We start from the raw sequence: 72,089 nt of genomic DNA on the forward strand, positions 1-72,089 counted from the left end.
CCTTTAGCGACGAAATCGGACTTTTAGCAACGAAACTCATTTCGTCGCTGAAACCCCATCTCTAAAAGTCCTAGCGATGAAAATTTTCGTCACTAAAAGTACGATTTGTTTAAAAAAAAAAAACTTTTAGCGACGAAAATGTTTTGTCACTAAATGTTTTCCTCACTAAAAACACTATTCAGTTCAGTGACGAAAATATTTGTCACTAAAAACACTTCAGTTTATTAAATCATATTTAGTGACGAACAATTTCGTCACTAAAACTATTTCGGGTACAAATAGTGACGAAAAAATTCGTTAGTAAATCTATTTTAAAGAAAATCTAGGAACATATAGTGATGAAAATTTTCGTCACTAAAACCATTTCTTACAAAATTTTGCTACATTTAGCGACAGAATATTTCGTCACTAAAACAATTTTTTGTTGCTATATTTGTGACGAAAAAATTCATCGCTAAAACTTATTTTCTGTTTTTTTTTTTTATAGCTTTGATATTAACTTGTAACTTGTCATTACATTATTAAAACCGCAAATTTGAATAACACATTTATTTCAACAACACATTTATAAAAAAAAAAAAAAAAAAAATCTATACATTTCACAAGTAAAAATTAAAAGAAGTATCCAATTCAAACTTCTTCCATACAATAATTGTTTGCAACACATATAATAACTCAAGATGTTTTATAACAATACAAAAAGTGTAGCATAATATAATTAGAACTAACGAAAGATGTCCTCATATGTCTTCAAGTAATGCCAAAAGTAAATCCCCTAAAAGCCACCAATAAGAAATCTGCACAAATATAAAAACAATACTACATTAAAATTGTAAAGTAAAAATATTAACTATGTTAGAAGAAACATTTCTAACAATGCATTAAGAGTAGCCACACCAATGAATTAAAATCACAACTCCTAATGTATAAGTTGTAGAAAGCAAATATAGATTTTCAAGTGTAATATAATACAATTAGTTTCAAATAATGCATCAAAAAAAGTAGTCGCATCAAAAAAAGTAGTCACACCATATAATGCGGGTCAATTGCTAAAATAAAGTACTAACCAATAAGTGTATTAACTTGAAGATGAACCACCCCCATAGATAAGAGCGTCATCATGCAAGCCACCCGCTTGCTCCAATGCAACAACCTACCACAAAATCAATCACCATAAACATCACAAGTATAGAGTGCTTACAAGTATTAACAATGTCCATTCACATTTGCAAGAAACTAAAAATACTCCTGATATGAATTTAAACCTCCTTAAAACACCATGGAAGCCACCCGCTTGTTCCAACACAACAACCCACCACAAAATCAATCACCACAAATATCACAAGTATAGAGTGTTTACAAGTATTAAAATCAATTAAAGTATTATTCATCACATCTAATCAACAAGGTCCATTCACATTTGCAAGAAACTAAAAACACTCCCGATATTAATTTAAACCACCTTATAACACCATGCAAGCCACCTGCTTGCTCCAACACAACAACCCAACACAAAATCAATCACAAACATCACAAGTATAGAGTGTTTACAAGTATTAAAATCAATTAAAGTATTATCCATCACATTTAATCAACAAGGTCCATTCACATTTGCAAGAAACTAAAAACACTCCCGATATGAATTTAAACCACCTTATAACACCATGCAAGCCACTCGCTTGCTCCAACACAACAACCTACCACAAAATCAATCACAAACATCACAAGTATAGAGTGTTTACAAGTATTAAAATCCATTGAAGTACTATTCATCGCATCTAATCAACAAGGTCCATTCAAATTTACAAGAAATGAAAAACACTTCCAATATTAGTTTAAACCACCTTATAACACCATGGAAGCCACCCGCTTGCTCCAATACAACATACCACCACAAATCCAGTTTCCAACATCACAAGTGTAGAGTTTTACAAGTTTTTAACTAGAATTTACTTACTTTGCTCAAGCTAAGTTTACAACTTTCAGAAAAAATCCAAAGTTAACTTGTGTTCTTCACCTTGTTCCTCACAATTTCTTCACCCACAAAAGAGAAAGAGAGCTAGAGATAAAAGAAAGATAACTTTTAGTTAGCTTTAGTCCAACCAAAATTAGCTCCCTACTTAAGCTTAAGCACAAACAAAACCAATAACAAACACATAACAACCAAAGGGAGTACAAAAAAGCAAAACATAAAAAGACCCTTGAATAATCTTACCTTTATGATTATATATGACCAGTGTCCAGTTTTTGTTCACAACAACATTTAAAATCACTTCACTTATGTCTGTTTCAAAACAAAGTGTTGGGTTTGGCTCTCTCTAAAGACTAAATTCAAAAGTAGTTAAGAATAACAAGGAATGTGGGAATTGCAATAATGGTAATAATTGGTGGAGGGACTAATTGGTTGAACAAACAAATTAGTACAGATTCCATAATGAGCTTTGTGTTCAATCTACTATAACTACAAACAACTATATATAACTATAAAAACAAAATAGTCTTATTAGTAGTAGTTCAAATCAAAGAATATGACCCTTAACTGACTTCCTTCTTACTGGTGGTGCCTAAATTTTTTAATTTCTTGTTTGCTAATTTTATGCTTTTTAAACTAAGATATTTAAAAAACCATATAAATATATGTTAGCATCTCAAAGAGGTACACATTACACAATGAGTTTAACCATCAACTATGAGACTATGAAGAAGCTTGTATAAATAGCAGAGTAGTACTGGAGCTTGCTTCTATTTTATCTTTTTTTAATTCAAAAATGAGTTTGAATTGCTTAGATTAGATTTTCATATACATGACTAGTTCTGAAACTAACAAAAACCATTACCAAGAAAACAAGTATAAGTTGTCAATAAACTCCAGTACCCATTTTTATTTTTCTCTTGCAAAATGACAACCAAACAATTCTCTCCATTCTAACAAAATTGTCAAAGGGTACTACACAAATACAAATTTTAAACCATGTTGGACCTGACAATTTAACATAAACTCAATTAGTCAACTATATAGCACAACATGTAACAAACTCAACTCTCTGAGGCACTTTGTCAAACATCAAGCAGATCAATTTGGACAACATAAAAGGATTAGAGACCAGAAAAGAAAAACCCATTTCCATTAAATGAATGAAAACACAAAAATCATAACAAATCCAGCCATGGCAATAATGAAAAAGCAAAAGAGAGAGAGACTAGTTAGAGAGAAAGACCAAAGAAACTCACAGTCACCGACGCCGGTGCGAAAGGGAGGCGAAGGGTCACCGATGCGAAGGGGAGTCTAAAGGTCACTGGCACGAAGGGGAGGCGAAGGGTCGCTGGAAGCGTCATCGGATGAAGCGTCGCGAACTGAAGGATGAAGAGTCGTCGGCGAGCTGAAGCGTCGCCAATAATCGGCGACCTGATGTGTCGCCAACAGCGAGCCTCGCCAAAGCGTCGCGATCTGGCTCGCCGAAGCGTCGTGATCGGTGAGCCAAAGTGCCGCGGTTGAGAGGCGACGGTGAGCCGGAGTGTCGCGGTTGAGAAACGACGGTGAGAGGCAACGCTTGATGCTCCTTCCTGGGTTTTTTTGGTTTGGGAGCTTCTCTGGGTTTTTTTTTTTTTTTTGGACCAAAATGATACTGGCTATTGAAATATTTTGGTGGTTAGCTGGGTATTGATATTAGGCTTTTAAGTTTTTAGTGACGAATTTCAGTTTCGTCACGAAAAGACCCAGGCTTTGCTAAGATTTTTAGAGACGAAATTCATATTTCGTCGCTAAATCCTACTTTTAGTGACGAATTGTGATTTTGTCACTAAAAACATATAAGTGCAAAACTATTATTATTTTTAGTGACGAATATTTTTCGTCTCTAATTCTTCCTTATAGCGACGAAAGGATTTTCGTCACTAATACTATCCACCGCAATACCTACAGTGACGAAATATTTCGTCACTAAAAATTTCAACTTTTAGTGACGAAATATTTCGTCGCTATAAGTTAATTAAACTCGCGCCAAAGTTTCCCTCCACTAGCGCCCATTTTTCAGATCACAATAGCGACGGAATTTATTTTTCGTCGCTAAATGTTATAATTTTTTTCATTATTAGTGACAAAATTCATATTTCATCACTAAAGCTATATTTTTAGCGACGAAAAATATTTCCTCACTAATTTTCGTTGGTAAAAATACATTTTGTTGTAGTGATAGCAGAAGTGAAACGATGTGAAACTGTATAGCAAAAGTTCAAACCGTATGGTTGTCTTTCAAACCATCAAAACAGTGCTCCAATTAAAAACCACAACAATCAAAAAAATCATCCACACCACAGCATGAAAGAGGCAGTAACAAAATTTACAGCTCAAAGCTCCAATTAAAAGCCCCAGCAATCAAAATTTCAGCATAACAATCATCCACACCACAACACGAAAGAGGCAGTAACAAAATGTAAAAAGGAAAACAAAAATCATCAAGCAAAATAATGGAGCACAAAAAGAACTGGGATTTAGAGATACCTTAACAAAATCATCTAGGTTCTGTTAGTATTCATACACTGAGAGGAGAGGAAGACAGAAAGGAAGGAAGATAGATAGGCAGCCGTTACTGTGAAACCGTGAAGCAGGAAGGTGGGGATATTTTCATGGTTTCAAATGGTATCAGATTCCTTCCCTTCATGGTTTCAAACTTTCTAGTTTTCCTTAGGTTGAAACGATGTGAAATTGTACAGTAAAAGTGAAACAATGTGAAACTGTACAGCAAAAGTTCAAACCATTCCCCATGCTGTGTACCCAGTTTCACAGTTTCAATTTTCCTGTTTTTTCTTTAAGTTGAAAAGGCTTTGGGTTTGGGCTTTATGGTGGAATTAAATAGATAAGAAGTGGGCTTTTATTATTCTGAAATTCATAGATTTATTATGATTCTGAAATTTTTAAAAAACTATTTAAAAATTTAGGAAAAAAAAGGTTGGAAATGACATGGCCGCTAACGTGGCACAACATGAGCGCAACAACATTTAACGCTACGCTTCAGTTTTTAGTAATATATAGATATAAACTAGTCGTTAACCCATGCAATGCACCAGAAAGGCATTGAGTATGTATATAATTTAATCTTAATTTACTCCAATCACAGAAATTGAATTTGCAAATAATACTATATAGCTAAAACATATATTAACAATTATATGTTGTAGAACGAAGAAAACGAATAATGTCTTGTACAATTATTATTATTTAAAATGAATAAAAAAAACTTATGGAACATTAAAATAAAAAAAGACGTCTTTATAAAAAATTTTAAGGCAATGGAATTGAATCTATTCCCCGATATAAAGCTCTTGATCTTTTTATTATTATTATTTTTAAATTGATAAGTGTAGCTCTTGATCCAACTTATAAATAAATTCTATAAAATAGGAATTCAATGCATTAAAATGGTTTTATATCGCTAAATTTATTTTTTAAAAGGTGCATTACAATACTCGTCGTTAAAATCACAAACTCCTTAATCCCACACTATCATTTGGTCTGAAAATTTTGGTAAAAATCCATAATTCATAACCGGTAACCCATAGATTCCCAATTAAAACAAATAATAAAGAAAAAAGTTCAATATGTTCTGTATTCATTTTTAGTTTTCTGTGGGACTCACCACTAATAAACTGGTTTGGTTTTAGTATTTGTACTTAGTTTTTATTTTTAGTATCCTAAAAGTTGAATTTGAACACAAAAAATGAGAAAAACTTTTCAGTGTTTTCGTTTTCTATAAATATGCATACAGTGGCATACTCATAAATATTGTGAAACACAAAGTTACTTTTATTTAGTGATGTAATTGTGTGTAAGTGAGATAAGTTAATTTGTTTTAAAAAATAAAAAACAATGACCAAATCCGGGTATAATGTATTCTATACCCAAATTATGTATTCAAAACAACTTAGCAAACACTACGAAATATGAAAATGAGTACTTGTTTCTATATTCAAATTCAAGATCTGAATATAGAATACAGAAAATAAAAGAAAAAGTGCCATTTCTATTAATTGAACATTTATATATTTTACTTAAAATTAATGTTTCTAATGCAAATGACCAATCAAATGCGGTAGCTAAAATTTAATTTAATTTGCATGAAGTGAATGAACAAACAAAGGACATCATTTAATTGTATGTAAACTATAAAATAAAAATTATAAAATCACAGATACCACAAATCAAATTTCAAAAACAAAATCTCATATACCACAAATCACATATCTTTAGTTCTTAAGTCTTAAGTCATAATCTTTACTCTTAAGTTCTTAACCACAAATCATAAGGGAAAATTTTATAATAATAAAAAAAGAGGAAAAAAAGAAGAAGAGAAAGAATACTTGATTTGGCTGAGGGAGAAGAGAGCTAAAGCTTCAATGATGTGAATTTGTGAATGAAGTAATGAAATCTGATCTTTGTTCTTAAGGGACAAGGAGAGAACAAGAGAGTGAGAAAGCGGCAAAGATAGTGAAGAGAAGTAGAGAATGAGTGACAAAGTGAAAGAAAGAAGATTAGGTTTATATTGCTTTTTGTCACCACACAATAACAAGGCCCAATATATGAGGACCTCAACAACAGATGGTTGATTTCTTGCTCACTACAGTTTATATTCATTCATTTATTTATTTTTATTTATTCTCTCTTTTTCCAACAACTTTCTTTTGACTTCGCTCCATTCTCAAACCACTGTGTTTAATAGCAGATGTAGATGAAATGATTATCTACACTAATGGATGCTTAGAGTTTGTAGCAAAAGTGATAGACAACTTAAGTCATTTCTTTTCATAACAAAAATACCAGCATAAAGTGATAGACAACTCACTTAGTACCAAACACAAAGGCTAGTTATCTATATAATACCTTTTGGTATTTTAAGTCCCCTTGGCCTACTAAGTGCATCATTTAAAATACAAGAATCATGAGCACTACCTTCCCAACCAGCTAACATATATGTGAATCTCAGGTCAAACATAATTGCAACTAACACATTTTGTAATATCCCCTCCTTTCGACCATGAAACCTTCCTTGGATTTCGATTGGAACAAACATGCGAACATGGTTCCATCAATTGCTCCCACACAATCCTAATGATGGTCAATATCAAGTAATGTTCATCTCAAAAAATCACCTAACAAATAAAAAATCAACATCAAACCAACAAAAACTATTTTATTAGTGCTTCAAAGTTCAAACCAACATAAATAATCAAACCAAATAGTTTTATTTGATGCCCACCATCTGAAAATTCTAAGTAATAGCGCCATCATACACAAGAATAATTATGTTCTTCAAGAATGTAAGGAACTAGATCCTTCTCTTGTGATCAATCACAATGAGTTTAATCTTTCCCTACATTTTATTCTCTTTTTTGTATTTATGTTTATGTTTATTTATTTAAATTTTTATCTTCAGAAAAATAATTCTAGTTATAAAACCTATAAAGTTTTAGATTTTTCATCAAGTCTTTCCCATTTTTGAAAAATTGAAATACATATTTTGGGTCAAAATTATGTGCATATTGGTAATTAATATATTCAGCTCTGGAACCATGATTTCTTTTGAGAATAATTTAGCAAAAATTGCCAAAAGTTACAGCTACCCTGCAAACAACGTAACTAACTTGGTATTTCTTATGTGTGTTTCGAGGTTTTTTGGTACCTTATTAATTGGTAACTTAAAATCTATCCAAGTTTCTAAGATTGATTTTATCATTAGTATCTTCCTTTTTGTCCTTGGCAATTGAGGGTAGGGGTTTTTTGTATGGTGTAATAATCACTGAAAGGTTTAGTTTGGGAATTTTGCTGGGCTTGCAGTACGAACTGTTAGGAGAAATTAATACTGAAGATGTCTGCTAAATTTATTTTCTTCCGAACATAATGGATTAGGCTTTCGTTGTTCGTAATGGTAACTTTAACGGCAGCTAGCTTAGTTCAATGTGGTTTCTATTAGAGAATATTGTTGTAAGTTCTCACAGCACATGTGTCGACTTGTGATTGGATTAAACATTACTTACATATGAGATGTCTATCATTGATACTTGGTGAAAAGTAATCCAATTAGAGAATCATGTGTAACAAATAAAGTCAATGTTTATGACCTCCAATGAGATACCTAGCAATTTCACAGTTAGTAGCCAACTAAAGTTGAGTTGTAAACTTGAATGTCCGATCTTCTCGCTTAGTGATTGAAGTGAAGTTAGTTTGAATGTCATAGCTTATCGCAGTCTTATTTCAATACAAAAAGCTCCTCCTGTACACTGCCAAGGATTGCTTAAGAGCCATGATTCTACTTCTTTTTTGTGTTCCAATTAATTTCCTAGATAAAAAACGGCCTGAAGATTTCAAGCACTTTGCAAGGAAGAAGTATGCTCTTCGAGAATGTAAGGAACTAGATCCTTCTATTGTGATTGATCATAGTGAGTTTAATCTTTCCCTGCATATTGTTCTCTTTTTTGTGTTTATGTTTATGTTATGTTTATTTATTTAATTTTTATCTTTATAAAAATAAATCAAGTTATATACTTATAAAGTTTTAGATTTTATATTATATATGGAAGTAATTATATGCGTTTATGTTTATGTTATTAGCAAAAAACTATGTTTATGTTATTAGCAAAACACTATGTTTTTGTTATTAGCACTGTTAACTTAAGTCATTCCAGGATTTGCTACTTATGAACAAATGTGGGTGTGAGGTAGATATATTCAAGGGTTCATACCTAAATTTCAAGATTGCTTCAACACTTTCTCCAATTGGACGAAGATTTTGGCCCTTTGCAAAGAACAATAATTTTGTAGGAACCTATTTTGAAACAAAAAACCAAACATGGAAGAATAGACAATGTTGGTTAATCATATACAAAATCAAACATAGAACCCATTTGAACCCACATTATTGAGCTCTTTCTCAATGAGCAAAGATTCCATTTGAAATACAAAAATAAGTAAGGAAGCTATAAGGAAAAATGGATGTACCGCTGAATCCAAAGAAGATGAGAATTGTATTCTTGGATGTGCAAAGGTTTTAGTTTTTTTTTTTTTTTTTAGATTTTTTTTAACAAGCAAAATCTGGTAGCGACTGGAATTCACGTCTCGGCCGAAATTTGACCCAAGGTGGAATGTGAGGTATTCTCCTATCGGTACGAAATATTCCAACCGTTTCGGCCGAAATGGCACGAAATCAATAACATTGTTTTTTTTGTCACCACACAATACAAGGCCCAATATATGAGGACCTCAGCAACAGATGGCTGATTACTTGCTCACTACAGTTCATATTCATTCATTTATTTTTATTTATTATCTCTTTTTCAAACAACTTTCTTTTGTCTTTGCTTCACTCTCAAAGCTACTTCTCATTTGCAAGGAGAAACCACTATGTTCAATAGCAGATGTAGAGGATATGATTATCTACCCTAATGGATGCTTAGATTTTTGTAACAAATACGAAGAAAAAGGGACTGCTACTTGAAACCAACAGTGAGCATATGGCATAGGAGAAGCAATTGATGAAAAGATCAAAGGATAAGAACAAGAGAAAGAACATATGAGAAGGTTAAAGTTTTTGGTACATTGATAAAAAGCATATATTTCAGGGTATTTTAGGTATTCACACCTACTATGTGAAAACGTGATCTTGATTTACAAACAACGTTTCAAAAAAACATCATTCTTTGATGTGGGCTGGTTCCTAGACTCTTGGGAATGTCCAAAGACCATTATTAAGCCTTGAAAACCCTAATTTTAACTTATAAATGCTCATCTATGCCTCCAATCAAAAAGCTAGCTAGAGAGAGCTATTTTTTTGCCTCCATTTTCTCTAAAACCCTATTTTCTCTTTTCAAAACCCTAACACAACACCTAAGCACGTTTTTTTACAAATAAAAAAACTCTCTTTAGTTAGTTCTAAGTCAGAAAGTTCATTTTCCAACTTGTTTTCTAAAACCTTTTCAAAACCTTTTGTTCTTGAGTTGTGATTACTAACTATTGTTGTGTTCTTTAATTATTTTTGTTCCCTCAATCTGATATTTATGTTGTAGGTACTAAGGGGTTGGTTAAACTATCTCAAATCTGTGATTCCAAAGCAAGGTGAGTCTCATTTCCATGATTTCTCACTTTGCCACATGGATTCACATGGTTCTTTGTTTGATGTTATCATAAGTGTTCTCATCATGTATGATTGATGTTATGATCTTTTTGATATGTTTATAATCTATTCTTGTTGTTCTTGGTTTGTTATTTTAGTTTCATGTAAGTTTAACATGTTTATTTGATGCCAAATGCCTTGTAGCTGAATTGGCACCTCTCCATGCACAAAGTGCTTAGGGCTCTAGGGGGAAAAGGGTTCGAGCTACGGGGTTAGCAGCACATTGTAATTATTTCTAAAAAAAATCATGTTTATTTGATGTAGTTTACTGCTCTTTGATTTGCTTCATGTTTGTTCATTTATGTTGATGCTTTGTGTTTTTGTTTTATGTTAGTTTACTTTTTAGGGTTTCTAATATGCTTGCTTGATCTCACATGTTATATCTTTGAATGATTAAATCAATAAAAATGTAATTTTTTGGATCTGTGCTAAAGGATGCGTACGCATCCAACGAGTATGCGCGCGTATGGTTCAACCATGCCTACGCATAGTTGAGTATGCGTGCGCAACCCCGGACCCATATTAGTGTAAAAATATTGTTTTTATTTGTTTAATCATTTTTCATGTGTTCTTTGATTTTGTTTGACTTTATTCAGGTTAATTAATTGTGTTTGATTATTTTCAATGTTTGTTTGAGTCTTTTTGCCATGTTTGGTTTATTTAATATTTTTTCCTTGTGTGTTTTGTCTAATTGTCAACCTTCCATATTTAATTTATTTTGTTTGATTGTGTTGTATTTGTTTCCTTTTATATTGTGATGTGATCTTTAATATATTGTGTATGTTATTTCCTTAAGTGCATGATGTATGTGTAGGTTAAGGGTTAGAGCTTTCTTAATGAACTCTTTAATTAAATATAATCTAGCAATACATAATAGAGGCCAGCTGACAAATTGGATGGTCTTGGGTGCCTAACACCTTTCCAAGTTGTAACCAAACTTTAGATCCATAATCTGGTATGCGGACCCATGTATGTAAGTGATTGATCCAAAATGCCCAATATGGTGCCTAGACTTAATCTAGGTGGCGACTCCAATTTTCTCTGCCACGGTACACTGCTGAGGTGTAGTCCAGTGCGCCTACACGTGGCAGTCACGAATGATCACCCCAATACCTGTTCTATCTTCCTCCTTAAACATGGCGCCATCCAAGTTTATCTTGTAAACTTCCCTAGCAAGGCGAAGACCGTCTAGAACATGTTCTGACTGGCATTGGTGTCTTCCTTGGTTGGGCAGCTCGATATTCCACCAGAGACTCGACTGCACGTTGATGCGCTTCCAACGTGAAGTCCGATGGTGCTATTCTGACCTTGTTGCATCTCAACCAGGTAGTCTAAGCAACCATTGCAAAGAGTCACTACCAAAAAAGTGGGCCTGTTTCGACTCTTGTTTTTCGAGTGTTTATTAAAATTTGTCCAAATAAACACTAAATGTAACATGCGGGCGACTATTACTAGGCTTATTGAGAGCCTTCAAAATAAGTCAACATATAACCCTTGAAATAAGTGTTGAAAAAAATGGCGGGCACACCAGTGTGAGTTTTCGCTCTAAAATTTATAGATTTCCCAGTACTCCTCGAAAAAAGACTGTAAAACATAAACACTCACTGATTTATTTCTAAGCAAGACTGAAAAATTTTGTATGAAAATTTCACATTTTCGTTCTCAGAGTATTAAGGTCCTCCCTGTCTTATTCTCTTTCATTTATTTTTCTTCTTTTTTGCAATTTTTTTTATTATAATAAGTCTTTTTGTAATTCTATATTCAATTAATTTATCAGGCTGATGTGAAAGGAAATAATAAAATTGGCTTGGCCAAGCTAGGATTGATTTTGGTTTTAGATTTGTGATTAATCGAGCTCTCTTGTGGTTGAGATTCATTCAATAGATATAGTGTCCAAGGAAACTGCGAGAACTTGTATCTTTTGGTTTATATTGTATTTATTCGTATTACATTGGTTGACTTCTTATGATATGATCGCCCTGCTCAAATGTTTATCATAGCATACTTTAGTTAAAAGATAGTGGGTTTAATCTTTTCCCTTTATTTATGATTTCTTTTTGTTAACCCTTTTCCGAATAAATTTATTAGAACTTATATTAATCGTAAAACTTTCCATAATGTTATAGAAGTTTTAGCTCAAACAATTTCAATGGAACATTACCTATGCAACTTGGAATGTTGACCTCCTTACAACAGCTGTAAGCTATATATATATTTGTCAAACATGAAGTAACCTCTTCTAATTAGCTATGCAGTCTCATTATTTACCTATATTGTTTCAAGTACATTAAAACTCTGATAAAGTTAAAAAAACCAAGGGTTTGGTATACCTGTATGAAATACTGTTTATTTAGAATATATTATATTTTCTCTGAACAATTTAGGCATGCTCTGGCACCAGACTTCTTGACGATTTCTTCTTAGTAAATGCAATTAAGATACAGCCCTATACAATTGTCATTGGTTTGGAAACCAAATTTTACCGGATTCATAGTTTAAATGTTCAAATCTGTTTAGTTTTTAGATTACATCTCCTCTATCCTAATAGTTGTAAACCAGCGCATTGTAAGAGATGATCTATGAATCTCTCTCATACAACATGTGGATTCTACAAACATTATAGTCATATTGTGTTTCTCATTTTAATCCCAACTAGTGATCATTATATTTATGTTTCTCTATAAATCCCAACTGATGCACAGAACCATCCTTGCATTATGATAAAGAACTTGCTATCACACATTGCCAAGGAGAGGGTTGGACGTTGGAGCATAATCAGGGACACCGGCTTCCAGCACATATGCTAATCAAAATAGTAGTAATAAGGATTATGAAGGTGTGCAGTTTGATATTGTTGACTTTTATTTCTGCTAGTTAACTCATATTATGATCTGCATCATGGTTGTTGTTGTTTACTCATATGGGTGTAATCTAGTTAATATGTATACGTTGCGTTCAAGAAGTTCACCTTTGAATGTCACACCTTCCCTACTAGAGAATGAGTTCAAAAAGTTTGGACCTATTAAGAATGGTGGTATTCAAATTAGAAGCCAAAAGGTATGTCATATGTTAATCAAGTTTATGTTGTTCATTGTTAGCTGTTCCCTGAGCATATAATTATTCTCCATGTGTCAATACAACATGGATTTTGTTTTGGCTTTGTGGAATTTGAGGTGGCAAGTGTTGTGCAAAGTGCAATCAAGGTATACATCTATGTTATTCTGGGCTGATCTGTTTTCTGTTTCTCTGTTATTCTTGATATGATTGAGCAGATGAATGGGCCATAACTTCTTTCATTGGTTGAATTTAGAACTTCTTAGATCCTGTTGGTGTAAATATGAGTTTATTCTCATTTACATACTAAATCTAAGGCTGTTTAATAATTTATTGGACTTTGTTATGACTAGGATATGCTGTTTATGTTTCTGAGTTTTTGGTTTAATTGAGCAAGTTCTCTGCAAGGTGCAATTATGTTGTGCTATTGTTCATCGATTTTGCCTTGGTGATATGTTCTTCCTTTTTCCTTTACCTTTGACCTCTCCTGTTATGTTTTACATGATGGAGTAGATGGATGCACTATAACTTGTTCCATTAGTTATTGTTGTTTACTCTATATGGGTGTATTAATCTAGTTAATATATATACTTTGCGTTTTATGGCCAGCCAAAGGTTATTCCATCTACAAAAAAGGCCTCCCTTTGAATGTCACACCTTCCCTACTAGAGAATGAGTTCAAGAAGTTTAATACTAATACAATGTTTGAATTTTTTGCCTCTTGATGTCAATTTTATTACAAATCATGCTTCAGAATTTTCTACGTCTTGGTTCAAGCTTACCAAACAGTGTAAGAAAAGTTTTGGTGGTATTCCACTTGAATGGAACACATAATAGTCCTAATATCAGTTTTGTTTTCTATTGTGGTATTAGGCAAGATAGTGGTGTCCTTGGGCATTTCATTAATTTCGAAAATGTATATCAGATACTGCTTAATTTCTCCATCATTTTCAAATTTATGTTTTCCTTTAATTTCAGTGCAGATGCCAAGTGTGTTGCTCATGGCAGTATTGCCCAATTTTCCTATAGTATGTGTCAATTCTCCGTGCTCCTTCTCCCTTATTGAATTAGAATTTTTTTTTTCTAGGATTTATTGAATCAAAATCTAACTTAAGAAAACTTTTGGTTTCTCTGCATTTCTCTGATTTTCCTTTCACACATTTCTCAGAAAACTTTCAAGCCAAGTTGATTAAGTTCAAAACATAGTGGGTAACTGTGTGTACTTGTGTGTTAGACACCTGTGGTCAAGGTAATAATTCATGAACTGAACTATGCTACTTAATTTGCTTTTTCAGAAATATGTTACATTTTGAAAATCACATGTCAATATGGACTTCATTGTATGACAATTTTTCAATCAAACACCTCAACCATTTAACAAGTGCATGATTCATTAATTTGTCTATTTCCTTGCGGTTCTTAATGCAATGGAAAGTTGGTGGCTATGCATCAGTTTTTGAGAAGTATCAGGAGAAGACAGAATCCTTTAAACATTAGTAAATCAGGTTATTTTGCATAGAAATATTATAATATTAAGATTAAGATTTTGATCATGCATGGTTCTTGTACTAATTCTTTTCTCTTCTTCTTCTTCTTCCTCTTTTTTTTTTCTCCTTTATCTAGTTAAAATACTAAGTTCCTTTATGTTAATGTGAAAATGTCTACATAAACTTCAAGAATGAAGAATTTAGTAAGTTTTTTTTTTTAGAAAGAAGAATTTAGTAACTTGGAAAGCTAATTGAATTTTGTTTTGATATTTATGTTTTGGTATAGTATAGATTTTTTAATATATGGTTCTTTAAAGTCTATGTGGGTTTTTATTTTTATTTTTTTTTTAAAAGAAAAAAACCTTATTTTGAGGGTTGGGAGACCCTCAAAAAAAGGTTATTTTTCTTTTATCCCCTTAATTTTTCGAAGGTTGCCGATCTCTAACAAAGATAAAACATTTGTTTTGAGGGTCATGTAGGCGGTTGAAATTTCGGTTCTAAGGGGCACGAAGGCTGTAGAAATTTCTGTTTTGAAGAAATTTGTTTCAACGGTCATCAAGAGTCAATTAAACCCTCAAAATAATATTTTTGGAGGGCTTTTAATACTGTTTTCAAGGGTTATGACCCTCGAAAAAAATTAACTTTGTTGTAGTCAGTTCAGCATTACACCCAGATTCTAGGACATGAGATAGCAGCTGTGGAAAACTTTCGAAGCTGATATGCCTTCTGAAGTTCCAATGCGGATCACCATCCCATACTTGTACTAGATACGGGCATGACCACAAAGAATGGAGGACATCTTCGTCTTAATTGGAGCATTGGGGACTTTTTTTTTTTTTTTTTCCCTTCAGCATTACTGTATCTGACGTGGATCTTTTTCTTTTTTTTTTTAATTTTATTTTTTTCAAAAGTACACTTGGCATTCAATGTTAATTCACATATGGGAAAACCTTAGAAAATGATCAGTCCGTCCCTAAATTCGTATCATCTCCATCTCACAGACTGAATAAAACCCAACTTTAAGGAGTACTATACTAATGTTGTTTATCAGTGAATTAGTCGGCTTATCCTTTACGAGCTCAGTTTTAATGTTGGTGTAGGGGACCTTAACATTGTGCAATTTCGAAACTGAATATTTAAATATGACTTGGAAGCAAATAGTCAATGGTAGCCTTAGATATACAAGCAAAGCAAGCTACCACAAAGAGTTGAGAAACATTCGGATTAACAAGCTTTAATAATGACTATTAGTTGATGATAAGTTATATGATGGGCTTTAATCAACGAAACAGTTCCGCAGGAGCTCTTTGCATACAAGTATATGAATTATGAAGCTGTTAGATGAACTGCAATTAAAAAAGGACCACCATATGGATGAACAGTGCATGAATTGCTACTAAAATGAACAATCCATTAGTACTTGTAAGTCGTGCCATGAAACTGAAGATAGTCCATTTATCATAAAATAGGATCGGTTGACAAAGACACAAGCCTCTAAGTGAATGGCATATGTAAAACCTTTCAGCTTAAGAAGTGTCTAGTTGATTTAGTTACTTCATAATGATAATCATCTAGATTTCAACAAGATTATTAAAACGGATTAAATTAACGTTTTCATATTAAGGTAAACAAACTTATAGAATAAGTTATAGTTAATTAAGATATGCTAAATAAAAACATGATTTAAAAAGAAAATACCAAAGAACGTACAAGAACACAAAATTTATGTGGTTCACCCAAAACTATGGCTATATCCACAAACTTATTCAATATTTATTATGACGATGGCAAAAAGATTTACAAGTACTACATATTATATGTATCAAATTAACATGATTCTCAAAAAATTTCCTTAAAATTTCCTCACCCCCCTCAGCTTACGAGCAGGAGGTGCTTTTGCATGTAAACTCTCTACAAAAACCTTGCCTAGACACAATTATCATGCCAACAGGATGAATTTCAAGTCCTTGCTAGAAACAAAGAAGCAATAGAAAATATAAAAATTTTCAAAAACCGATGGACTCTTGAGCTTGTCCCTCTCACAGCATCAGAGTGATTGAGTAGTATCATCTTGCATATGGGGCATTTGACTCAGAAGATTTGGCCGTACCACATCGCATTGTATTGCTTCGATGAGGAAGGAAACGTACGCTTGCATTAATCTGGTGTGAGTACTTGGGTGTGCTTACGTCAATTTCCACATCTTCTTTCCTCCAAAACAGCCATACTCCATCATCAAAGACAGCCGAGTCTATGTAGTATGAACCAGTGAGCTTATTTTTTTCTAAAGCCTGAATTACATCATTGCCAATACTTCTTTTTCCAAAAAGCAGTACCATGGAGAGATTTTTATGCTGCTGAAGACATTTCAATGTTTGGATGAGAATGATGTTGTTAGGCTCAGCCCCAACATATAGTAGTTTCTCCAAATTAGATTGTGACACAGTTTCTGAATCGGCTGGGCATCTTGGCAGAAATCTTATTACATGCTGGTTTGTCATCCCAGTTTCTGAGACACCAATGTCAAGACTCGCAACCTCTGGTTTGATGCTGTAAAGAGTAGGCTGAATGTCTGTGCTGACTTCCATTACTGGTGTGTTGCTTATCTCCTTTTCTTTTGGCTGATGTATCCCTTTGGAGTTTCGCTGAATGCTTTCCTTTCCCATCGGAGAAGGTCGAGGCAAGGCAGTCACTGAGGAAGAGGTCTGTGGCTGCTTCGGATGTAGCTGTGTTGGTATAGAGTGGAATGCTTTTTTGACCATTTCATGTGCTGGTTGGTGGCACAGGTGTTGAGTGTAATATTGAGGCAAAGTGTTAGACGAAGCTGCAATGGAGAATTCATCTGGAAACCCTTCTTCAGGCTTCAATGACTCAGTCATAGAAGATGGTATGTCCTTATGAGCTGGATGGATTTGTGTTCCTTCCTTTGTCGGAGACAAGGAAGTACCTTCTCCAGGTAAGGGAGTCATTCTTTGCATCGATCGTGTGTTGGATTCAGCAATCACCTTAAGATGAGTAGAGCTTTTGTCAGAAGAGTTATATAGCACAATAAAGGATGAGTAAATATCACAGAAAGTAATGCAATTACGCAAAACTAATAGGCAAGTGCCTACAATTGATATTAAACAGCATCATATAGTTGAAAAATAGTATTAAAGCTATTACCAATTTATGTGATTAATGCAACTTCAATAACATAATAAATGAATATTTGAACCAATTTTTTGTAATTTCTATCATATTAATATCCCTAACATCCCTCTATATAATTTATCATAAAAAGGGAAACTAAATAGTGAGACCATTAACATCTCAACAAGATATTTGAATCACCAAAAAGTTTCGAAAGATTAAACTTACAGAAGCTCTAGACTTGGGTTGATCAATCAGCTCAAGATTGCTTTCAGTTCCAGTTGCTATGTTCTGATTCTGAACAAGTGGAAGTCGCTGTGGTCCCGAAATTTCTCTTTGATGGTGCTGGTGCAGATCCTTGCAAGGACGAACTTGATGCCGAGGACTATCATCACTTGTGGTACTGCCACTCTCGGACATCACAATCTTTGATGCATCTGATTTCCTATGGCCAGTAGATGAGTTCATCAAAACATTGCTTGTAGAGGCTTGACCTCGAGAAGCATTGGTGGTAGCAGAAGTTAACTGGCCTAGACAGTTACGATGAACATGTCCATAACACCTACACTGGGAGCACACCATTTCCAATCCCTCATATTTAACTCGCTGCCATATTTCCCCAATCTTGATAAGAGCAGGAAGTGGGCGTGTTACATCAACTCTAACACAAAACCTTGCAAACTTACACATCTTTCTTGTTTCAGTGATGGGGTCAATTTTAAGAAGTCTAACACCAATAGTTGATGCTATTCTAGACAGAAAAGCATAGTATTCTAATGGAAGTTCTGGCAACTGTACCCAAACATCTACGTGTGTGATATTGGTCTCTGATGGCCTGAAGTTTGGAGCCCAGTTTAAAAGAGAGACACAGTAATTTGGGATCGACAAAGGTTCCTTGAAAACTACCATGGTATGATCCAAACTATTTGAAAGTTTCAACAAGAAGAATCCAAGACCTTGATCAAAAATCTGGTAAGGTCCAAAAAGAGACAATTGGGAGGCAAGGCGTGTGTAGAGGTTCTTACAGCTTATCATTTTGCCATGGGCATAGATGATAAAAGAGTACCGGAATTGATTAATGATTGGAGCCAGCTCGGTGGGGCTAAACTTAACCTCAACAGTTGTTGGGCACTTGTTTGCATCCATGTCATGATCATCACCTTCCTGGCATGCACGGAGGTTGAAGTTGAGGTTAAGTGTACTACTCTCTGATTCATCGGAGGAAGAACATTTCTTGGTCTTTCGACCATTCTTTCTTGAAAAAGCTTGTTCAGCGTACTCGTCATCTGTGTTCTCCGGGTGATGCACATGGTAGTTCCTGCACATGGTGTTGCTACGATTTTCCATTTGGTCTTTTACCTGGAAGGAGAAATGGGAAGAGAAGAGATGTTGAGCCAAGATGTAAATTTGCTTTGCTTTGCTTTGTCAAATAAAATTCATTTATTTTGAACAGTTAAAAAAAGAAAAGAAAAGAGAGTTCTTAACTTATTATTAAAATGAAATGACTCCTAAAAATTGAGGACCAAAAACATATTTAAATCACTATTTTAAAAATAGAAATGATATTAGGATATTGTATTTCTTTTTATAAAACCCGACAAAATTAGGCTTTCAAAATTTCAAAAACATCGAAAAATAAAATGGCATTATTTTATAGGTTTGATTCATTAATTAATATCAGCCGAAATAATTGAAAACGATTGCAATTGATGCAAACACACCAGAGTTATTTAATGCAACCCTTTTTACAAAAAAAGAGGTAAATATACCTGAATTTTGAAGGAAAGGGAAAGGAGAAGTTAGGTTTTACATTTTCAATTCAAATTTTAACTATTTTATTAGGAAATAAAAAATATATTGTGATATATTGTGATGTATAGATTATAAAATAAAAATTCAAAGTGACAGGAAGATTTAGACTTTTTAGTTCGTTATATACCAAATACCAACTTGCACTAGCCACTTTAAATGGGTTGTGCCTTATAAGAGATCCTTCCTTCCCCTTCTAATTTATTTTTGAGACTGTAGCAATATTTCTTTTTATATAAGTGCCTAATGTTTTGTCTAACAATAAAGAGTCCTCATAGGAACATAAAAATTCTCAACAATTTCACAACATTATTAAATTACTTTATTACTTCACTTACACATGGGTCATTAAACAAAATTAAAGTCATATTTGTTATGGGTCCATGCAATAGTAAAGCAAAATAAATTTATGATCAACAAATGATGAGGGTAGCAAATAAATTAACATGTATTCGTTACTTGCATCAATGGTAATATAACAATTGTGGAGCAACCGAATAGCAATATATAATCTATACTAAGTGCTTGAATTGAAAGGCCTTGTATAGATTATATTGTGATACATTGTGATGTATAGATTAAGTAGACATTTCAAAGGCCTTGTAACTAAATTGGCACCTTCCCATGTATAAAGTACTTGGAGATCTAGGGAGGAAAGAGTTCGAGCTGGAGTTAGCAGCATGTTGTAATTATTTCTCCAAAAAAAAAAAAAAATACCAACTTGCACTAGCCACTTTAAACTAGTTGTGCCTTAACTTGAACCAGAACACAGGCTATATTTATTTTTACAATGGATAGAAAAAATTGATCAATATGAATCATTGTATTACTCGTAAAAGAAGGGATAAATTTTTATTTTATTTTTTCATTCAATTGTGTGATTTTTGTACTAGATCTCCATGTTCTATTCTATTGATTGGCTTGGTAATGAAGTTGAAATATCTTTTTTTTTTTGGGTAAATAAAATATTATTAGAAGGGGACTACTCGTGTGGCTTCACTACCTGATTGTAATTATAATAGCTCCATAACTGCTCTTGGACTAAGAAATGTCTTTACTTATAAAGTTCTATTTATTTCACTATTTTTATGACCTTCCATTGCCATCGATTGACCACTTGTGGAAAACATTAAATCTACCTTCTTATGATTATAAATGAACCGAGTCTGAGTGTGCATAAACATGCATTTCTTTTTTAATTATTTTAGTTGGCATAATCGGGATTACCAACTTAAGCTTTGAACTAAGTAGCATGTGGCACGTGAAATAATGTGTGAATTAGCAAGAACATCTGGGAAGACTCTGACTTAGTCTTGAATGACCTTACAGAGTAAAAGTTTTAAGTTTTCTTTTATTTTTTATTTTTTTTAAGAAAAAGCCTCGAGGGGTAAGAGTCTTAAGTTTAATTACGATGAATGCGGTACAGATATTATCCTTAGAATGTAGTTTATTTTACTACATAGTAGTTAAAAATTGAAATATATTCTAAATTGTTGATAATCAAAGCTTTATTTAAATATTGATGACGTGCTTTTCAAAAAAAAAATGATGTAGCAAAATTCAATTAATTTATTTCAAAATAAATATATAAAATTTTAAAAATTTTACAATTGCAAGAATATTGGCAAAAATGGGCAAATGCCCATTTCGCACAAAAAAAAAGGGCAAATGCCCCCCATTTCCCAAACTAATTAGGGAAATAACCTTCTTTTGAAACTCGACTTTCTCAAAATTGAGTTTCAAAAAAATATTTCTAGAGCCCTATAGCGACGTTTTAAGGAGCTTATAGTGACGTTTTAAAGACCTATAGCGGCGTTTTGTAACTCGACCTCCATGAAATCGAGTTACATGTTTTTTTTTTACCTATAACTCGACTTCGTGAAGCTCGAGTTACAAAACACTGCTATTGATCATTTGAAATGTCACTATAGGCTCCTTAAAACATTATTATAGAGCTTAACTTGATTTTGAGAAAATTAAGTTTTAAAAGAGGGGCATTTCCCTAATTGATTTAGAAAAGAGGGTAACATGTTGATTTTTTTTTGCGAAAAGGGCAAAAGCCTATTTTGGCAGTAGAATATTGCCCTTTTTACGTGTCAATAGTTGTACGGAAATGCACATGGGTAGGTTGATTAAAGTCAACGTAGACTCATATACGGAGGAAATTGCAACCAAAAGAAAAGCAAACCTTCATAAACTTGGTACAATATTTGAGCTAGGGAAAAACTGAGAGGAATCTTTCAAAACTCTCTCATCATCTCATTTAAAAGGAAATCCATGATCTGAGTTGCTGAACTCAATGTAAAAAGAGAAAGATATGGCTTTTTTTTTTCTTTTTCTTTTTTTTTTTCTCTCTCTCTCTTTCTCTTTTATTTATTTATTTATTTATAATTTTCCAAAAATTGACTACCCACCAATGGTAGATGGGATTAAGCCTTTAACCCCAAGGGCATAAGGCTTACTTGGACATATAATGACAGCCATCCTACGCATAAAACTTCAGAAATTTGCACAAATTCAATTTCTTTAATTCCCCACTTGGTAACAAGCATACGTGACTATGCTTAGTAAAAGAAAAGAGAAGGTGTGCGACTAACGGAGGTCAACAAAAAAAACAAATGGTGGGCAAGTTATCAATGGGATCGGTAGTAACAGGGGTCAACAAAAGACCGATGGCAAATCTATGTATGCCTTCCATCATTAACTCTAATTTTTTAGATAATTCCATTTTTCAATATCAAGAAGAAATGCTCCAAATATGTTTGATTTTATTATTTTAAGAAATTAATAATTTGGAAATTTTATTCAATTTTTTTAGGTAAGGTTTAGCCAACTAAATTAGGGGCAACTAACACACAAAAAAAAAAAAAAAGGGGACAATTTTTTTTTGAATCCAAATTAGGGACAATTTATAAGTAGGATTGTAAGATATTGCAAGAGTTTGATATATTTACATATGATGTGGCACCAATAACATTAGCTTATAGGGAAGCCTCACCTTAAGTTTCAACAAATATGTAAATAGGCTTTCAACACCCCCCCCCCCCCCCCCCCCCGGGGAAAAAAAATTGCATCCCATTGGATGTATATTGCTTTATAAATTAACCATTTAGGACTTTATACAGTAAGTAGGTTAAATTAAATTATAGGCTAAAATGTAAAATTCACCCTTTAATTTCATCACTTTTCATATTAGTCCTTTAAGTTTGCAATTTATAATTTCAGTCCTCTAAATTTCAATCTCCTCAATTCAGTCCTCCGTTAACAATCTATTATCATTCCATCAATTCATGCCATTAAATTTCCCCAAACTACATCGTTTTGGTCTTAACTTAATATTTAATATTTATTTTATTATTTATTTCTTAATTTTTTTATAAAAATATTAATTACAAAAAAAAACCCCCAGAAATTAACATAGCAGCCCTCCCCATCCGAAGAGCACGACTTGAAACCCACCCACTCACGACCTTTATATTCTCTCTTTTATCCCATCTTTTCACCTCTCATGTGCAAGCTAGATGTAATGTGCCTTGAAGAGTGGTCTTGTTAGTTCAGTGATTTGGGGTGGGTGCTTTGTATATTTGGTTTGGTTTTTAGTTTCAAAAGGGGATTTTGAAAATGCCTATATATGTTTCAGCCCTTTAGGAGGGATGGCCAGATGGGGTTGTTGGGTATGAAGATGGTGGAGATGGGCATGTTCTAGATCTGGATACTACAGTCAAAGATGAGGCTTTGGATAGGGTTGTTGGAGCTGGTGTAGACTGAAGAAGATGATTGAAGAGCTGGACTTATCCGAGGTTCAATCTGTGTTCTTTTGTCCAATTCGTGTTCTTCAAATGAGGATGAGTGTTATTTTAATTTCTTATTTTTTTAATTAACATTTTTTTAAATTAAGAAATAAATAATAAAATATATATTAAATATTAAATTAAGGACAAAACATGTAGTTTTGAGCAGGCTAACGGCTAAAATGGATGGAATGTTAACGGAAGGCTGAATTAAGGAGGACTAAACTTAGGGGACTGAAATGACAAAATGCAAACTTAAAGAACTGAAATTAAAAGTAATGAAATTTAAAGGGTGAATTTTGCATTTTGACATAAATCATATATGTTAATCCTCTATTCTTTCTGTAACTCATCTTTTCTTTTCTTTTTTACCTTTTTTTTAATAGTAGAGGATTTGAATCTATGGCAACCTCTTTATAATAATAGAAATATTTTACAATTAAACTAAGTGGAATCCATCTTCTTCTTTTATTTTAATTTCTTTTTAATATTTTGAAAGTTAATGACCCTTGTTTTATTTCTCAAACTTTGACGTGCGTTCCTATTGATGATTTCATCACTGCACAACATTGTCACATTCTTGACATTGTCTCATACAAGTGCCTTCTTTACGGATGAATCCATTGTTGTGCCACACTATTTCTCCCACCATTTTCATTGAGACATAAATGACATTGTTTCATTAGCTAATAGATGATCTACATAGCATTGGAAACCTCATCGTAAAAAGGCTCCTGCTTTCATGCCTTATGCACCTCACATTGTCTAGCCATTGGTGCTACTGCAGCTCTAACATCGTCCGACTACCCTTTTGGTCACCATCCATGTGCCTCACACACCGGTCCAATCCAGTTTCTCATGCATTCATGTGTCTATTACAAAATTTTATGAAAGAAATAAAATTAAATTAAAAAAAGGGCAAGAAATTTGTTTCTAAAGGAATAGGTAAAGTTGGAAACGAAAAAGAGCTAAGGCCTCTTGTACCATTTGGGTTCATCATGTAAAACTCCTCTTGATTTACCTCTAGATAGAAGGATAAGAAAGATCCTCCCCTCGAACCACACTTGATCCTCATCAACTATCCCACCCAAAACTGACCAAATCTCCAATAAAATCCTCATCCAAAAATACATTAATCTACCGTCTCCCGCCTTCAACTCTCGGAACTCCCACTACCCTAAAAAGCTCTCCTCTTTTGCAACCATCCTTTCCATTAAAATCGAAAATTTCCTCAATTCATCTCATACACAACTTAATTTTCTATTACTTTACCCCCCCCCCCCTACCGTTCTCACTCTTCTATATGATCTAACTTTATTTTAATAACTTAAAGATAATATTCTAAAATTCAAACACAAAGAAACGAAAATGGAAGAATTAAAAGAGAGATGCTAGCTAGTGCCTACGGGCTTGTAGCCTAATTGACCCTTATTCTCTTCTCTAATCACTAATTTGATCCATCTAATTTAATTCTTCTCTCCTTCCCAATATATATATAATCAAATCAAAAGTCAAAAGTCATATAACTTAGTAACATCTAAAATTCACCCTGATATACGAAAAAAAAAACAAAAATGTGTAAAAGGCAGTAATTCCCAAAGCAAATCCATACAATCATTAAGTAAATAAGGAATGATAAATAAATATTAACCTTGAATATATATATATATATATATATATATATATATATATATAAATCAAATCAAATCAAATCAATTTCAAAGTGGAAAATAATATAGCTTAGTGACATCTAAAGATCGAATTCCCTTATTTACTATTAGGGAAAAAAAAGTGAGATCTGTATAAGCAGTAATTCCCAAAGCAAATCCAAACAATCATCAAGTAAATAAGGAATGATAAATATATATAAATCTTGAATCTCTTGTTATACTAATGACAACAGGAATTCAATCGTAGTATGATCTAAACCAATATAAAGAAAAAGTAGAGTGAAGCTTACCCAGAGTTTGATAAGATGAGCAAGGGCTTAAGCCTAGTAGCGCTTGTATAGATCCTACAAAAATCAAGAACAAAGTCATTAGTGATATGTGGGAGGTGAGTACAAATTATACACACACACATATATATATACTCGTCAATATTCTTAGAAGTTTGAGCTTAACATGCTTACCTTATCCTCTTGATACAGACGCATATATAGGGACAATTCTCTGAAGACAAAGATTGAAGAGAAGAGAAGAGAATGAGACAGAGATTTAGGGCTTAGAGAGTATGTCACAAAGAATATTAATCTACAGGGCCGCGGCTTTTATAGGCGCAGGAAGAAAACAGTTTCGTGGAAAGAGAGAGGAAGGAAGAATTCAACAATTGCTAGTGAATAAAAAATTGACACTTGAGGGGGGTCACCTCTAAGTTCACAGCAAGTGTTCCATTTTAAAGGAATGGCAGGCTTATCTAGGCTTCTAAACTAAACCATACACTTAACTAAGAGAAGAAAGAGATTCAATTTTTTGATTCGACTGTCTTATATAACCATGACAATAATGAATCTATAAGATGATCAATGAAAAATATTTAATTAACTAGAAGATAAGAAAGATAGTTTGAATGGAATATATATGCATATCTCTCTATCTACCTAATTATTAGTAAGACTTTAAAATATTACAAGTTGAGGATTGGTATTTTTTTGGTCAAACGGCAGAGCCCTTGATTAAGTTAAGAGGAATACAGGCGCAACAACATATGAAGAATATAATGGATTTAGGGAAAAAAATAAGAGTATCCCTTATTTTGTAATGCATTGATAAAGAAACAGATTTCTACCTAAAAAAGAAGAAGAAGAAGAAAGATACAGAAAGGAATTATTTATCTATATCTAGTTTGTCTGCCAAGGGCCCAAGATGAACAAATGCAATTATATGAGAGATGGGAATATTGCTGAGAGAGGCATAAGAAATAAATGTATGCACAATTTAGTACTTCATAGTTTAATGCTGTACTGCTCATACCTTTCTTAAATTTAATTGGCAATATTTCCAATGTCATGGTCAATTTTCTTATCTGTCAATTCCTTCCTCTTTTTTTTTTTTTTTTTTTTTTTTTTTTTTTTTTTTTAAGGGGGTGTCAATTCCTTCCTCAGTTAGATTAACGAGGAAATAAACTAAAATATTATATGGTTGGTAGTGACATGGGGTTCAAATGTATGCTAGTATGAATTAACCAATGTATATAAGATTATTGGAAAATCATTACCTGATTGAAATCGCTGGTCTTCCATAAAATATTATATATAAAATAAATAAATAAAAAGTGTATAAATAACATAGCTTAGCCATTAAGCTAATATTGATTATTGAAAGTCAAAAAAAGACTATATGGTTTCTCAAAAAAAAAAAAAAAAAAAAAAAAAGACTATGATATAACTTTTAAAATAAGGAGTTGTAAACCCATAAGATGTATGAGAATATATAATTTATTGTATAATTGCAACTCCCATCTTACCGTGCATGCTGATGTTGCGTGCTGATGTTACCGACATTAATCTCATATATGTACATCACCCCAACTCTATAATAATAATAATAATAATAATAATAATAATAATAATAATAATAATAATAAGGACAAAACTTAAGTATGGTACATAGATACTGTCTTTAAGTTCCCTTCTTAAAATTCAGTTATGTGGCCTTTTTATTATGAGATGGAGGTGTATTGTTAGTTAAGAGCTGCCACGTAGGTAAATTTAAGAGAAGAACTTAAGAAAAATCATCTAAGTATTGTACTCAAAATTTTCCATAATAATAATAAATTAATATAATGGTGATTATAAAAATGAGGGTATTACACCAACGATTAATTACTCCATTAATCTACGAGGATATTAGGTGTAATGTTAGGGAATTGCAGGCTGTTTAATTCTATCAACTTGGTGAAAAGATGAGGAAATATGATAGCTCACTCATTAGCTAAATATGCTAGGAAAATGTTTTGAATGCTAATAAAAGGCTAGAAATGATTTTTTTTTTAAATATTATTAATTTATGTTTTCTATTACAGAATTATTTTAAAGTTTCTTTTAGGCTATTTAAGTGATATATATGGGCTAATTAACTTATTTGACATAATTTAATTGGATAAATTAATACATGTGATCTGGTAGGCTTTTAGGTGTCACAGTTACCACAACAACATAGATTAACGAAAGGGATTAAATCTAAATGATACCTTTTTTTTTTGGTCATGGCTTCTATCCAATGTTTTCAGTGCACTAAACCCACTGCAATCATGACACATATTTGAAAATGGACACGTATCATGATCGTAACTGGTCTAGTGTCACAAGACATTAGACAAAAGACCTATCCTTTTTTTATTAAAAAGAAATCTAAATGATACCTGTAAGGACCAAAAATCTTGCACAAGCCCAACAGTGTTTACGTTTAATAATTCAAGGCCCAAAACAATGAATTTGTAGAGAAGGTACCAACAATAAAGCTCGTGGCGCTCTGATTATATGCCCTAATCACCTCACTTTTCATGCCCCCCTCCTCTTTGCTTCCACCTCTCTTATTTATACTCCTTGCCCTTGTTATCTCAGCCCTTCATCTCTCACCTAATCAACCTCATTTATTGACACTTGTCCATTCCCTTGTAGTCGATAATGGAGAGAAGCTCTTACTCTGTGCCTTGTACTGTTCAGGTCACCTCCACATTAATGCAACGGATAAAGCTGGTACTCCTTATTCAATGCAGCTAGAAAGCTTGGTGCAGAACATTCAATGCAGCGTTCATAGTTATCTATCTCAACCCAAATATTTGTAATATATCCAATACATCACCAATTTACCTTTCATATTTTTCCGGAACATCCCACTTCATCCTCGGGCTCTTAACTGTTACTCTACTCTACTCCTTATGCTTCACAATATGTCCTCAGGTCCTCACAATAGCCCCTTAAAACTTAGGCTATTGACTCCAAATTAATGGCCAAGTTTTAACTCCTCGGATGAACTTCCTACATGCATTTTGCTTTCACACGTACAAACGTCTTTTCGTTGCCTATGACACGCTCTTGACGCCTCGGAGTCCATGATGGATCATTTATGGTGTTAGGCGGCTCCTTGTCTCCGCACGTTCTACGGCTAGATCAACATTGTACGGCTCAAATTGCTCTTTCATTTATGAGCAGGAAAATTACCGCGCCTTTTTACCCTTATAAAAGCAAGATTTGGGGCTAGCTAAGGCTCATTTTGGAGTTTTGAAGGATTAAAGGAAAAGGACCTCTCGAGAAGCAGTTTTAAGCATTCTTCAGAGGTGTGTCACTTCTCCTATTGTTTCTCCTTCATTGTTTATTTTTCTTCTTCTTATCATAAAGCTTAATGGGTAGATATGCTAAGTTAGTGAAGACTGATGAGGCAAAGGCCACTTTTAAGGCCTGATATAGGATTCCTGACGATGTTGATATTCAACATTATGAGGAAGGAGAATGGTTAGTTTTACCCCGGCCACCCGAGTCAGTTATAATTCCCATGATCACTTTTATTGAAGGCGGAATGGAAATTCCCATGGGTAGGGTAACCCGAGATTTTCTTATAAGCTATAGACTTACCCCGGCCCAATGTTGCCCCAATGTCCTTAGGATCCTAGGATGTGTAGATGCCCTAAACCGCAACATGGGGACTAACTTATCCTGGCATGATGTAAACTGGGAATACAACTGCCAAAAAGGAGAAAAAACCAAATACTATATGAAGTGTAGGGTCCTAGCTGTTAGGCTGATTTCCTGCTTTCCTGACTCAAGCAAAGGCATAAACGAGGATTACCACATCGCCTCAGGGAACTGGTATGACGGATTACACTGCCCTACCCAAGATGGGGTGCCAGGTAGGGTTTCCGAGGACTGACATGATACTTAGGAATATCAATTATCTTCTTTTATAATCTTGTGTTGATTAACTCTTCCTAACAGTATTTATTCTACCACACTGCTCCAAACAAACCCTCTATAAACCTCTAGGACCTGAACAGAATTCTCAGGTTGGAAATATTTTTGCACAGGGACGGGCAGCTTAGAGCGGCCCACGTCATTCTCGGCTACACCCCTTCCACCAATCGTTTTTAGAGTCCAAAAAACGTAATCCGGGCCAGGGATCTTCGTTTGGCTTGTATTGACATAGTGGTGCCTGGCTTTTTACTACCTACGCCCCCTCTAGAAGGAACACAGGACGCACAGCTCCCAGCCCCTTTCGCAGCCAGACTACTTTACTCCCAAAGGCAATCCATTGCTCCCGCGGATGAGGAAAAAGAGTCAACACCCGAGCCTAGTCATCCCAAGGTAACAGATAAGGACTTTGAAGTCTTTTACCGTGAAGACGCCCCTCACAACTCACAACTTCCTTCAACAAGTAACATGGGCTTCCAAGAGAAAGAACCCGATCTCCTGGCTTTGCTACAAGCCCATTCCGAAAGTTCTTCCCCTCCTATAACTGTACCTCCCTGTCCCATCACCCCAATAGTGACACGTACCCCTCCCCTTGAGGCCGTGGACAAAAAAAGGAAAAAGGGTCAAGGTGGTAAGAATATCATTGAGATCGAGGAGGGAGAGAACCCCGACCCCTCTTCTAAGGATATTCGGGCGGGAAAAAACCATTCCAAGAAGCTTGCTCATACTAGAACTTCCAAGGAGACCAGTGGCGATCAACCAAGGAAAGTCTCCGCTTGGCGCCCTAGCTTTACTTTAAGTTCAGGCAGCCCCATACTTGATGATGCCAACCTAAGAGATCCAAAGAAGGGGAGCTCAAGTTTGGTGGCTGAGTGCTTGGAGAAGGCCCTATGCCTCCCCGAGGACATGGATGAGCTACGGTCTTTCCGCAAAAAAGAAGTCTTCCTGTCATTGAAACAGGATTTAGCTAAGGTATATTCCACAATTCTATACCATCTTATCTTTATTATTATTATTTCTTAGACGCATTACTTATATGACTTTTGTAATTGATGTACATTATAGGCCGTTCAGGCTTCTTTCATGGCTGAAAAATGGGTGGATCACTCCTTGGATTTAGCCAGAAAAGCTGAAAACAACGTGGAAGTCGCTGTGAAGGCTCAAAATGAAGCAGAACAAAATCTGAAGGAGACCCTCATCCAACTGGCCGAAGTGGAAAAAGCTCACAAGAATGCAGAATCTGCCTTGCAAAGTTATGAAACACAAGCAAATATTGCCCTTGAAGCCCAGAAGCAAGCCCTAAACCGACTGGCCCTAACTGTGGTGGAACTCAAGCAGGTGCAAAAGCAATTAGCATCTAAGGAGCAGGAAAAAGCTAATGCCGAGCAAGCAACATATGACGCTGGCATGAAGAAAGCTGCTGACAGCCTTACAGCTCAACTTAAGGGTGTCGCCAGTGCATTCTGTCTGGAAGTCTAGGGTCAGGCCTTAGACGTTGCGGGAGTGTCCGCTGAATCTGAGCTCCGAACTCCAGATAGAGTGTATTACCCCCCCTGCTCTACAATTGGCACCTACTCCTCCCAAGCCAACTAGTGACTCCAGTTCCATTCCTCCCTCATCTACAACCACTCCAGATCCAAACCCTTCCTCTGTTCACTCCAAGGACAATGAAGCAACTGAGAACCCTTCCCCTGCATCGAATTGGTAAACGTAGAAAATGAAGCTGATACAATGGAGGTGGGGCAGACAAAAAAGAAAAAGAAAGAGAAGGAACCAAAGAAAAAGAATGAGAAAGAGAAACAAACAACTACTTGACACATGAACTCAAGAATTTGTTAAAAGCTGTTTAGAGTTTAAAACTGTTTTTTTTTTTTTTTTTTTTTTGACATAAACTGATTTCAAGGAATTAATCGTAGCATAAATGGTTCATGTTGTTTACTGCTAACGTATTGTGAGATTCAAATATTAAATTTTCTGCTCATTGTCGATAGCAAGTTCTCAATGCTTAAAATAATAACTTTCATATACACATACAACACAATACGATCACCAACTTTGCAACGTAAGCTAGAATAATACCTATGGCACACATTCTTGTTACTTTGATGGAATGCCTTATGTATGGTGTTAATTTCTCCTAGTCTTTCAGCTTGAGGAACTAGACAAGGACTAAGTTCAGCTTAGCACTTTACTTTTTCTTATGGTGTTAATTTTCCTTAAACTTGTGGCCTGAGGAGCCGAACAAGGACTAAGTTCTGCTTAACACTTTGCTTTTTCTTATGGTGTTAATTTTACTTAGACTTGTGGCCCAAGGAGCCGAACAAGAACTAAGTTCAGTTTAACACTTTACTTTTTCTTACGATGTTAATTTTTCTTAAACTTGTGGCCCGAGGAGCCGAACAAGGACTAAGTTCAGTTTAACACTTGGAAGTAAGTTATGCCAATAAAGAAGCACAGACTAATAAAACCAAATAGGCCTACAACTTATACAAAAGAAGGTCCTCCCTTTAATAGTAATAACGTTGTAAATTGCTTACATTCCAGGGACGATGGACTATTTTTCTATCTAAATCTTCTAAACGATAAGCCCCCACACCTGCTACAGACGTGATTCTATATGATTCTTCCTAATTGGGCCCTAACTTACCCCAGGCATGATTCTTTGCTGTTCCCACCACTTTTCTCAAAACCAAATCTCCTGGCACTAAAGGTCTCGGCTTCACTCCTTTATCATATGTTTGCTTGAGTTTCTGTTGGTAACTGCTCATCTTCACACTGGCTACTTCTCTTCTTTCTTCAATAGTATCTAAACTATCACATAACATGTCATGATTGCCCTCCACATTATACTGGTCAGATCTCAAGGTGGGGAAGCCTGACTCCAACGGGATTACCGCCTCCATTACATATGTCATTGAAAAGGGTGTCTCGCCCATTGATCTTCGAGGAATAGTGCGATAAGACGATAATACATGAGGCAACTTCTCTACCCATCTTCCTTTAGAATCATCTAACCGCTTCTTTAACCCCGCCAAAATGACCTTGTTTGTAGCCTCAGCTTGACCATTTCCTTGAGGGTAAGCCGGTGTTGAGTACTCATTCCTTATTCCCAGATTCCCACAATACCTACGAAAGCTTTGCTGTCAAACTGAAGTCCATTGTCGGAGATCAGAGTATGCGGGACTCCAAAGAGAGTTACAATATTCTTCCAAATAAATCTCTTAGCATCTGCATCCCTGATGTTAGCTCGTGGTTCGGCTTCCATCCACTTAGTAAAGTAATCCGTGCCGACGAGGAGCCATCTTCTATTACCAGTCGCCCGAGGAAAAGGTCCGACGATATCCAAGCCCCACTTAGCAAACGGCCATAGACTAGACAATGAATTTTAGACTCCCCCTGGTTGATGAATGTTTGGTGCAAACCTTTGACATTTATCACACTTCTTTGCATGCTCCTGGGAGGTTTTTTGCATATTTAGCCACCAATACCCTTGAGTCATGGCCCTGTGGGCTAACGATCTTCCCCCAGTATGACTTCCGCATATTCCCTCATGCAACTCTTCCAATAAGGGCTCAATAGCTTCCAGATGTACGCAGAGTAGATATGGCCCGAGTAAGAACGTTTGTATAATTTACGCTCCTCAGAAGGCCAATAACGGGGAGCACTTCTCCGTACCTTCTCTGCTTCCACTTTGTCCTTGGGTAACATACCATATTTTAAGAAGGTCACAATCGGATCCATCCAACTCGGGCCAACGTGAATGCTGTGAATCCCAACTGCCGGGGCACCAGCAAGACTGGAACTCATTAAATCCTCCACCATCACCGTCCGCAGCAGCTTCGATCCCAAGGATGTGGTTAGCATGGCCAACGAATCAACATGAGCATTCTGCTCTCTTAAAATTTGTCTCACTTTGAAACTTTTAAACATGCCTAACGCCCCTTTGACTCTGTTGAGATATTTTTTCATCTCCTGCCTCAAATTCTCCATTAACTTGTCCAATAATTAATCTAGAATCACAATAAAATTTGACCATTTCTCCTCCTAAATGCCTAACCATTTGAGCACCTGCCAAAAGAGCTTCATACTCAGCCTCATTATTAGTGGCTACAAACCCTAACCGTAATGACTTTTCCATGACTAACTTCTCAAGGGTGATCAACACAATTCCAATCCCGGCTCTCTTTCGATTAGATGCCCCATCCGTATAAACTTCCCAAAGGAGAACATTCCCGGGCCCAATAGACATCACGGCTAGCATGACATCATCCTGCTTAATGCCAACCTTCGTAAATTCTGCCCACTAAAACCTGTCATTTGATGGCTTTCCGGGGCATATATTTAACATCATAGGCTCCAAGCCTCGTTCCCCACTTAGCCACACGACTAGTGTAATTTGACTTCCTCATGAGAGCTTGCAAAGGCAATTGGGTAAGTACAACTACCGTATGGGCTTGAAAATAATAGGGAAGCTTTCTTGTTGCATATACGTTGGCTAGCATAGCCTTTTCCAAAGGTAAATACCGTTTCTCATCCGTCTATTGAAAATCTCTCCATATATGCAAAAGGTGATAAAAATGTCGACACCTGTTTGCAGATCACAAAATAAACCGATTCAATGCCGCAGCCATACCAATCAGCTTCTGCACCTCCTTAGGATTCTGAGGAGGATGCAACCCCAAGATAGCCCTAATCTGGTCAGGATTAACTTCAATTCCCCGATGCGTTATCATATACTCAAGAAACTTTCCTGAACTTACTCCAAAAGAACACTTGGAAGCATTCAACCGCAATTTATACCTTCCAAGGACCAAGAAGGTTTCTTCCAAGTCCATCAAATGGTCTCCTACTCTCTTACTTTTAATTACCATGTCATCAATATATGCTTCCATGTTACGCCCCAACTGCAATTCAAACATTCTAATCACCATTCTTTGATAAATGGAGCCTGCATTCTTGAGACCAAAAGGCATTACTCAATAATGGTAATTGCCATTAGGAGCATGAAAAGCTGTTTTCTCCTGATCACTCAATGACAAAGGTATCTGATGATAACCCTGAAAAGAATCTAGAAAACTCATCCAAGGATGTCCAACAATTGCATCCACCAATTGATCAATTCTCGGAATAGGGAAAGGGTCCTTTGGACATACCTTATTCAGATCAGTGAAATCGACACAAACTCTCCACTTCCCGCTCTTCTTTTTAACCACAACAGTGTTAGCAAGCCATTCAGGATAAAAAATTTCTTTAATTTCCCCAGCTTGCTTTAACTTGTTAACCTCCTCTTTTACAGCCTCGGCATGCTCTTAAGACGCATGCCGAGGAGGCTGTTTTCAGGGCACTACATCGGGACTAACATTCAACTGATGACAAATGAACTCTGGATCAATCCCCGGGACATCATATGTCGTCCAGGCAAAAACATCAATGTTATCCTTTAAGAACTTAACTAATTCCCCCTTTTCCAACACAGGCAATTGGGATCCCACCTGGAAATATCTCTCCTTATCTTCCCCTATAAATACCTTGTCCAGCTTTTCAGCGGAATCTCCATCCACATCGATACCCGTCCCCCGAGCAGATTTCTTTAATTGCTATAAAGTTTTCTGAGTTGCCCCCATTTCTGAATTTTCACCTGTTCTAACACTTGCAGACATCAGACACTGCCTGGCTACCAATTGACTGCCGTGTAATACTCCCACCCTTCCTCAGATAGGATACTTCACCTTTACGTGCAAAGTTGAAGAAACTGCCCCCATTGCATGGAGCCAGGGCCTAGCCAATATAACTGTGTAAGGTGAATACACCCTGACTACTATGAAGCTAACTTGGACCTCTACGTCCTCCACCTGTACAGGCAGCCTAATCATCCTCTGTGGAATCATCGGCTTCCCATCAAAGCCTATTAATGGTGAATCATACTTCTCCAAATCCTCATTTTTCAAATTCAAACCATTAAACAAGTCCGGATACATAATTTCCGCTCCACTTCCATCATCCACCAAGACTCATTTCATGTCATATCCCCCGATCCGAATAATTACTACCAACGCATCATCATGGGGTTGGCATGTTCCTTCCTTATCTTCCTCAGAAAAACCCAACACTGGAGTTGCTGAGAACCTCATCCTTTTAGCCAATTGGTTGCTTCCCTCCATGACTTCATTCCCAAAACTACTATGCACAGACATGACCTGAGAAGGCTCCTCAGCTCCTCTCCTCGGTTGTGCCAAAATGACATTAACGGTGCCTAACGTTGGTCGAGGAGTATTACCACGATACATTCTCGTACCTTGATGTCCAACTTGCCCGTCCGGCCGAGACAAGAAATGATTCAGCTTTCCCGCCCTGGCCAATTGGTTCAAATGGTCCCGCAACGTCCGACACTCTTCTGTAGTATGTCCCTTGTCTTGATGATAATGATAATGAAGACTTTGGCTCCTCAAGGATGCATCTCTCCTCATTTTATTAGGCAGCCTAAAATATGGTTCGTTCTGTATCCTCTCCAATATTAACCAAAGGAGTCCCAGCTAGCAATGGATGACTTGGAAAATCTCACCTAGGACAATTGCCTTGATACCTTATTCCCTGAAGATCTTTCTTCTCCGGAAATAGCTTTGCTTTTCCTTTGCTTTGAATCTGGTCCTCCTCAACTCGCTTATACTTGTCTATGTGGTCCATAAGCTGGCGCATATCTATAGCTGCTTTCATTATCAAGGACTTCCTCAATCCGTGCTCAGTATGGAGCCCCACCTTAAAAGTTTTCACAGCCACATCTTCAACATCTCCATCGATTTCATTATATGTTTCCCAATACCGATCGGAATAAGTTTTGAGCGTTTCTCCTTCCCTCATTGCCATAGATAGTAATGCATCCAAAGGCTTAGGGACCCTACTACATGTTATGAACCGAGCCTCGAATGCCCTTGTCAACTCTTCAAAGGACTTTAAGGAACCTTCCTCCAAAGCATCAAACCATCGCATGACCACTGGCCCCAAACTAGAAGGAAAAATTTTACACATCAACGCTTCATTATTCGAGTAAACTGCCATCTTTTGATTAAAATGGCTGACGTGTTCTACAGGATCAATCCTTCCATTATAAATGGTAAAAATAGATTGAGAAAATCTATGGGGGAGCTTTGCCTTATTTATCCGAGCCACGAAAGGGGATTTAGAGATTTGCCTCAAGGCTTTACCCATTGCATCATTTCCCGCACCTTGATATGACCAATCCCCACCTCGCGTCTCCTCCCCCCTCTTTGCCCTGCCACCAGAAGAAGTAACCAAACGAGACTCACGAGGGAGAGACTTAGATCCCTGATGATCATCTCCTCCTCGTCTTTCCTCGGAGCTATCACTGGACGAATAAGATGGGCTTTTCCTACCACGCTTCCTACGGTCTAGGCGTTTGCGCAGATAATCTATTTCTGATTGCATTTGCTGCAACACGTCATCGCGAGACATTTGTCCCTCAGTTTGTGATCGTCGTTCAGCCACTCGATCACTATGATACGATTCTACCACCACACTTGGGGTGTGTTGCTTTCCATCTCTGCGTTACATGTTTATAGTGTGGTCCCCCTTTGTGAACCTACTGATTCTTCCCTTTCCTGATTCGCCTCCTCCATTCACTTTCAAACCAGAACGTCACACTTTATTGTTCCCACAGATGGCGCCAATTGTAAGAACAAAAAATCATGCACAAGCCCAATAGTGTTTACGTTTAATAATTCAAGGCCCAAAACAATGAATTTGTAGAGAATGTACCAACAATAAAGTTCATGGCGCTCTGATTATATGCCCAAATCACCTCACTTTTCATGCCCCCCTCCTCTTTGCTTCCACCCTCTTATTTATACTCCTTGCCCTTGTTATCTCAGCCCTTCATCTCTCACCTAATCAACTTCATTTACTGACGCTTGTCCATTCCCTTGTAGTCGGTAATGGAGAAAAGCTCTTGCTCTGTGCCTTGTACTGTTCAGGTTACCTCCACATTAATGCAACGGATAAAGCTGGTACTCCCTATTCAATGCAGCCAAAAAGTTTAGTGCAGAACATTCAATGCAGTGCTCATAATTATCTATCTCAACCCAGATATTTGCAATATATCCAATACATCACCAATTTACCTTTCGTATTTTTCCGAAACATCCCACTTCATCCTCGGGCTCTTGACTGTTACTCTACGCTACTTCGTATGCTTCACAATATGTCCTCGGGTCTTCAGGTCTTTTTACTTAAGAATGTGTTTGGATCCAGCGTCCACGTCCAGCCTTCTTCTTTTTCTTTTTTTTCTTTTTTTTTTCAGCGTGTCTGTCACTGTTCATTGGCCATGAACAGTGATTTTAGGCCAATGAACAGTAATTTTGGCATGAACAGTATTTTTTACACATTTAAAAATTATTTTGCTACAGTGTTTTCAGTTTTTAATTTTTAGTTTTCAGCAATAAATTCTATCCAAACACACTCTAAGTCTTCGAATCCTCAGGTCCTCACAATATGTATTTATTTATAATTTTATAAACATATAATTTAAAATGAACATATAAAAGACAAAAAAAGTCAAAGAAGATAATAATAATAATAATAAGTTCAAAGTAATCTGATTTAGATCCACCAAGTCATTTATTTTTAGCATTAATGTATCTGGCGTCGATTAATTTTTTTTTTTTAAGTACACATGGCATTCTATATTAATCACGCATGGTAAACCCTAAGAAAATGATCAAACCATCCCTAACTCATATCAGCCCTATCTCGCAGACTAATAAATCCCAACATTAAGGAGTATACTAATATTGTTTATCAGTGATGAATTAGTCGGCCGCTTTTCTTTTCCGGGCCTCAGTTTTAATTTGTTGGTGTTGGGACCTTCACATTATATTGTATGATTTTGAAACTGAATATTTAAATATGACTTGGTGGCAAATAGTCAACAATGGCCTTAGATATACAAGCAGAGAAAGCTACCAAAAATAGTTGAGAAACTTTCGGATTAACCATCTTTGAATATAATTTTTTGATAAGTAATATGTAGGCCTTAATCGGCTAAACAACAAAACAGTTCTGCAGGAGTTTTGATAAATTACTGATTGTCTCCAAAATATAAATTCTTAAAAAATGGAGAATTTAGTCATCTAATTATAATTCTAACACTTTCTATTAGGTATAGAGCTAAACTCTCACTTAATAAGTGAGTCAAGGACTTAAACATTTATAAATGGGAGGTAAAGTAGACACAAGAATTGAAATTAGGATCTTTTATTTAGTTTGATACTATGATGAATTACCAATTATTTCAAAAGGTTAAGGCCCGTTTGGTAGAGGAATTTGAGTAATATTGTTTGTAGTTTTTTGAAATACATGTGGGTGAAAAAGTATGTGAAAATGTGTGTAAAGTTGTTTAAATACTGAAAATGTGTATTTTAACTACTCTACCAGCTAGGGCTTAAAATGTTCGGAAATTGTGAATTTAATAATTTAACCATAATTTTAATAAGCATTTTGAAAGAAGTATATGAAACAGTTAGATGAACTTCAATTAAAAGGACTACCAAATGGATGAACAGTGCATTAGTACTTTTGTAAGTCATGCCATGATACTGGAGATTAGTCCATTTATCATAAAATATGATCGGTTGATAAAAACACAAGCCTAAGTGAATGGAATATGTAAAACCTTTCCGCTAAAACGCATCCAGTTGGTTTAGTTAATAAGTGATGAGTCATGGACTTTTATGTTTATAAAGGAGAGGTAGAGTAGATACAAGAATTGAAGTTAGGATATTTTGGTTTGATACTATGATGAATTACCAATAATTTCAAAATGTTAAATTATTAGAAAATTGTGAATTTAATAATTTAACCACAATTTTAATAATCACTTTGCAAAGAAGGATACGAAACAGTTGGATGAACTTCAATTAAAAGGACTACCATATGGGTGGACAGTGCATTATTACTTTTGTAACTCATGCCATGATACTGGAGATTAGTCCATTTATCATAAAATATGATTGCTTGATAAAAACACGAGCCTATGTGAATGGCATATATATGTAAAACCTTTCAGTTAAAAAGTGTTCAGCTGGTTTAATTACTTCATAATGACATGCAACATCTAGATTTCAATAAGATTATTAAAACAGATTAAATTAACATTTTCTTATTAAAGTAATTAGACTTATCGAATAAGTGATATTTAAATAAGATATGCTAAATACAAAAAGGATTGAAAAAAATTAAAAGAAAAGATCAAAACACACACAAGAACACCAAATTTACTTAGTCCACCCAAAACTAGAGCTACATCCACAAACTTATTCGATATTTATTCAAAACCAGGGCTACATCTACAAATTTATGTGGTTCACCCAAAACTAGAGTTGCAAATACTATAACATTATACGCATAAAATTTGGTATGCATATTAAGCTCAAACTTCTGATTTTGTACTAGTTTGTATATATACTCATCAACATACTCAGAAGTTTGTATATATTATTTGTACTAGTTTGTATATATACTAGTATATATATATATACTCGTCAACATACTCAGAAGTTTGAGCTTAATATGCTTACCAAATTCTCTTGATCTAGACGAATATGGACAATTCTCTGAAGACAAAGAATGATGAGAAGTGAAGAGAATGAGTTAGAAATTTAGGTCTCGGAGTTTATATACACATGACGAAAACGCCTCAGTAAGATATGTGGAGTTCTTTTGCACGGCAAGAAAACAGTTTCTTAGAAATGGAGAGGGAAGAAGGATTCACAATAGCTAGTAATAAAAAATTGACACTTGAGGGTCACTGCTAGTGCTAGGTTAACAGAAAATGTTCCATTTTAAAGGAATGGCAGGCTTATTTAAATCATACTCTTAAAAGAAAAAAGAGATTCATTTTTCAGATTGGACTGTCCTATAGAAATTAGCAATTTTGTAATAATCATAACAATAATTGGATCTATTAGATGATCAATGACAAATATTTAATTACCTAGAGGATAAGATAGTCTGAAAATTTTGAATGGATGATATAGGCATGCATATCTCTATCTCTCCCTAAAAATTACAAGTTGAGGGATGGTAGGTTTTAGACAAATGGCACCGTCCTTTGACTAAAGGTAAGAGGAATACATGGGCAACAACATATGAGGAATAAAATGGAATTAGGAAAATAGAAGAGTATCTCTTATTTTGTAATGCAGTGAAAAAGAAACAAATTTCTACCCAAAAAAATAGAAGATGAAGAAAAAGTAACAGATAGGAAAAACATTAAGCTTGTTATTTGTCTATGTCTATATAGTTTGTCTGCCAAGATGAATAAATGCAATTATAATTCAATAAAGAAAAAAGAAAAAAAATGCAATTATATGGGACATGGGAATATTGCTGAGAGAGGCATAAGAAATAAATAATGAAGGTACGAGGAAGGAGTACTTGTTGCACAATTTAGTACATTATCATATTGTAATGCTGGTAGTTGCATGTGGATGAGTGTACGTACGCTTGTCTTCAATAAGATATTTAAAAGTAAAAAACAGTGGCTACCCACTTACAACAATACAGTCCATTGCTATCAGAAACAAGTAATCTATTTAGTTCATCCGAGGGGCAAGCATCAAAAATAACAAAATCCTCCCTCCTACAACATCTTTTCTTGGTCAAAAAATCAGCACATTTGTTCGCCTCTCTAAAAATATGAGCTACCCGAACCTGTGTGAGGTTTGCTATGAGAGATTTGCAGTCAAGGAGCAAAGGAGAAAATAATTTGTTAGAGTTGTCATCCTTATTTAGCATCTCCACAATAACCTTGGCTGAGCTCTACTTCCAAGTAACTAATTCCCAACTGGTTGGCAATGGTTAATCCATCTCTCAATGCCCATAATTGACATCGAATACCCCTTGATCCATCAACATAACCGGTTGCAGACCCACATGACATGGAATATATTATTATATACAAAGTTTGACTATAGACTTAGTTTTAGGTTGGAGCTACATTTCACTCAATATATTTTTGTTAGTTTTTAGACCGATGGAAAACATAATATATTTAACCTAATTTAAAAACAAGTTGTTACTTAGTTCAACTAAACAAATCTAGATTAAACAATTATAAATTATATCATATACAGCAGAAAAGTAAAGAATACAATGATATGATGACTTAGGAAAACTAATGAAACTGCCCAGTTTCGAGATAAAAACTTGAGGAGGATTTAACTTAAACAATTCACAAGACAACAATTCACTAATAGAATAGAAGTTTTTACAATAGGCTTAACCCTAAATCTACTGCTACCTTATGTAGTACTTACTCACATGACCACACGCAGTTTCGAATCTACAGACTCCTTTATTATGGATACGTTGCATATAAACTCTCATGTTTGTGACTTTGAGATCTCCACTCAAAGATTTAGATCATCAAATATAACGTCTAGTGATGGCAACAACTTCTACATCATTGGATCTTGAGCTTCTTTAAAGAATATTGCTAGTAGAAGATTTGAGAGAGTTTTGGAGTACAAAAATCCAAGATCTACAATTGGAGGCATAAGAAGCACTATTCTCTCTCTCTTTTAAAAACCTGTCTTAGGGTTTCCTTTAAATACTATATGAAATAGAGTTGAAACCCTAATCACTTACTAGGCTTAATGGGCTGCTGGGCATTTATTAAAATTTTGAAGATATGTGTCTTAATCTGTCGAATTTGGCATGTTTCGAATTTCTTAAACCTGCAGCTTCCTTATTCTTGTATTCTGACTTGCAACACCTTGAGCATTTTCTAATATAACCTATAAAATCTAAGATCTATATCTAAACAAGTTTGTGTTCACAGTTTGTCAATTGTTCTAAACTTTTAGAACTTAACCCTTTTTATTGAATGAGAATTTTAACAAATGACAAAGTTTGACTACTACAACTACCTTTAAAAAAGATAACATTGTTACATATTTTAAAAATCTAATTATTGAATTGCATGTTCTTTATGCTCTTAATACACATGGGAAATTTTGTGTCAATCTAATGTTATTTACTATATCATCCATAAATTTATTTTTTATGCATAATTTTAGATTACAAAAACTTTCAATTTAAATAATTGAATGATGACATAGCTATTGATCTTTGATCTTCCAAAAATTTTGCAAGCATAAAAAATATAAGAAGAAAATGTAATCCTATGATGATTTGTTAAAATTTAAATTCAATAAAAAAATATTGGCTACAACCAAGTTTGTAGCCAAACTTTGGCATTTAACAAATCTGTCATTGAATTAAATTTGTAGCCTATGGTGATTTGTTGAAATTTTTAAAAGATCAATAGTTATGTCATCAATTAAATGTTTAAATTTCAAGTTTTTGTTGTCTAATATTATGCATAAAAAATTATGTTTATAAATCAAATAGTAATAACATCCAATTGACACAAAATTTGATGTGTTAGAAATATAAAGAACATACAATGCAACGATCAGGTTTTTAAAATATATAGTAATGTTAATTTTTTCAATGAGAGTTATAGTCTTAGGCTATAACTAAATTTGTAGCCAAACTTTGTCCTATAATTATTTTGAGATGTGGTATAATATATAATTTATTCTCTAACTTTTTTTTTAGAGAGTTTCAACCTATGGCGTCCGCTCCTAATAATAGCTATTTATTATCAGACCAAGACACCAATCTGTTTTTAGTGTAAGCGGGAATTGAACCCCAGATCTCTTATACAATCATCAAATATTTTACTAGCTGAGCTAACTAAAACTCACTATTCTCTAAATTTTATCTCCCTAAAATTTAATAATTTCTAAAACTCACTATTCACATCCCTCTTGTTTTACTAATATATAATTTTATTATTTTTTGTGTTTTTGATTGATGTTATCATTTTTTGAAGTGGTCTTTATTCTTCAAAATATTATTATTATACATTTTTTTTTTTTAGTACAACTAAAATTTTTAAGTTCCAAGGTGGAAGAGCCAGTTACGCTTGAGATAAGAAAAGGGAAGAGAGTAGTAACGCTGAGTTAAATTTGAAAGTTGAAAAGATGGGAATTAGTTAAATGCTACTGAGAAGAAGAAACGTGACCATGACTTATGGTTGAATTCAATCAATGAGTTTTAATTTATTAGAGAAGAATAGACCAAAAAAGAAAGAAATAGAATATCTGAAAGGATAAATTACGAGGGAGTTGGACATAATTGTGTTGTTGGACAGTTAAAGAGTCTAGTATTCAGATATAAAATGTTTAAGCTTTCTTATCAAAAAAATGTTTAAGCTTTCATTAAAGTGGACCGAATTGGATCGAACGGACCGAATGGATGGACGTGGACCAAACTAGAACAAATTAGACCAAATTAAGCCAAAGTTGACCAAATTGATCCTAAGTGGATGAAGCGGATAAAAATGAACCGAAGTAGATTGAATTGGTCCTACGTTGGCTGAAATAGACCGAACTGGTACGTTGATGTGGCTTAGTAGGAGCGTAGCAACAATAAATGACATACTTCAACTTTTAAATATTATATAGATACTTGAAGCCTTGAAGTTAACCCATATTTTTATGTTTCAAAAATATAATCATGTAACATAATCCACATTTATGGTTTCTTCTAAAAGGAAAAGAAAAGGTTTATATCTCTAATTTTCTAAAAACATTAAAAAAATAAATAAAAAAGATTTTTATTAAGATTACTTACTTATATATTTTTAGGATGTCACCTAAATATTTTTTGGTTCAATGAGATATTATGATATAAGAGTAATTAGAGGAATAATTAATAATTTATAAACTCCTTTTTTTTTTATGAAATACATTAAATGCACTTTGAATTTAAAACAAAAAAACAAAAATGATGTATTAGTCAAATCTAGGGGGTCTATTATTTAAATTTACTCATAAATTTATATATTTTTACCAAAAATAGAAAAGGAGAGTGGGATTGCTGGAAAGTTAGGGGGGCATGGCGCCCTTAGTCCTGGTTATAGTAACAATGTAACACAGTAGCTTGATTAAACTACAACGGGTTAAGTTAATTTGTCGAATTAAAGTTTTAAGAATTCAAGTATCTGATTAAAGTTTTAAGAATCCACACTATCCAAGTATGATAGAACATGTTAACACAAGCAACCATGAATTGTTTTTGTTTCCTCTCATAATGTTACCTAGGAGATTTTGAATTTGTTGAGTTTCACTCAAATTAAGGTAGGTGTTGTAGAGAGAGAAAATTCCCGACCTATTACAAGCTAACACATTATAGTACCGAGTCCACAACGTATGGCCAATTACAAAGCGTCACGTACTACTACTAGTTTCTACTGTCACTATTCAAAAAACAAACAGAGATTTGCCAAGTGTCATAAAAATAAAAAAACATAAAAAGCATGCAAAGAGTAATCACACATCGGCACATGTAAGCAATGATATAGGTCACACATCGATGTGTGTAAGCAATGACATAAACGATCCAATCAATTGTTGACATGTGTCATCTTGAAATTTAGACATTTCAGTCAATCAAATGATGCCACGTGTCTTGGAGAAAAAGTCTTAAAACTCTTGCAATCAGGCTATGACATGTGTCATCAACCAAACTACGCCATATGTCGCTCACCCACCCCCAAACTCCTATAAACTATGAATAGAAGCCTTCATAAGGCATTTCCACACATCTTCGAAGACATCTTGGAAGACACCAACACACCAAGACATCCACACTTCAAGCAGTATCAAAGAAAATTAAGAGGCATAGAAGCTTTGCTGGAATCAAGCCCTAAAGCCTTTAGGAACTTTAGGAACTTCAACATGGAATATAAAAAACATTCGAAGCAAAATCATTCAAATCATCTTCCTAAATCTCAAAGTTCATTGGAATCAAGCTAAAAATCTTCTAAAAACTTCAAGAAACCACAAATCAGTGAAGCTCTATAGATTCAAGCCTCCAAAGTCCCAAAGAATTTCCACCACAAACTTTCGAAGATAAAGAACATGCGAAGAACACGAAGAACTTGAAGAACAAAAAATTTCTAAAAAGCTCATAGCTAGAGATCTGTTGTAATTCCATTTCAAGGGTCTTTGAACCATCCTTCAGCCAAATTGAAGAATATTTGGTATTCGAGTCAAAATCACATTACCACCATTCTAATAAACAAGTTTTTTAAGGAAATTAAATTAGAAGATCACTCTTTTGTAATCATAGAGAATTGTACCACACATTCATCAATACAAATTCACATTTGTAAACCCATTTTACTTGTTTGATTTATTTCGAACTAGAAATTTAGTCGTCTACAAGTGTTTGTAGGGGTGGATTCAAGAATGTCATTTCAAGGGGTAAAGGCTAAGATTAATTGAAAGCAAAGTTGAATTAAATGATGTAAATTAATATAAGTAACCAAATAAACAGTAAACAATAAACAATACAATGTAAATTGCAATTTATTTTTTCATGTCAAGTGTCAATTTACAGAACTGCATCCATAATCTTTCTTATTTTTGAAATCATTACTTGATTTCTTCATTTTTTGAGTGCATGTCCTAAAAATTTGACTTCAAATGTAGCTTGAGGATAGAAACCTGGATGAAGCATTATTTCTCAATGGGCGACAAATTTCCTACTTGAGTCTAGAACAGAATCCAGATTGACTTGGTTTTGAAAAAGTTATTTTTTAACAGAATTTCCCACTAATGATGCAATATTGTAGCAGCACGTGGAGCAGTCTACTTTGCTCTTGAACTTGGTTTTGAAAAAGTTATTTTTGAGAGGGACTCAAAGATTATGGTTAAGGCCTTTTTCAGGGAGGATTCGCTTCACTCAGCCATAGGCCATATTGTAAAAGACATTAAGTCTATATTGGGTTTTTTTAGATTTTATTTATTCTCTCATACTAGAAGGCAGGGTAATTTTTCTGTTCATGCCTTAATTAGGAGAGCTGAACTCTCTTTTTCGCAAGAAGTTTAGATTGTCTTGTATTATTATTTTGGACAGAATTTTATAGTGTATGCTAATACTTTTAGAAAAATATCCAAATTCTAGCGTCAATGCGCTATGGAGGTCAGGTGGTCAAACCCATATATGGTTGGCCCCATTTGAGATCGGCCACAAAGTAATCGGACACAACCCAATGTATACAAACTCACAAAAGAAGATCAAGTCAATGGGCCTCAGGAGAAATGCTTTTCTTGAGGAACAAAAGTGGGCCTAAAGTTTTTTTTTTTTTTTTTGAGAAAACACTGGGCCTAAAGTTAATGACACGAACTATTTAATTTAAATGACTTGGTAACTTATAGTCAAGGTTTTACAATACATTCTTAGAATTTAATCTCTATTTAATGACTTGGTAGCAAATAGTCAAGGGTGGGCATAGATATACAACCAAAGCAAGTTACCGAAAAAGAGTTGAGAAACATTCGGAGTAAAGAAAGAACCCTTTAGTTACTTCATAATGATAGTCATCTAGATTTCGATAAGACTATTAAAACGAATTAAATTAACAATTTCTTATTAAGTAAGGTAATTAGACTTATAGAATAAGTGAAAGTTAATTACGACATTGTAAATACAAACAAGATTTTTTTAAAAAAATTAAAAGAAAAAATCAAAGCACATGCAAGAACACCAAATTTACGTGGTTCACCCAAAACTAGGGCTACATCCACAACCTTATTAATATTTATTCAAAACTAGGTTCACATCCACAAATTTATGTATTTCACCCATAACTAGAGTTACAAATACTACAATATTATACTCATGTAATTAACATGACTCTCAAAAAATTGCCTCACCCCCCTCACCTTAAGAGCAGGAGGTGCTTTCCATGTTAATCACGCCAACAAGGACTGATTTCAGGTCCTTGCTAGAAACAAAGAAGCAAAGAAAATGTGGAAATTTTAAAAAAACCCGATGGACTCTTGAGCTTGGAGTAGATTGGTCTTGCTTAAAACTTCTTGTATACTTCAGAAGACCTGTTAACAGGTCATCTGAAGTATAAAAGAAGCTTGTGCCCCATGATAGAGAGAGTGATTGAGTATATCATCTTGCATATGGGGCATTTGCCTCAGAAGATTTTCCCGTACCACATAGCATCCTATTGCTTGGATGAGGAAGAAAATGTACTGTTGCATAAATCAGGTGTGAGGTGGATGAGTTTACTTCAATTACCACGTCTTTCTTCCATAACAGCCACACTCCATCATCAAAGAGAAACGGGTCTATGAGGTATGAACCAGAGAACCCAATTTCCTCTATAGCCTGATCTGCATCATTGCCACTACTTTTTATTCCAAAAAGAAGTACAATGGAGGGATTTTCATGCTGCTTTAGATATTTCATTGTTTGGATGAGTGTGATATTGTCTGTCCCATTATACTTCCAGCATAGTAGTTTCTGCAAAGGAGTTTGTGGCACAGTCTCTGCACAGGTCTGGTATATTGCTTCTTGCTGATTCTGAAGTGGGTTCTTGGTGAAATCACTAACTGTTGGCAGAAAACCTATTGCGTGCTGGTTTCTCATCGCAGTTTTTGAGACCCCAATGTCAAGACTTGCAACCTCTGATTTGATGATGTAAAGAGTTTGGCGAATTTCAGTGCTGAATTCTGTTATTGGGGTGTTGCCTATCTCTTTCTTTACCATTGCCTTATGTATCCCTGTATAGTATAACTGGATGCATGGCTTTACCATTGGAGAAGGTCGAGGAGAGGCAGTCTCTGAGGAGGACAAGGTTTGAGGCTGGTTACCATGTGGCTGTGTTGGTATAGTGTGGTATGCTTTTTTGACCATCGTCTGTGCAGGTTGGTGACACAGATGTTGAGAGGAATCTTGAGGAAAAGAGTTGGACGAACCTGCAATGGAGAATTCATATGGTAACCCTTTTTCAGACTTCAATGACTTTGGAATATGAGGTGGTTTGTCCTTAGGAGGCTGGATTAGTGTTCCCTCAGTTATTGGAGACAAGGAAGTGCCTTCTCTAGGTAGAGGATTCTTTCTTTGCATCAATTCTGTGCTGGATTCAACAATCACCTTAAGATGAAGAGAGCTTTTGTCAGAAGATAGAGCACAATGAATGAACAATATTTAATATCATCAAAAACTAATTACAGAAAAGTAGTATGCAGATGCAAGCGCTTATAACTGATATAGTAAGTAACATTACATAAATTTATAATTAAAATGAAAGAAATTAAGAGAGAGAGAGACCATTCATTACTAGTAATGCTAGCTAGCTAGGTATATAACATTTTTACAAATTTTTGAATACATAACTGGCACCAATTTTATTACGTAACAATCGCAAAATACCATATTAACAATTTTGAAAAATTTTGTGTCCCTAGACGGCTAGACTTGTTATTCACAGTGCCGATACATCACAAAAAGAAATTTAAATCACCAAAAAGTTCCAAAAGCTTAAACTTACAGAAGCTTTAGGCTTGGATTGATCACTCATCTCAAGATCACTTTCAGTTTCAGTGGCCTTGTTCTGATTTTGAACGTGTCGTCTCTGTGATCCTGAACTCTCTCCTTGATGCTGCTTGAAATGACGAGCTTGGGTCCAAGGACTATTATCATCACTTGAGGAACTGTCAGCACTCTTGGACATCACAATCTTTGATGTATGATCTGCAAGTCTCCTTTGACCAGCAGAGTTCCCCAATTCATTGCTTGTAGAGGCTTGACCTCGAGAAGCATTGATAGTAGCAGAAGTTAACAGCTGGTCTAGACAATTATGTTTCAAATGCCCATAATGCCTGCACAGAGAGCATACCATATCCAACCCCTCATACTCAACTCGCTGCCATATTTCTCCAATCTTTATATGACCAGGAAGTGGACGTGTTAGATCAACTCTAACACAAAACCTTGCAAACTTACACATCTTTCTTCCTTCAGTGATGGGGTCAATTTTCAAAAGATTACCACCAATAGCTGCTGCAATTCTAAACAGAAAACCATAGTATTCTATTGGAAGTTCTGGCAACTGAACCCAAACATCTACTTGGGTAATCATAGTCTCTGAAGGCCTAAAGTTTGGCTTCCATGGCAACAAAGTGACACAGTAATTCGGGATCGATAAAGGGTATTTAGAAAGAACCATTATATAGCCCGAATACTCTGAAATCTTCAACAAGAAGAAACCAAGGCCAAGATCAACGAGCTGGTAAGGTCCATAAGGATACAATAGGCGAACAAGGCGCGTGTAGAGATTGTGATAGCTTATCTTTCTGCCATGGACATAGATGATAAAAGAGTACCCGAATTGATCAGTGATTGGAGCCAACTCAGTGGGGTTAATCTCAACCTCAATCGTTGTTGAAAACTTGTTTGCATCCATGTCATGATCATCACCTTGCTGGCATGCGCGGAGGTTGAGTTTAAGTGCACTCTCTGATTCATCGGAGGATGAGGTCATAGGTTTCTTGTTCTTTCCATCATCAGTCTTCTCAGGGTGATGCACATAGTAGTGCCTGTCTGCCATCGGACTTTTTCCTGGAAAGAGAGATAGGAAGAGATGTTATAAATTTCTAATCGGTTTTTCTGGAATGAAATAGGAGATGTTCTTTGCTGAGATATGTAGATAGAAGAGAAAGGCCGGGTTTGAATTACAAGGACATCATGTTAACAATTTTCCAAACTTTAGGTAACATAAGTACATAAATCTTATTAAAATGAAATGACGAGAAACTCTTTTTTTTCTTTTCTTTTTTGAGGATTAGAAACATAACTTTTAGACTTTATTTTATGCACAGAATATTATTGGAGATATTGTATTTGTTTTAAAAAAGAGTTTTTTTTTTTTTTAGAATTTCATAAACATAAAATATAAAATGCCATAATTGTGTTGGACTGATTCATCTATATATTTCAGCGCAAATGGTTGAAAACGATTGCAATAAATGCAAATTAACATACCGAGTTTTTTATACGCCATTGGGTAAAATGTCGGTGACTAATTTATTTATTACAATCATAATAATAAGTTCCAGCATCCTGATTCAGAGTCCCTTCAAACGCCTGATGTGTAAACTTTTGAATAGGCATATTTGCATACGAAATTCCTCTTGCCATTACTTGTGGCTGTAACAATGAATTCTTCCAGTTTATATCAGAACCAGTGAGGCCATCTATATGGGGCCCTATTTGCTGCTGCTGCATTCCATCAAGACCCACTGGTGTAGGCCTTCCTTTTTTGTTAAAGTTGGGCAAGGGTGACATTTGCGCATCTTGATTCTCCCTCTTTCCAAAAACAGAGACACTTGAATTCACATTGTCAGCATATGACATCATGTCCTGCCCAGCAGGGGAAGCCCCTGATGAATTGATAACAGGGCCTGAACCAGGATCTGCATACCTCTGGGGGTCTGTCAAGACACCCATTAACTTTTTGGTGTAAACGAGATTTTTTAAATCTTAAATTTTTTATGCTAAAAGACTTTACCAATTGATTTAATTGAAATTTATTATTTAATGAGTTTCTTATGTACGAATAAAAGTTTTGTGTCTGATTCTAAAAACTAATTAATTGTACAATACTATCGTTAATCTCTTGGCACTTGTGCCTTAATTTGAACTAACATAAGGCATTTTCCTTAGTATTTTTAAAATAAATAGAAAAAATTGGTCAACATGAATCAGTGCATTACTTGGAAAAAGAAGGGATAAGTTATTTATTTAAAATTTTAACACTAGATTGAGAAGAGCCATTTTCCATTCTATGATTTGGCATGGCATATGAAATGAAGTTGAATTACAATCATATTTCAGTTAAATTTTTTTTTTTTTGTTACTATAGTTAAATTTTTTTTTGAAATGCCTTTATTTCTTATAAAATTACATTTATCTCAACACTTTTTATGTCCTTCCATGAGCATCCAATGATATAGATCCACTATTTTACTTTGTAAGAGAAGGTGTCATTCGTTTGACCTATAGCTCATTGAGAACATGGGTTTTTAAACTAATACTTTTTATCGCCTATAGCCTTTTAGTTTATTTACTTATATATTTATAACTTTAGAAAAGAATCGCAATGTTTTAATAAATAAGCTTTCAACAAAAAGCTGCATCCAGATGTACATATAATATTGTAAAAATGTAACCATTTAGGCCACTAAATTATAAATTATAAGGGTTGAATTGAATAATTAATCTTATATTCTTTCTGTCTTTCATCTTTCCTTTATTTCTTTTATAGATACGATAGAATATTTGAATCTGTTGTATCTTCTCTAGTCTCTATTATATTTCTTCACTATCAAGTTAATAAATCAATGATCTTCTACAAAATATTTTACAATTGAGCTAAATAGAATACATTTGTATATCTTTTTAAAATTTTGAAAACTAATAACCCTCTTTTTCTGTCTCCAACTCTGACATTCTCTCCAACAGTATCCCTTCTTGTTGACAGTTTCATCACCGCATGACATTGCCTCATTCTCGACATCCTCCCATACAACTGCCTTCTTTACCAATGATTCCATTGTTGCATGACATTGTTTCCCTAAATATTTTTCACTCACCATATTTATTGAGACAAACCACAAAATTTCATCAGCTGATAGATGATCTACACAAAGTTGGAAATCTTATCATAAAAAGTGCTTGCTTACATGCCTCATGCACCTCACATTGTCTAGCCATTGCTGCTACCGCAACTTCAATGTCGTCTGGCCACCATTTGGTCACCATCTACGTGCCTCACACGCTAGTCCAATCCAAATTCTCAAGCATTCTATGTGTTTATTACAAACTTTTAAGAGAAAAATTAAATTTAATTAAAAAAGAAAGAAAGAAAATTGTTCCTAAAGGAATAGGCAAAGTTGGAAATAGAAAAGAGCTATAAGGCCTTCAAGTACCTTTGGGTTCATCATGTAAAACTCCGCCTGAATCACCTCTAGAAGCATAAGAAAGAACACTCCCTCGATCCTCATCAACTTTCCCACCCAAAACTGACAAAATCTCCAATAAACTCTTCATCCAAAAACCAATAGTCTACCCTCTCCCACCTTAACTCTCCAAAACCCCACTACCCCAAAAGCTCTCCTCCCTCTTTTGAACCCTGCTGGCTCCTCCTTTCCTTTCCACCTGCAAATGGCTCTCCAGCCCTTCTCACCTCTCCCTCCTCAACACTTCTCTCAGTCGCAAAGTTGGGAAGGAAAATTTCCTCAATTCATCTCATATACAGAGCAATTTTCTATTATCTCGTCACTCTCTTTTTTAACTCTTCTACATGATCCAACTGAATTTAGTAACTAAAGGTAACGAATAAAAGCCAAACAAAGAGAAACGAAAAGGGAATAAACAAAAGAGAGATTCTAGTGCCAAACCTACTTTTAGCCCGATTGGCATCTACTTCTTCCTTGTATCATGGATTTGACCCGTTGTTCCGATCTCTTTCAGGAAAGAAAGAAAGAAAGATTCTAGTAATATTCCATGGAAAAAAAAAAAAAAAAAAACCCACTAATACTCAAATTCAAAGATCAAACGATCATATGTTTTATATTTACCTCTTTTGGTCAGATTTAGATCTGAAGATTGAATTCCCTAATTATTTATCGTGAGGAAAAAAAAGGGGGGGGGGGGGGGGGGGGGAATTGACATGTGAGAATTCGCAAGGCAAACCATACCATCATCTGGTAAAGAGTTAATAATAAGGAATGATAAACAAATGATCAACCATGAAGCTTGTAGTACTAATGACAATAAGCATAAACTTAGAGAATTCACATGTAGTTTAACTTAAACCAATACAAAGTAAAAGTGGAGTGAAGCATACCGCGAGGTTGCATATAAGATGAGCAAAGAGCAAAAGCCTCCTCAAGCACTTCAACAAGTACACTCAGAAGCGTAACCTGTATATATAAAACCTGCAAAAGTCAAGAACAAAGTTATTAGTGATATGTGGAAGGCGAGAGAGTACAAACTATACATATATATACTGGTCACTATACTTGGAAGTTTTGAGTTCAACATGCTTACCTAAGTCTCTTTCTATACACGCATATGTTGGACAATTATCTGAAAACAAAGATTGAACAGAACAGACTGAGACACAGAATTTTTTTCGATATATACAAACGACTCAGACACAGATTTTTAGACCAGAGAGAATTTAGATCTTGGGGTATATTTCTTTCATCTACAGTGTCTCGCCTTTTGTATAGATACAAATGCAGAAATTTCCTTTTAATAAGTCCTGTAGAGTTTTCTTGCACGGAAAGGAAAAACATTTTCTTAGAAAGGTAAAGTTAGGAAAATTCAACGATGACGAGTGAATGATTGAATTGACACTTGAGGGTCACCGTTAAGTTAACAAGAAAATGTACCATTTTAAAGGAATGACAGGCTCTAACTGGGAATACAATAACGATGCATTTGAAAATAGTTTTTCTTTTGGTTTTACATAGGATAGAGACAACTTTTATATTTTTTATATTTGTTTCAACGAGACCAAACTACACTTCAGTCATTCCTCCTTAACTTAAAACACAATTCAAACAAAGATTCTGTATCTCTTACTGTCATCTTATCAGATACTGTTTAAATACTCTTAGTTGTTATTAAATAAAAATAATAATAAAAATAAACCTCAAACAACTCTACCAACCAAACAAACTCTTACAAAAATTCTCAAATAAAAAAAAAAAAAAAAAAAAAAAAAAAAACTCTTTAACAAAAATTACTACTCATAAAAATTTCAGAAAGAAAAGAAACACGACCATTGAACATTAAAGATTTTCCTCCCTTACACTATCCTCGGATGTAGTTTTAGCGGTGTAGCGCTGAAGAGAAGAAAAAATTTCTGAAACAATTTATCAAGCTACAAGTAGTAGACAGATTCTACTTGTCCCCCTTATGTGGCTACGTAGTATAAAAAGCCACACAACACTAATTTTATTTATTTTTTGTGCTTAGGCCTGCACAGTGAATAACTTTTTGACTACGGGTACTTGGCCCCATGCTACAACTAGCTAAGTTTAATGATTAAGCAATGCTACCAAAGCAATTATTTATCAATAAATTTCATAGTTTTATAAAGTAAAATTGGTGGGTTTATCAATATTGATCATAGTTAATTATTTCACCAATAATGAAATTTATTGTGAATTTATCATAAGTATCAATTGTGTCTATTACTTACGCATTTTCATTTTGCTACATGTCATTATTTTGTTGAACAATAAACTAAATTCGCATAACATGATTATGTGGCCTTTATAGCGCTCACGTCAGTGGGCATATAGAAAAATGTGTAAAATTGATACATTTTTACTCAAAAACTCTCCACATTAGTATATTTATAATACTATAGGTTTACATTTTTTCTACAGTAATCGTGCAAATATACACAGCTATTATAACTTTGTATCTAAATATTTTATTAATTTCTCATTTCATCTCTCCCTCTTCTTCTCTCTTCTTCACTACCTTGTGTCTCACACATAAACTTAACCACCACCAAACAACCACCACCACCACAAGTCACAACCCATTACAAAATTTTATCATCTTATCGCCAAACCCGATTGACCCATCAATCAAAAAACCCAAATCAAACTCAACAATGGATGTTTGCGTTTGAGATGTTTGTTGATGACTACTTTTGCTAAAAGTCCTGCAAACCCGTAGAAAACAAGGACCAATTCCTTTTGGAGCCACTATTTTTTATTTGTAGATGTGATGGCACGAGCTTGAGTCATTGCATGTTCTTTTTGGTCCTGTACCACTAGCATTATCAAGGTAAGTATGAGAGACTGTGCCCTTAGTGTCCATTTGGGAACAATTTATTTAGCTTTTTATTGAAAAAGTTTTGCTGAAAGTATACTAAAGTATACTTGTACCTTGAAAAAATTTTAAAAAGTAAAAAAAAAAAATGCGAGAAAAAATGAGGTTTTAAAAAGCTGTACATAAAAACTAACAATTAATGCTAAAAACTGAATTCCAAATAGGCTCTTAGTCCACCAACTTCTTGTTGGAAGAACCTTGTGTGAATTGGTGGGGTCGTGTTGGTGCCTCTCATGATGATGGTTTGACTGACCATATTTTCCCCTATAAATTTAGGGTTTTACATGAAGTCGTCATTTATTTTATTTAAATAGTACAAATAATAAAATCCAGAATGAAAGAAATAAAATACTTTATTGATTAGTAGAGGGTAAGAGGAGCTAGAGATTTAGTGTCGTGAGACACAAGACATAAATAATAATTTTTAAATTGTTTTGAGTTTAAAAATAGGACCTGCTATTTTGAGTTTCAAATGTCAAGAGAGGACCAGTTTGCTTTGGATTAAAAAGTGTCATGGTACGTAATATGGGACATCACATTTCACTTTTTGTGAAATACTTTTATTTCTATGGTAAAATTTTCCATTTTTTCAAGAATGTATAATATTATTTTGTATGGGCTAAAATCCGAAGGCCCAAAAAGATGTTGGGCCTGGACCCAAATCCACAACAAATAATTTATAGAGGTGAGTTTTTGAACAAACAATTAAACTTGAAACTGTAATTTCTCATGAAAGATTGATAATAAACAACGTATAGGATTAAATATAGTAATAAGGCAAGTTTTCTTTATTTCTTCTTCCTCGGAATGAACAAGGAGCCTTTACTTTTAATAAAATATAAGATTAGATTTTTGTTTACTGTATTGTCTCTTTTCACTCCTTTTTTGGGGATCCAATCTTTGTACAAGGAGGATCTTTTCCTTTTTGTAGTCCCACTACTTCAATCTTAGCCCTCCACTTGGATGATGGAAGGTCTTTCTCCAAGATACTTGTCCCATTCTATTCTTGTAGACATTGCTTGATCATTCCTTGAACTCTTCCTTCATTTTCTTTCTAGGTTTTTCTATGATATTAGTAAAGTGAGGTAGAGGAAAATAGTAAGTACTAGTAGGAGATGAAATACAAAATAGAGGGAAATGGCAAAAGAATACGTTTGTCTCATTAAAAAAAATGTTGAGGACAGTTTGGTAATTTTGCTTAATTCAAATTGGCCATGTCACTATATTATTAGCAATAACTAGGCAAAGCAAAAAAGAAAGCCTTTCGATTAAAATTTTAATTTCCAAGCAAATGGTACCCACACTAACAACCTCATAAACTATGCCCTTAAGGCATACGGTAACAAATGCCTATCTGAAGAAGAGAGAAATTATTACAACGTAAAGACAAACTAAGCTTATTGTGTGTTTATATGTAGCTTAGCGTTTCACATCTAACAAGAACATATCTTCTCTCAACTTGAGAGCTTTTCCCCTTAGGTTACTTGCCGGTTTCACTTCTAACCTTTCATATCACCTTTGTTCGCCGGCTTTGGCGTTTAAGCCTTTATCACTATCCTTTATTACTCACGTCTTTCTTAATGTTGATTGACTTAGTAGGTGAAGTCATCTTTTCAAGTTATTTCTTTTAATTATATTGCTCTTATCATTATTCAACCCACAACCCATAGTCCTTGCATGTTGGCTTCATGTCCTCTGTAGTTCTGAGTCAAGTCCTCGTTACTTTTTTCCTTTTTTGAACCTTTTCCAAAACAAATATCCCCTTTTTCCCCTAACTCCTATTTGTTCCTTCTGTCGTTTCACTTTCCTTTCCAAAACTTCTATTCCTTCCCTGCGTTTCTCTGTGGTTCCCAAGATACTCAATGCAAGTGGTACTGCACTATTCTTCAATGCATGTACCCAAACAACCTTCCTAATCCAATGGAAAGTAATATACATGCTATGGAATATGGCTGGACAGACAGCAGCAACTCTAACATCAATGATGATCTCTTCAAGGAAAAATTGGTTCTTGATCTCCTGTCCAGTGAAGAGGGTGAAGTGCCTTTTGCAAGGCATGGACCTATTGTTGAACTTGATCTTGAAGAAATTGCTATCCAACGAGGGTTTTGGGAGTTATGTGCTATTGGGTTCATCTTGGACTATCGCAATTTTTCTGTTCACCACTTGCAACACATAGTTAACAATGCATGGCGAATCCGAGGAGAGGTTTCAATGGTGTGAAGAGATTCTTATTTCTATATCTTTCATTTTGAGTTCGTAAAAGATCTCAACCATATCTGTAATGAGAGGCCTTGGGCTATGGATGGCGCACTTTTGGTCCTAGAAAAATGGAGACCAAACTTGGTTATAATCAATCTTCAAATTAATTTTGCCTCTATCTGGGTCCAATTACATGGCCTACCTTTAGAATAACAGCATCCAGAGCTTGTTGAAAAAATGGGTCAGATGATGGAGATAATGGACAAAATAGATTGGGAAGACAAAATCCCTAGGAATATCTATTTCATGAGAATTAAGGTACGCATTGACCCTTGGCTCCCTGTAATAGCTAGTTTTATGCTCCGTCTTGATGATGGTTCTAGGGTTTGGATATAGTGCATGTATGAAAGAGTCCATAAGTTGTGTACTAAATGTGGCCTTATTGGACACACGAGAGGCCAATGTACCCATGTTATGGATGATGTTGAATTGATGTTATACAGACAATGCTTGAGAATTCAGGACCAGACTCAGTATAGGTTCGATGGACTACAACCACAATTCACCAATGAGCTTACCACAATCGTAGGAGAAGATGGACTGCTCAAGTGAGATTTGGTCCAATCCCCCCTGCCTCTGCCCAGACACATCATTCTAACCACAGTCATGGTTTTCCCGACCCCAGTGCACCTAGTACCCCACATTCCCAATATGCACCCCTAAATCCACCCAATCAACCACTATCCACTAACCCTTCCATACTCCAAAATGCTATCAACATGCTTAACCTTAATAATCTTGGCCAAATGCACCAACATGCTTCCAATGGTTCCTTTGTCTCCTTAGCAGCAAGTGACCCCCTAATCGCTCCCCAAACACCTGTCAATTTTTTTGCTTCAGGGGATATTGACCCAGGAATATCCACAACCAATGAGGCCTCTCATGCTACACAAGATGATTTGCTGACTGAAAACAATTCTATCATTGGTAACAACACAAATACTGCTTCATTTTTTGAAAGACCACCATGGCAACCACCTCCATTATCCAATCTCCAATGGACTTGGATAGAGGACAGTGGGCCTTTTATAACAAATGGACAAAGTTCTTATCCCCAATTTGCAAATTCAAACATAGAAAGTGATACAACAGCTATAATGTTCAATCTGGACAGCCTGAATGAAAGTCGACCAGAAACCATGCAAAACTAAGGCTGGGAAAAAGGATGCACACCAAAATCACCTTATTCTTTTATAGAGACGTTAGTTCAAAGGGTGAATAGAGGGAAATTTTGTTTTGAATTGGGGGATTCAAGCAATGGGCCCAAGTTAGTTGACTCACAGAATAGAAATCCAAATAGTAGTTTAAATCACTCTGATCAAAGGAATGAGATTATGAGTGACATGCAACCCACGGCCATAGGACCCAATGAAAGGGATATAGGCCCATTTGAGCTGCTTACACTTGGGCCAGGGCCCTCACCATCCTTGACAACCCAGATGCCTTCAAGCCAACACTCTGCCCTCTGGTGTAATGAAAAGTGTGAAGATATAACAAGCTTGGAGGTTCCAAAACCAAGCTCCAAGAAAAGGCTCAGGAAGGAAATTGGAAAGATAGGAAGGAACATCATGGAGAGACTTTTGTGTGCAATGTTTGACAAAGAAGTAGATCAAGACCATGCTATTTTTGATTAGGAGGAATCCATGGAAACTGACTTGCAATCAGGGTGTTTGGAAGCTGGCCTACAACAACTTCCCAGTAACCATGAGGGTCTTAAGCTAGAACTGTAGAGGGCTAGGCAGCCCCTTTGCAGTTCTGCAATGCCAAAAAAGGCATGGGAGCTCAAACCAAAGATCATGTTTTTAATGGAAACTCGACTAAGCAAAGACAAAGGAAAAGGTATTTTGGAAAGATGTGGTTTTTTTTATGGTGGGAGGTTCCTAGGGAGGGCTTTAATGGTGGTTTGTTACTAGGTTGGATGCCAAATCAGAAACTCAACATTCAACACAACTCCAAAAACTTGATACGTGTTGATCTTGCTGACACTAAAGGTAACCCTTTATCCATCTCTTTTATTTATGGCCATCCAAATCTCTCTAAAAGGGAAGAAGTTTAGGCAAAATTAAAGTCAGTAGGGAGTATTACTCATAAGAACTGGTTATGCATAGGGGACTTTAACCAAATCCTATCTCATGAAGATAAATTTGGGTTCAAACATAGTAGGATTGAGGGGGCTGAGTCTCTCAGGAAAACTCTCCTTGAGTTGGAGCTTTGTGAGCTTGAAGCAAAAGGGCAAAAATATACCTGGATGAATGAACATGAGGATGATTCATTCATTATTTAAAGATTGGACAGGGCTTTTGCATCAGTGGAGTGGATCAATTCTCACCCTTATTATGCTCTTAGAAACTACCCAATCCTGAGATCTGACCATGGTTCAATATTGTTAGATTTTAAGTTAAGATAACCTTTTAGGAAAAGGCCTTTTAGATTTGAAAGGATGTGGCTTACTCATGCTGATTGCAAAAAGATAGCTCAAAATTCTTGGTCAATTCATACCCAAGGATCAAGGGCTTACAACCTCCAACAAAATATTAAAAGCATCAGGGGTAAGTTCACTGAGTGGAATAAAACTGAATTTGGGAAAATGGAGAAAGAACTGAAAGAAAAGCAAAGGAAGCTTTAAGAGCTTCTGAATTCAATATCAAACACTACTAATATCAGGGTAGAAATAGATCATAGGAGTGAGATTGAGAAATTAATGGTTCAAGAGGAATTCATGTGGGCACAAAAGGCCCAAAGCAATTGGATTATTCATGGTGATAAGAACACTAGATATTTTCAAACCATGGTAAAGCAAAGAAGAGCTAGGAATAGAATAATTCATCTGAAGGGAGCTAATAAAAACTGTATGGAGGATTTGGTGGAGATAGAGCATCATTTGATAGAACACTTTAAGGAGTAATACCATGAATCAGACGCTAGAGATGTTCAATCCCTCATGAAGGACTTAGAATCTATACCAATTCCAAAACTGGATCAAAATCAACAACATCAACTGGATAGACCTATGACTGATGCTGAAATAGATTGGACAGTTTATCAACTTAACCCTCAAAAGGCTCTTGGACTTGATGGAATCCCAGCGTTCTTTTACCAGGAGTTTTGGAGCTTGGTTAGGCAGAATGTTCTTAACTATGTTCATACCTTTTTCCATTTTGGTACTTTTCTTAAGTCCCTTATCCAAACCTATCTCACTCTCGTCACCAAAATCAACTTCCCCGATGAGGTAAACCATTTTAGACCCATTAGACTATGCAATGTCACTTATAAGATTATATCCAAAATCATGGTGTCTAGACTCAAACCTTTCATGGATAGACTTGTAACTCCCTTTCAAAATGCTTTTATCCAAGGTAGGAACATCACAGACAACATCTTGATTGCCCATGAGATTTTTGACATTCTTAGGAAAAAGAAGGGTAGGAAAAAAGGACTTGGAGTTATAAAAGTTGATATGTGCAAAGCCTATGATAGGGTTAATTGGAATTTTCTTAAAGTTGTTTTGTTATCAATAAATTTTAGTAGTTCTTGGGTGAGCTGGATTATAGTGTGTCACCTCAGTCTAATACTCTCTTCTAGTCAATGGTAGTCCAACTCAGCCTTTTAACCCTTCTAGAGGTCTAAGACAGGGGGATCCTATATCTCCCTATCTTTTCTTTTTCAAGCCAACATCCTATCTCTAGCTCTCTCTAAAGAGGAGGAGAAGAGAAATATTAAAGGTATTAAAGTAGGAAGTAGTGGTGTGTCATTCACACACCTCCTGTTTGCTGATGATTCCTTATTTTTCTTCCAAAATGACAAGGCTTCCCTTCATAATCTTAAGAATACTATCCAATGGTATTGTTTAGTTTCGGGTCAATGCATCAACTTTAACAAATCTAAGCTTTTTTGTTCACCAAACATCCCTCAAAGTGATCAGGAATCCCTTGCTCTCTTCCTTCAGGTGAATCTTGTTCAGAATCCAAGCAAATATTTGGGTATGAATTTCAAACTTAGAAGGAGAAGAGTGGCTGACTTCCAAGATATCATTGATAGGGTTCACAAAAACTCCAAGTTTGGAAGGCTAAACTTCTTTCCCAAGTTGGCAGAACCACCTTGATCTCCTCTGTCCTTCAAGCTATACCTTTATATACCTTCTCCTATATGAGGATTCTTGAGATAGTATGTAACAAACTAGATGCTATAGTCAAAAGATTTTGGTGGGATCATAATTTGGGAGATAGGAAATTGCATTTGCTTAACTAGGAAAAGATATGTCAACCTAGGGATAAGGGAGGGCTTGGACTTAAAAGTTCAACCTCATTAACCAAGCAATGGTGGCTAAGCAATTCTAGAGGATACAACATTATCCCAATTCCTTGTTAGCCAAAACATATAAGGCAAAGTACTTCCCCAAGACCTCTATACAGGAATAGAGGCCAAAGCCCCACCATTCAGGGACTTGGAAGAACATTATTGTTCCTCAATCTCCTCTCTTACATCAAGTAAGATGGCTTATAGGAAGAGGGCACCAAATCCCCCTTTCTCACACTGATTGGTTTCAAACATCTCATCAGACTCTAAGTGACAACAACTTACTCTATGGAACTGTTGCAAAGTTGATTGACTAGAATACTAGTTCGTGGAAGGTGGATTTGATCAAAAAGCTATACTAGCCCCCACTTAGTGAGGAAATCCTGCAAATTCCTATCTCCAAGTTTGTTGACATGAAGGATAAACTGATATGGAAGTTCTCAAATTACAAAGTCAACAAAGCATGCCTCATGCTTCAACAGAGTCTATCACCATCCCCACAAGGCCAAAGAACCTATGGTATCCAAAAATATATATGGAGATTGTTGTAGAAAGTGAAATTGCCTATGAAAGTTCTTAACTTCATTTGGAAAATCTTACACGACAGTTTACCTGTCTTTGAGATGCTAAAAAAAAGGGGTATCACAATCACCAGCAAATGCCTCATGTGCAATGAAGAAGAGGAATCAGTCAACCACTTTTTCCTTCAATGCCCTTTTGCTAGGGCTATTTGGCATGGATCTAATTTAGGGATCAGAACCTCTAACCTAGGTCTTTGTTTAGTTAAACACTGGGTGGAGTCTGCTATTTTAGAAAACGTTACTACTGACACCAACAAGATGCCCAATCCTATGGAAGTAATTCTAATTGTTCAATCTTTTATCTACTGGTATCAAGAAGCTTTTCAAACGGTTAGGCAACTAAGCATTTCACCCAGACACCAACATGTGCAAAACTTTACTAATCAGAATTGGCAGGTAATCCTAAAAGTGGCAACCTTCAAGAACAAAAGATCAAAAAGGAGTGGTTTTGCCTATGAAGCTTTGAACCAGGGAGGAGTCAACATATTCTCAGGAGGCAGCAGTTCTAGGAAGAAGAATCATTACTTAGTCATACAGGATGTTGTGAGAGAAGCTATTTTTAAAGCCAAGGAGCTGAGATTCAACAAAATTTTAATCCTGAGTAACAGTAAGGGCCTTGATCAGATTTGCAACCACTCTAGGAAGCCTGCTTGGCTTGAACAGACCCTATATTTTGATCTTCAGCAGTTAAATCTACAGGGATTCTTTGTAAACCACCTTTTAGTTCATAGTTTAGTCACCTCTCATGTTATGGATTTGGCTTATATTACTACTTCTTTTCTTGTTCATCATTGTAGGCTAAACCAAGACTATGTTTAAGCCTAGTGAACTTTTGTTGTAATGTTTCCTTTTGTTTCAATGCATGTTTCTCTGGTATCGAAAAAAAAAATGCCTATCTATAAAGCATACACTAAAAAGAAAAAAGATCGAGTTACATTTTTCTTTTTCTTTTTTTGGGACTGTCCTATATATATTATCAATTTTATTATAAATCTAAATAGATGGCATTGTTCAATGAACCCAAATCAACTAGAAAAACGAGTTTGAATGGATGATGCACATCACTATATCACTATTATAAGTCATAAAAATATTACAATTTGAGGACTGGTAGTTTTGCTCAAGTGGCACTGCCCCTTTGATTAAAGGTAAGAGGAATAGATGCTCATCAAAAAGTTAGAGGGACGAATTATGGGGGCAACAACATATGTGGGGGATGGTAAAGCATGAAGTTGGTTATTGGTCTATATCTACCAAGATTAACAATGCCATTATAATTCAAAAATTGATAAATACAATTATATGAGAGGTGGAAATATTGCTGAAAGAGGAATAAGAAACAAATTAAGAAGGGACCGGGAAGGAGTACTTGTTGCACAATTCAGTACTTCCTAGCCTCATGATAATATCTATCTTATATTTGATTGGCATAGCTATCAATGTCAGGGTCAATTTTCTTTTTGGCCAATTACTTCCGTTGTTAGATAAACAAGAAAAAATCTAAAAAATTATACGTGGTTGGTAAGTGGCATGGGAATCAAACGTATGCTAGTATGAATCAGTTGGCTATGGTCTTAACAAAGAGAAATTTAACCAATGTTTCTAAGAATTGTAATTTATAATAGTCCATCATTACCCGATTGAAATTTCTGGTCTTCCATAAGATGTTTATTTTATATTAAATAAAATAGTGCATAACATAGCTTAGCCTTTTAGCCAATGTAAATTATTGAACTTAAAAAACGGCTTTATGATATAATAAATTAATGACTTGAAGCCTTGAAGGTAACCCATATATATTTTGTACGTTTCAAAATATATGATCTTGTAGCAAATTTTTGTTCCAAGTATTTACGTAAACAAAGAATAATAAGGGTAGTGATATCTGGAAAAATTATCTGCAAGACTAAGTTTAGGAAATGGACCCTTTAGGCCATGAAAATTAAGGTGCAATCCTACTATCACCATACTATCTCTAAGATTTAATTGTATTTAGGCGGAGCTTTGCCTAGTGGAGGTCTCAAATCTCATGATTATGAACTGACATTCTTAGAATTATTCACAACAGACTTGGTGGTATAGTAACATATAATAACTGGATTAAACTTTGATGGTTCAATTAAGCTTGTCTAATTAAAGTTGATTTTAAGAATTCAAGTATCGAATTAAAGGTGGATTCTAATTAGTTTAATTGGTAATTTTTTTTTTAAGTATCGAATTAAAGTTTTAAGAATCCTAGTATCCAAGTAAGATAAAATAATTTTAACACAAGCCATGGCAACCATGAATTGTTTTTGTTTCCTCTCATAAAGTTACCTAGATGATTTTGAACTTGTTGGGTTTCACTCAGAGGTAGGTGTTTGTAGGGGTGGTTTCAAGAATGTCATTTCAAGGGGTAAGATTAATTGAAAGCAAAGTTTGAATTAAAAAAAATATGTAATATGAGTAATAAAATAAACCATACAAATCATAATTTAAATGTAAATTATTATTTATTTTTTCATGTCTAGTGTCAATTCATTGAATTGCCCTCGATACCTTTCATATTTTCGAAATCATTGCTTGACGATTAAAAGTTGGACGATTCAGCATTTCACATTGGGTGTTGAATTTTCTACTTGATTCTAGCACATAATCCAAATTGACCCCACCATATTCACTTGTATTTATTGGACAGAATTTTATAGTGCATGATTATATTTTTAGAAAGAGTATTAATTAGTATCTTTAGGACAATGATAAAATAATTATTTTTAAAAAGTTTAAACACCATTTTTATTTAAAAATATTAAAGATCTTCAAAAAAAATTTATTTTTTTATAAAATTTTTCTAAAAATATTTCATAAACTAATGAACAAAATATCCAAAATAACGGTTAACTTTTCTTTTTCTTTTAGAAAAATATCCAAATTCCAGCGATCAATGCGCTAGGGAGATCGGGTGGTCAAACCCAAGGTTGGGCCACTTTGATGATTTGAGATAGGCCACAAAGTTTTCGGGACACAAACTTAATGTGGACCAATGACGTTAAATAAATGGGCCTCAGGAGAGATTTGACAGAAAGTGGGCCTAAAGTTAATGACACAAACTAAGCTTTCCACTGGGCCCTAGGTCTGTGAACATATTCATTTGTGGTCCTCTTACATTGCAACTAGGTAGTAGCTAGTACTAGTACTTTTTATTTTTATTTTTTTGGGGGAAAATTCTATATCTTTTTAGATATTTATGACATGTTAATTTTTTTTTAAAAAATACAACAATTATTTTTATAACACTTTTTCATTTACACATATTTCTACCACGCTTAAACAACGTTATTAAAATAACAATACTAAACTGCCCCTTATATTTTGAAGAAAAACCTAATACTTATAATTCAAAGAACAAGTTAAGTTAGTCAATGAAGGTTAAAAGAGAATTAATTTAAAAAATATTTTTAGAAACTTTATAAATAAAATAAAATAATTTATTGTTTTTTTAGCTTTTATATTTATTGTAAAATTAGTATCAAAACAAACCTTCCTTAAATAATTCATTAAAAAATTTCTTAAGCGCACTTGTTAGCCGAACTCTATAATACTAATGCAATTGCAAAATTGAAACAGGTGATAGTTCTAATTGTGTCATGAGAGCTCTAAAATTAAAATGCACATTCAAATTATCATGTACTTTTTGATGGGTCCCTTGGGCAAAGCTCGCAAAAGTGACTGGAAGTTAAGGAGGACCCAATATTCTTTGCCCAGTTCAAGAAGGTATCCCATGAATTGTTCAATTGAAAAAGTTGCTAATTTTCCTGGTATATTTGAATAAGTTAATTTAATATACCATCTGGGTCTAAACAAAACAAGAAATTTGAGAACCGAAAAAGCTTAAATCGGATCAAGCTTTGGATATTGTTCAGGTCTAAATCATTGAAAAGCCTAGAATGCTATAAATGCAGTGTTTTATACAAAAGTAGATAAGCTGTCAAGGAGGACTAAAAGCAATAGAAAATGTCAAGTCTTATGGACATGTTTTTTTGAGGCGTATAAAATGTTTTGGGACAAATATTGTTGCACGCGTATTAATGCGCACACATTTATGCACAACTGGAAAAGAAATAGACTTTCACTTCAAATCACGATTGCAGTTATTTGTTTAACTATGCACAAGTGTGTGCAATAAATATTACTTAATATTTTGAAAGTTTGAGAGTAGATTGATCTTTCTTCAAAGTACCTCTAGTTAGATCAGATACACATAGAAAAATTATATGAACAGGCCTCCCAATGTGTTTAAAACATTTGTGCCGCATCATAGAGAGACTCCTTGACTATAATATTGCATTTGGGGCATGTGACAGGGAAGATTTGGCCATAGCGCATAGCGTAATTGCTTGGTTGAGGAATGAAATGTACTATTGCATAAATTCCGTTTGAGTTGTATCTATATACTTCAATTGTCACATCTTTGTTCCATAACAGCCATACTCCATCGTCAATCAAAACCGGGTCTATGCGATATGAACCAGAGAATCCAATTTCTTTGATAGCTTGAACTGCATCATCACCACTTCTTCTTATTCCGAAAAGCAGTACAATGGAGGGGTTTTCAAGTTGCTTAAGATATTTCATTGTTTGGATGAGCAATATGCCATCTAAGCCATTATACTTCCAGCATAGTAGATTCTGCAAATGATAATAGTTCCATTAGTCGCGACAACAATGTCAAGACTCGCAACCATTGATTTGATGTTGTAAAGAGTAGGAAGAATTTCAGTGCTTACTTTTGTTATTGTTTTGTTGCTTATCTCTTTGTATACTATTGCCTTATGTATTGCTGTGGAGTACAACTAGATGCTTGGAATGACCATTGGAGAAGGCCGAGGAGAGTTCGTCGCCGAGACTGAGATCTGTGGCTGGTTCCCATCATGTAGTGGTGTTGGTATAGTGTGGCATGCTTTATCGACCATTGTATTTGAATTTTGAGGCAATGTGTTGGATGAAGATGCAATAGAGAATTCAGGTAACCCTTTTGGTTTTGAAGGTTTTTCCAGTGGGCTAATGGGAGCTTCTTCTTCAGGGTTCAATGAATTTGTCATAGAATGTGCTGGTATGTCCTCACGAGGATGGATTAGTGTTCCTTCTTTCATTGAAGACAAGGATGTGCCTTCTCTAGGTAGGGGATTCTGTCTTTGCATCAATCTTGAGTTGGATTTCGTAATCACCTTAAGATGAGAAGAGATTTTGTTGGAACACATAACGTACACAAAATTATCTGTAACACTTTTTGTGTTTTATTTAATATACTATCAATCACTTATTGTCATATATTTATTTACCTTCCTTATAGAACAATTAAAGTTTAATATGGAAAAAAAAAAAAAAAAAACAAACAAACAGACATATGATATACTTGTTGGTGGAATATAAAGGAGAAAACAAAAGGTAATATAGAGAATTTGTATTTAGGTTTATTAGGAAAAAAAAAAAAAAAAAAGAGGAGAATTTGTATTCATTTAGTATATATTATCAAATAGTATTATTAAAAAAATAATATAGTAGAAAGCGTGACATATTGTATAAGATATATTCGAAGAGGATATTTTTTCACCCTAAAATCCACTCTTTTTTTATTAGTAAAATTCCACCTATTTATATATAATGTCTTTCAAATTATCAATTTGTTCTATATATTGACCTCCTAATTTAAAAGAAATAATGAAAATTTGTGAGGAGATATGTCAAACCTAGTTTTTTTTAGGGAGAAAGTCATACCAATTGAAAACTTTGAGGAACACTGTGAGAAACCAAAAAAAAAAATGAATAACTATCTATGTGCACTTTTTGTCTTAATTGAGAGTTAATTGAAATATGTAGTGTAATTACAAAATTACCCTTATTGGTTAATTATAATGAAAAACTACAATTTCCATTTAATTATAATTAACCTCAATTTAGATAGTATGAAATATATTGTTACGATTGTCACAAATTGGGGTATTATTTGAATAAATTGATAGTTTGAGAGGGCCATATATTATAAATTTGGTGAAAGCTTATGGTGGAAAATTGTAATTTCCCTTAAGATGAGCATAACTTTTGTTAAAAAAATAGCACACTTAAGAATGTATAATATTACTTAATATTATTAAGATGTAATTATACAAAAATAATATGCAACTTCTGATATTATAACAACATTTCATAACAAAACATAGAAAGGAAGTGTAAACTTACAGAAACATTGGCCTTTGGAGGCTTGATTTCATCATTCTGTTGAAGATTGCTTTGAGGTTCAGATAGTTGAGCACAGCTAGTACTGATGTAATTTGAAGAAGAGTGGTGAGGACAATTCTTCTGCGGATGCCCATAACGCCTACACATAGAACACACCATATCCAAATCAAGTCCCTCATACACGATTGCTTGCAATTTCACACCAATCTTTATATGATCGTGAAGTGGACAGTTTAGATCAAGTGTTACACAAAACCTTGCAAACTTACATGTCTTCCTTTTTTCAGTGTTGGGGTCAATTTTGAGAAGTCTAATACCAATACATACTGCAATTCTGGACAGAAAATCATAGTATTCTATTGGAAGTTCTGGCAACTTAATCCAAACATCTACATGTTTCATATTGGTCTCTGAAGGCTTGAAGTTTGGAACCCAATTCAAAAGAGTGACACAGTAATTCGGGATCGAAAAAGGGTGCTTGGAAAGTACCATGGAATAATCTGAAAGCTCTGAAACATTCAACAAGAAGAAACCTTGACCAAGATCATTGAGCTGGTAAGGTCCAAAAGGAGACAATAGGCGAGCAAGGCGTGTGTAGAGGTTGTGATACTTGATCTTTTTGCCATGTACATAGATGAAAAAAGAGTATCGAAATCGATCAATGATTGGAGCCAGCTCGGTGGGGTTGAGCTCAAAAGTTGAGAACTTGTTTGCATCCATGTCATGATCATTACCACCTTCTTGGCATGCACTGAGGTTGAGACTACAAGTACTCTGTGATTCATCGGAAAGAGCTTCTTCAACATATTCATCTCTATCTTTATTCTCTAGGCGATCAGGGAACTGCTTGCACATGGTGTTGCTACGATTTTCCTTTGGGATTTGGCCTACAATATTGTATGAGAGCGAGAAAAAGAGAGAGAGTGTGTGTGTGTTAAGGGATTGATGTTGAGGCAATGAATTTAGTGGATGTGTGAAAATTAGAACCCTTTATAAATATAGGCAATGATATGACATGTTCTTAGCACAAAACATTACTTTGTCATAATCCATTAGTTAGCAATGTCAACAGTTCATCACTCAGCTACGTGAGGGCACTAGAAATAACAGTATGAAACATGCCTCAGTTTTTTAGTAAGAAATAAATTGAAATAAATAAAATAAAAATAAAAAATTGTGATGAGTAAGTCAAACTTTTTTTTTGGCTAAAATGCAAAACTGAACCTCTAAGTTCCAGCTTTTGTCATTTCAGTCTTTTAAATTTCAGTTTTGTCATTTCAGTCCTCTAAGTTTCAAATTTTGTCAATTCAATCCTCTGTTACCCTTTAGTTAAGTGCTATTGTTAACTAAACCAAAACGACATCGTTTTCGTGTTTTTTTTTTTTTCTAACTTCTTAATTTTACTAAAATAATTTAATTACCAAAAAAAAAAAAAAATCTAATGGGAAAGACGTTGTTCCCCTGCCTCTGAAAACCAAAAACATCACCGATACCCTATCCCAAACAACTCGACTAGCCAAGAAATTTTGGGGGAGAAAGAAAGAGGGGAAAGAGAGAGAAATATATATGTTAAGAAATTAACATATATATGACCATGATGACGACGATCAAGACGACAAAGGAGCCGAAGATGAATCCATGGCGTCCTCCGCCTCCGCTGTCAGTCTGTCACCTTAGCCATTCGCAGAGCTTCCACGTCCCCGTAGACTTCATCCAAAGATCAAAAAGGACAACGCCAGTAGAACCCATCGCATCGTCCTCCCTAGCCGCATATTCTGGTACTCTCAGTTGTATCCGAATTAATTGAACCTTAAACCACATAATAATAATAATAATAATAATAATAATAATAATAATAATAATAATTAATTTTACGTAATTGCCAAATTCCAATTAAAAATTAAATATTCTTCATAAATAAATAATAAAAACCTAAGCAGCGAAATTTAAAATTTATAAAAAAAAAAAAAGAAGTACCAAAGCTACGAAGGAGACGATGCCGAAGAAAGCGGCGAGGATGTGATAAATAGGATCCTGCCAAAGAGGAGAATTGTCGATTTGGTCCCACCAATTTGAAGCGTTTTTGAGTTCGTACGTTGCTACCATCATTGTCATTGGTGCGCTTATTACGCTACCGCTACGACCCATCACCACCGTTGATAATATGATGATTTTCAACGCCTCTGTATCGAGCAACTTCATCTCTTCCACCGAATCGTCCATCCCCATGCTCTTCTCTCTCGGTCTGGATTTTGCAATCTCTCTCTCTCTCTCTCCCTCTTTTTCTCTCCCCCCAAATTTCTTAGCTAGTCGGATTGTTAGGGATAGTTAGATAGGGTATATGATGTTTTTGATTTTCAGAGGTAAGGGAATGTCGTCGTTCCCTTTAGATTTTTTTTTTTTTTTTTTTTTTTAATTATAGTTTTTTAGTAAAATTAAGAAATTAAAAAAAAAAAAAAAAAAACGACATCATTTTGGTTTAATTAACGGCGGCACTTAACTGAAGGGTAACGGAGGACTGAATTGACAAAATTTAAAACTTAAAGGACTAAAATGACAAAACTGAAACTTAAAAGACTAAAATGACAAAAACTGAAACTTAAAAGACTAAAATGACAAAAACTGAAACTTAGAGAGTCAATTTTTCTTTTTAGCCTTTTAAAAATAAAAATAAAAAAAAGGAGTAAAAGCAAATTCAAGTCTATATTATAAAACACGGAATAATACTAGGAATAATGTTTTTTTATTTATTTATTAAAAGTTGACAAAATCATGACTCTTTTGAAAACTTTTAAAACTTTAACAAGCTATTCATTGTAATTTGCCAAATTCTTAAAATTCTAAAGAGCTTTTTAGTTAAATCTTTTAAAACTTAGTGATTTAATTTGTTGTTTCTAAAACTACAGTATTTAATTTATTACGTCCTAAATTATAGGGTTTAATATAATTATCTCCAAATGAATTCTAGATCAAAACTCACAATCTTCTTATATTAAATCTCAAACACAACTGTCTTCTTCTATTTAAATAGATTGAGACTTAATTTGTTATTCTTTAAAACTCTGGCATTGTTACTTTTTAAATGTCATTTGCTAGTTTTTAAACTAGAAGATTTAATTTGTTGTTGTAAACAGTGGGTTTTGCAAAAGTGTTTGAGTGGATTTTTTTTAGTCAAAATAAAAGTGGCTCTTGCCTATCTATAAGGATAATCTGAGTTGGGATGTGATTTCCTCTATGAGAAGATTAGCATCATATGTTCACTTGCCAAAAACCATTATATCGTAAATGAGAAATTGACTCATATAATCCCTACTTGAATATGGGTGAAAGCAAGGTTGTCAAAATCGGGATCATACGTAGGATCGTGGGAGGTAGGTAGGATTGGAGATCGTAAGATCGGATCGTGGATCGTAAGATCCTACCTATTTTCAGATTTTAAGCAAAAAACCTATTGATAGTGACTTTTTATGTTATATAATCACTTAAGAATATGAATCCATCCATTAAAAAAAATTGCATCATAAAATGTAATTTGCACGCACTACATCGTTCTTATGTCATTCTTCTGAAGCAAAATATATTTA

General features: G+C 34.7%; 3 protein-coding genes across 9 annotated transcripts; all 3 read right to left on the reverse strand.

Moving 5' to 3' along the window:
* Positions 1-16,577: 16,577 nt before the first annotated feature.
* On the reverse strand, positions 16,578-25,721 carry LOC142617912 (uncharacterized). Of its 2 annotated transcripts, XM_075790884.1 has the most exons (4): positions 25,568-25,721; positions 25,397-25,450; positions 18,065-19,195; positions 16,578-17,709 (listed from the first exon to the last, which is right to left on the reverse strand). In XM_075790884.1, the coding sequence occupies exons 3-4, from the start codon at positions 19,181-19,183 to the stop codon at positions 16,771-16,773; spliced, it is 2,058 nt and encodes a 685-aa protein (XP_075646999.1). In that variant the 5' UTR covers positions 19,184-19,195; positions 25,397-25,450; positions 25,568-25,721; the 3' UTR covers positions 16,578-16,770. The 2 variants fall into 2 exon arrangements, 1 of the variants encoding a protein (XP_075646999.1); XR_012841105.1 differs by lacking the exons at positions 16,578-17,709; positions 18,065-19,195 and adding an exon at positions 23,734-24,308.
* Positions 25,722-35,902: 10,181 nt separating this feature from the next.
* Positions 35,903-36,814, reverse strand: LOC142616831 (uncharacterized). The gene has a single exon (XM_075789597.1). It carries the CDS (start codon positions 36,812-36,814, stop codon positions 35,903-35,905), a length of 912 nt encoding a protein of 303 aa, XP_075645712.1.
* A 10,240-nt stretch (positions 36,815-47,054) lies between these two features.
* Positions 47,055-53,604, reverse strand: LOC142614747 (uncharacterized). Of its 6 annotated transcripts, XM_075787316.1 has the most exons (6): positions 53,342-53,604; positions 53,139-53,229; positions 52,694-52,755; positions 51,973-52,588; positions 48,780-49,849; positions 47,055-48,382 (listed from the first exon to the last, which is right to left on the reverse strand). In XM_075787316.1, the coding sequence occupies exons 5-6, from the start codon at positions 49,836-49,838 to the stop codon at positions 47,396-47,398; spliced, it is 2,046 nt and encodes a 681-aa protein (XP_075643431.1). In that variant the 5' UTR covers positions 49,839-49,849; positions 51,973-52,588; positions 52,694-52,755; positions 53,139-53,229; positions 53,342-53,604; the 3' UTR covers positions 47,055-47,395. The 6 variants fall into 6 exon arrangements, 5 of the variants coding, with proteins under 5 accessions (XP_075643431.1, XP_075643427.1, XP_075643429.1 ...); XM_075787312.1 differs by lacking the exons at positions 51,973-52,588; positions 52,694-52,755 and adding an exon at positions 50,273-50,721; XM_075787314.1 differs by having other exon boundaries at positions 51,973-52,755.
* Positions 53,605-72,089: the final 18,485 nt, after the last annotated feature.

Source organism: Castanea sativa, chromosome 11 (genome assembly GCF_040712315.1).
Source record: "Castanea sativa cultivar Marrone di Chiusa Pesio chromosome 11, ASM4071231v1".
Taxonomy (NCBI): domain Eukaryota; kingdom Viridiplantae; phylum Streptophyta; class Magnoliopsida; order Fagales; family Fagaceae; genus Castanea; species Castanea sativa.

What these genes read in the sequence shown, in the direction of transcription:
- LOC142616831 (XM_075789597.1), bottom strand. Translation starts at nt 36,814, where the DNA reads ATGTCTCGCGATGACGTGTTGCAGCAAATGCAATCAGAAATAGATTAT.
- LOC142614747 (XM_075787312.1), bottom strand. An exon ending in AATCCAAGCCTAAAGCTTCT is followed by an intron (nt 48,383 to 48,779) that starts GTAAGTTTAAGC and finishes CTTCATCTTAAG; the next exon opens with GTGATTGTTGAATCCAGCAC.
- LOC142617912 (XM_075790884.1), bottom strand. Translation starts at nt 19,183, where the DNA reads ATGGAAAATCGTAGCAACACCATGTGCAGGAACTACCATGTGCATCAC. An exon ending in AACCCAAGTCTAGAGCTTCT is followed by an intron (nt 17,710 to 18,064) that starts GTAAGTTTAATC and finishes ACTCATCTTAAG; the next exon opens with GTGATTGCTGAATCCAACAC.